Source organism: Salvelinus namaycush, chromosome 11, assembly GCF_016432855.1.
Source record: "Salvelinus namaycush isolate Seneca chromosome 11, SaNama_1.0, whole genome shotgun sequence".
Taxonomy (NCBI): domain Eukaryota; kingdom Metazoa; phylum Chordata; class Actinopteri; order Salmoniformes; family Salmonidae; genus Salvelinus; species Salvelinus namaycush.
In genome coordinates, this window is record NC_052317.1 from 8,562,658 (window position 1) to 8,634,746 (window position 72,089).

General features: G+C 42.9%; 2 protein-coding genes across 2 annotated transcripts; both read left to right on the top strand.

The window, feature by feature from the left end:
• Positions 1-9,372: 9,372 nt before the first annotated feature.
• LOC120055484 (agouti-signaling protein-like) lies at positions 9,373-21,349 on the top strand. Its single transcript, XM_039003347.1, has 3 exons — positions 9,373-9,481; positions 20,042-20,118; positions 21,182-21,349. Exons 1-3 carry the CDS (start codon positions 9,373-9,375, stop codon positions 21,347-21,349), a joined length of 354 nt encoding a protein of 117 aa, XP_038859275.1.
• Positions 21,350-31,703: 10,354 nt separating this feature from the next.
• LOC120055485 (V-type proton ATPase subunit d 1-like) lies at positions 31,704-46,661 on the top strand. Its single transcript, XM_039003348.1, has 8 exons — positions 31,704-31,833; positions 32,636-32,807; positions 38,988-39,166; positions 39,912-39,991; positions 43,624-43,701; positions 44,003-44,179; positions 44,604-44,678; positions 46,355-46,661. The coding sequence occupies exons 1-8, from the start codon at positions 31,704-31,706 to the stop codon at positions 46,514-46,516; spliced, it is 1,053 nt and encodes a 350-aa protein (XP_038859276.1). The 3' UTR covers positions 46,517-46,661.
• Positions 46,662-72,089: the final 25,428 nt, after the last annotated feature.

Consider the following 72,089-nt stretch of genomic DNA (forward strand, 5'->3'; position numbering starts at 1 on the left):
ACAGGACGGAAACCCGAGAGGCAGCCCCAATAAAAACAATTTTTGGGGGGGGCAGATGACATGGGCGTCGGTGCTGAGGGGTGAGTCCGAGACCGAGGAGGAATTCTTGGACCGTTTGAGCAGGGAGTGGTTGGCAGTGGAGAGGGACAAAAGAGTTTGGAGGGGTTGGAGTCTGGAGCAAGACAGTCGCTTTGAGGAGCATGTGACCCTTCAGGCACCATGCTTTGCGGTTACACGTACTGTGTAGACTAGACCTACATATGTACGCATTCCACAGCCCAGTGTGTCCTGTACCAGCGCCCCGCAGGCTAGGGTAACCATCCAGCCAGGACACGAAGCCTGATCCATGGCACGAAGCCTCCAGTGGTGATGCATGGCACGAAGCCTCCAGTGAGGAGTCATGGCACGAAGCCTCCAGCGACGGTCCCCAGTCCGGAGCCTCCAGCGACGGTCCCCGGTCCGGGTCCCCGGTCCGGCGACGGCCCACAGTGACGGCCCCCGGTCCGGGGCCTCCGGCGATGATCGGTGGTCCGGTTCCTCCAGCGATGATCTGCGGCCCGTCTCCTCCAGTGAAGGTCTAAGCACCAGGGCCGCTACCAAAGCGGAGGGATCTGCGGGCGGAGGGGGGTCTACGTCCCGCACCGGAGCCGGGAAGTGGTCCAACGCCGCGTCTTCCTCTCTCCACACGGCGTTTGCCCACTCCAGAGCTCTTCCCAAATTGCGGGCTTCGTAAATAGGCATAGGCCTACACACTTGGGATTCGAAACAATCCAGTTATAATTTTTAAAAGAAGGTAATGATACTCTGTGTCTATGTTATGCTCCTTGGTGAAATGTTTTGAATTACTTTATTTAGACAGGAGTAATTATATAATTTTGGCGAAACATCTATTTACTTTATGTCACGGCCGTCGTCGGAAGGAGACCAAGGTGCAGCATGGTGAGTGTACATTATCCTTTTATTTTAATGTCGCCAACAAAACAAGAAACAAAGGTGAAGCTTAACAGGGCTATAGTGCCACTAACAAAGATAACTACCCACAAACACCAAAGGAAAAAAGGCTGCCTAAGTATGATTCCCAATCAGAGACAACGAGAGACAGCTGTCCCTGATTGAGAACCATACCCGGCCAAAACATAGAAATACAAAACATAGAAATAAAGAAACTAGAATGCCCACCCTAGTCACACCCTGGCCTAACCAAAATAGAGAATAAAAGCCTCTCTATGGTCATCACTGGAGGCTTTAAAACAAGTACAGAGTTAAATGGCTGTGATGGGAGAAAACTGAGGATGGATCAACACCATTGTAGTGACTCCATAATAATGACCAAATTAATAATAAAAATATACAGAATAAAAAACATTGTATGCAAAAAGGCACTAAAGTAATACTGCAAAAAAACATGGAAAATTAATAGTTTTTGGCCTAAATGCAAAGCCATATATTTTTGGGAAATCCAACACATCACTGAGTAACTGCCTCCTTATTTTCAAGCATGGTTGTGGCTGAAAAGGGAGTTTTTCAGAATGAAAAGAAACGGGAGCTACGCACAAATAAAATCCTAGAGGAAAACCTGCTTCAGTATGCTTTACACCAAACACTATGAGAGGAATTCACCTTTCAGCAGGACAATAACCCCAGATACAAAGTCAAATGTACACTGGATTTGCTAACCAAAAAGACAGTGAATGTTCCTGAGTGGCCGAGTTATAGTTTTTACTTAAATCTGCTTAGACTGGCCTCTATGCAGGTGCCTGCAAATCACTAAGCCCGCCATGGGGTATGCGGGAGTGAAACAACACTTTCTGAGTGGTCAAAACCCTTAATCTTGATGCAATCTGTTAATTAATATATCGTAAATAAAAATGACATATCTATTTTAATACATACTAGCTCAAAACACTGCTAATCATTGAAAATGACAAATGACCCAATGGATCGTGATAATTTTCTGGTTTAAAAAAAGTGCAGTGTAAAAAGTAGTTTGAGGGTGGGTATCACGCCCTGACCTTAGTATTCTTTGTTTTCTTTATTATTTTGGTTAGGTCAGGGTGTGACGAGGGTGGTATGTGTTGTTTTGTCTTGTCTAGGGTTTTGTATGTCTAGGTGTGTGTGTCTAGTCTAGACATATGTAGGTCTAGTCTAGACATATGTAGGTCTATGGTGGCCTGGATTGGTTCCCAATCAGAGGCAGCTGTTTATCGTTGTCTCTGATTGGGGATCCTATTTAGGTTGCCATTTTCCAGTTTAGGTTTGTGGGTTATTGTCTATGTGAAGTTGCATGTCTGCACTCATTGTTTATAGTGTTCACGGTCGTTTTGTTAGTTTTTTTTGTGTTCTTTGTGTTCAGTCGTCTTCTATTAAAAATATGTATTCACATCACACTGCGCTTTGGTCTCCTCACTACGACGTTCGTGACAGTGGGGGTGCCGGGATTTTTTCCGCCACTGCGGGGTCCACTAATAAAGGACTAGTAAATGCCCAGTGCACTACTTTGGTGAAAAACCAAAGTGTATTTGTATTTGAGTGTTTACCAGCATTTGTAACTTGAGTCTGATAATTATCTGTAAAAAAAAACAGTTAATCTGATAGTACTTGTGGAATATAATAATACTTGCTTGATATATGTTTTCCAGTTTCTTGAAATACTTTGCAAATGCAACTTATTTCTATGTGTAAACTGAAATGGTCTATTCCTTCCTTTTACATTTTAGTAGATGTTCTTATCCAGAGCAACTGACAGTAGTGATTACATACATTTTCCATTCTGGTCCCGTGTGGGAATCAAACCCATAACCCTAGTGTTGCAAACACCATGCTCTACCAACTGAGCCACATCACCACATGATGTCACAATGTACTACATTACTGTACCTTGCATTGTTTTTCTTAATGGTGATGGAAAGTCTACAGGTACCAAACCGAGATGACCAGCATTTGTACAATACAGTAATGTGCATTTACATTAAGTGGTTTGTAAGGATGGTAAATTAATACTGCACAAAAAATGGTTGTTTTTCATGTTATTTGACCAAGAAAAATATTGAATTTGATGTGGTTGTTTTGTGTCTGTGCACATAACTTTGCACCTTTTGATGTACAGCGTATTCGGAAAGTATTCGGACCCCTTCACTTTTCCACATTTTGTTACGTTACAGCCTTATTCTAAAATTGATTAAATTGTTCTTTCCCCCTCATCAATCTACACACACAATACCACAGAATTACAAAGCAAAAACAGGTTTTATAAATGTTTGCAAATGTATAAAAATATATATACACATATATTAAATGTACATAAGTATTCAGACCTATTACTCAGTACTTTGTTGAAGCATCTTTGGCAGTGATTACAGCCTTGAGTCTTCTTGGGTATGACGCTACAAGCTTGGCACACCTGTATTTGGGGAGTTTCTCCCATTCATCTCTGCAGATCCTCTCAAGCTCTGTCAGGTTGGATGAGGAGCATCGCTGCACAGCTATTTTCAGGTCTCTCCAGAGATGTTTGATCGGGTTCAAGTCTGTGCTCTGGCTGGGCCACTCAAGGACAATCAGAGACTTGTCCCGAACCCACTCCTGCGTTGTCTTAGCTGTGTGCTTAGGGTCGTTGTCCTGTTGGAAGGTGATCCTTCGCCCCAGTCTGCGGTCCTGAGCGCTCTGGAGCAGGTTTTCATCAAGGATCTCTCTGTACTTTGCTCCGTTCATCTTTCCTTCGATCCTGACTAGTCTCACAGTCCCTGCCGCTAAAAAACATCTCCACAGCATGATGCTGCCACCACCATGCTTCACCATAGAGATGGTGCCAGGTTTCCTCCAGACATGATGCTTGGCATTCAGGCCAGAGAATCTTGTTTCTCATGGTCTGAGAGTCATTTAGGGGCCTTTTGGCAAACTCCAAGCGGGCTGTCATATGCCCTTTACTGAGGAGTGGCTATCGTCTGGCCACTCTACCATAAAGGCCTGATTGGTGTAGTGCTGCAGAGATGGTTGTCCTTCTGGAAGGTTCTCCTATCTCCACAGAAGAATTCTGGAGCTCTGTCAGAGTGGCCATTGGGTTCTTGGCCACCTCCCTGACCAAGGCCCTTCTCCCCCAATTGCTCAGTTTGGCCAGGCAGCCAGCTCTAGGAAGAGTCTTGGTAGTTACAAACTTCTTCCATTTAAGAATGATGGAGGCCACTGTGTTCTCGGGGACCTTCAATGCTGCACACATTTTTTGGTACCCTTCCCCAGATTTGTGCCTCGACACCGTCCTGTCTCGGAGCTCTACGGATAATGCCTTCGACCTCATGGCTTGGTTTTTGCTCTAACATGCACTGTCAACTGTGGGACCTTATATAGACAGATGTGTGTCTTTCCAAATCATGTCCAATCAATTGAGTTTACCACGGGTGGACTCCAATCAAGTTGTAGAAACATCAAGGACGATCAATGGAAACAGGATGCACCTGAGCTCAATTTCGTAGCAAATGGTCTGAATACTTATGTAAATAAGGTATTTCTGTTTTTTATTTTTAATACATTTGTAAAAAAAAATATCTAAAAACCTGTTTTCGCTTTGTCATTATGGGGTATTGTGTGTAGATTGATGAGGACATTTATTTATTTAATCCATTTTAGAACAAGGCTGTAACGTAACAAAATGTGGAAAAAGGGAAGGGGTCTGAATACTTTCCGAATACACTGCACCTAATTAATCAGCTGTTGCCTAATTTTTAGGACGCAAGTATGGGTATTCGAACAAGGCCAGTGTGAGAATTTGCTGTTTCAGTATAGAAAGGACAAGCCACTTGTGAAGACAAGCCACATGTGAAGGGTCACTTTCACATGGGCTGCAAAGTAGCCATGTAATGTATGAGTTCCATCCCTGTATGGCTGGGACTCAAACCCTAGTCAAAGGACACTTGAAACTAGCATGCCAACCACTGGAAGAGGACAGTGAGTGTAGCAGAATGAAGCAAATCAGCGCAAAATTGTAAGAGATCCTTTAAAATATAGATCAATTCATGATAGACAGGAGGAGACACTACTTCAAGTCTCTTTTACTCATGTCTCTCTATTATATCACGCAATTTATACCATTTATAAAATGTTCACCCACGACTGCGTGGCCATGCTCGCCTCCAACTCAATCATCAAGTTTGCAGACGACACAGCAGTAGTGGGCTTGATCACCAACAACGACGAGACAGCCTATAGGCAGGAAGTGAGGGCACTCGGAGTGTGGTGTCAGGAAAACAACCTCTCACTCAATGTCAACAAAACAAAAGGAGATGATTGTGGACTTAGGAAACAGCAGAGGGAGCACTCCCCTATCCACATCAACAGAACAGCAGTGGAGAAGGTGGAACGTTTTAATTCCTTGGTGTACACATCACAGACAAACTGAAAAGGTCCACCCACACAGACAGTGTGGTGAAGAAGGCGCAACAGCGCCGATTCAACCTCAGGAGGCTGAAGAGAGACTGAAAAATAGCTTCTATCTCAAGGCCATCAGACTGTTAAACAGCCGTCACTAACACAGAGAGGCTGCTGCCTACATACAGACTTGAAATCATTGGCCACTTTAATAAATAGATCACTGGTCACTTTTATAATGCCACTTTAATAATGTTTACATATCTTGCATTACTCATCCCATATGTATATACTGTTTTTTTTATACCATCTATTGCATCTTGCCTTTGCCGCTCGGTCATCGCTCATCCATGTATGTATATGTATATATTCTTATTTCATCCCTTTACATAGATGTGTGTATTAGGTAGGTGTGGTGGAATTGTTAGACATTACTGCACTGTCTAACTAGAAGCACAGGCATTTCGCTTCACTCACAATAACATCTGATAACCATGTGTATGTGACCAATAAAATGTGAAAAATAAGCTAAAAAAACAAGTGAACATTCACAAATTATCCAATGGATTATGATAATTTTCGTGTAAAAAAAGTGGAGGTGGGGAAGGGTACATAAATTTGCACTCCCTATTTTAATTTGCATCATGCGGCCAAGTGGACACAAGGCTGATTGGATCATCTCGGTCACAGGAATAGCTTTGCAGCCGTTTCTGATTAATAAACAATGCCATGCTGGTGGGTGGTAACATTCAAATAAAACCCAGCCTTGAAAAGAAATGCAGGCTGAAAATAATTTGCCCTGTTTCATCGGAAAAGACACCGCATTCACACGGTTTTGCACGAAGTGGCAGCCCAAATATATCATACTTTGGACTAAAACGATGACATATTGACTTAAATTGTTAAAATCCTTAAATGCTCTGGCCATCGTCTCTCAGCTCGAAAAATTCGATTTCTACTGGTGTGGGCTTTTAAATAAATAAATCAATGTAGGCTACAGGTTGTGTACTATAGATAGCCTAGAGCCCTCTAAAGAGGAATGGGTGGTGTTTGGCAAGAATGATGGAAGGCTCCCAGCTGTCGTTGTGCCAATTGACCCCACATGTCCTTAGCCCAAGTCTCGCGTGGGGGAGAGCATACATTTCGATAACATTCTGTTCCTTGATGTCACATTCAGACCAACCCGTGACCCAAATACCATATCGGTTCGAACATACCTGCACGTGGGTTCAGTGCTGTGGCAGTAAATAACATTACAAAGTTCAAGATTGCCCTTCACAGAGGGCCATATTAATATGGGAAGCGCAGTGCAGCTGAGCGCAACAGCGCATCATCAATCAAGATGTAGATCTCAAGTTGATCCGGAACCCATCGGCTTTTACAACAAAAAATTAATGAACTGCTGAGCGGCACTTTGTTAGTATCAGGGAAAGGCTGCTACTGCTTGACTTAGGGCTCTATTCAATCAGATCCGCTTTAGCCAACATCAGCGTAGTGGTGTCAGAGGTGGAACTGGGTCATCCTATGAATTTTTGACCAGCTATTCAAAAAAAAAAAAAAGACATTCTTTTTTTTGTAACCACAACTTAGCCAGATAGTTATTAATAACCCCTTAACAATGTATATCAACATAAATGACAGCTTAATGTATTTTTATATTTTTACTACATAAAGAAAATGTGTTGCCTTTTTGTCACTGGTGTTACCTATATTTTAATGAGAATTCAGGCTTTCCAGAATGTAATTTGACAATTTCATTGGCATATATAATCAAAGACAGAAAGGAATAATTCATGATAATATTAAGAAATGGTTTTGATTAGTAATAATTTTCTTTAAACAAAACACATGTTTCTATAATAACACCAGTGATAGTAATACCAGTACCCAGACAACTTATATTAAAACCATAGGAGGCTGCTGGGGGGGGAAACAGTTCATAATAACGGCCGGAATGACTCGCGAATGGAACGGCATCAAAACACCTGGAAACCACTATTTGATGTATTTGATACCATTCCATCTATTCCGCTCCAGTCATTACCATGAGCCCGTTCTCCCCAACCTCCTGTGATTAAAACCAGCAGGAACAGTAACACCAGTTACTGTAACACCAGTAACAAATCGGCAGAAAGATGGCAGCCACAGTAGCTCAAAACACACTTCTTAAATTGTAAATAAATCACTTAATCATGTAATCAAATGTCCTTTTCCCCTTACAATAAACTGTGTAATATCAATGACACATATTAAGGCTTTGCATGAAATTACAAAATTAATCATCAAATTGCTAACATTTGAAGAGAGTGCAGACTCGCCATGTGCTTTTCAAAACTTCCAATGAACCTTTGACCCAGTAAGAAGTTGGTTTTTATAATGGGGTAATTCAGTGACATTAAATTGAGGGACAGCTAATCCCTGTAAATTACTATAATATTTAGTTGCTATTTTAGTTAAATAATCCACTAAATAACTATAATGTATTCCTTTGTATTATGACATTTAAAATGGGAGAAAAATATATATATATAAAACTCAAAATAACTAAACCACGACTTCTGACCCAATCATACAAGCTATTTTCATGGTGTTCTACAATATATATATATAAAACAGTTTGCAATTGAACTGTCTTACATATCTTTTATAAACAAAAAAATAATTCAATTAAAACAAAAACATGTTGTGTCATTATCTGACATTTTTAAGTGTTTTTCCTTGTGGTTAAGGCAGAGAACTGGAAAGCCATCATTTTCGTAGAATGACCCAACTGCGTTAAAGCTGTCAAATCCACAAGCAGCTCCTGGCAATGATTAGGCCATACCTGAAGTGGACATTGCCATTAGCTGCATGGAGTCTCATTAACAGAAATCCCATGCAGCCTTGTTTACAAGTTCAAACACTGGAATGTGAGATGTAATCTACACCAGGCTCGATCATTATTTAGTTTAATGACTTTTTAATTTCAGCGTAATTATTTATATAGCCCGCACTTTCTCATTCTGAACGTCTAACTGGAGTGGCCTGGTTGTGGCTTCCTGACATGGCCGGCTCTAGCCTTTTGAGGGCCCCCTGGAGGTCAGGGCCCCTGGACACCTGCCCTGCGTGCCTGGTTGGTATTCAGCCATGATTACTACACGTTTAGATAACTGGCTTGACTAACTTACTGATCTAAAAATTGTTAGCTGACATGGCTAATTGAGTCAGTGACTGATAAAACAATAGCAAATCTGCTGATGCACAACCACATTTTGAAGTTTAACATTATTATTTTGACCTTATTTTAACTAGGCAAGTCAGTTAAGAACACATTCTTATTTACAATAACGACCTACCCCGGACAACGTTGGGTCAACTGTTCTGCGCCAATTGTGCGCCACCCTATGTGACTCCATATCACGGCCGGATGTGATACAGCGAGTAATACAGCCAGAACTTACACCTTGTGTATTCTACTATTCTAACTCTCAACAGTAAATTGAGACCCAGATTGAAAAAATAATTATGTCGTGTATGCTTGGACCCAGTTTGTGTTGCTTATGCATGGAGCCGGCCCTACTTCTTAACAATGATCGCAAAAGCAGCTGCCCACAGATTTGACAGCTCCGGTTAACGCTTGATCTGATGGAATCTAGACCTTATAGTTAGGTTAAATTATGGAAAACATAATGAAACCCAAGTTGGGTTGGTCAACAGTCTACTTCAAAGTCTGAAATACATTGTGGGCGTGGAGGACTTGGCTACACTTAACCCCAATTTTACAACAACCCTCCACAAGAGCGAGAACTTTCTGAGTTACGATATTGATAGTATAAAGACATTTTTAGTCAAATAAATATATTCATTTACCCCATGAGGATAACAAAAAGTTACCTGTAAGTAGCCTATCCCAACGTGTCAAATAAATGTAATAGCGTGCTCTTGCCTGAACAGTGCAGCTGCCTAAGCCTATAACATCATTATCATTATTATTACCCCCGGATTCACAGCTTATTCCAAGCATTGGAAGTGGAGATGTTGGGAAAACATTTTCTCTGGATTTATCTCCTTTCGGTGTCTTTGACGTTATTTCTCGCTGAAGAGCTGAAGAGGGATGGGCATAAACGACATGAAAATGATTCAGGTGAGGCACTTTTGCCTGTTTTCTGTTTTGATGAAGCTGGGATGCTTGCGCGTGTTGCTGAGTGAAAATATGTACTTTGAGTGCCTAGACTAGCTAGCCTACTCCGGGCAAGTAGTCACACCGTTTGCGCGTAAAATGGGCACATTTTTATTTTATTTAACCTTTATTTTATCAGGGAGTCATACTGAGACAAGGTCTCTTTTACAGATGAGCCCTGAATTACATAAATTACAGAAAATACATACAATATAAATACAACATGCTAGCAGAAAGAACAACATGGTCATAAAAAACGAACACATTCATCAGTAATAAGGTCCTCAATCAGCCTTCTGAATTGCCCTAGAGGCACCAAAACATCAAATTCATGAACATTTTGAAGATTGTTCCACAAATAAGGTTCAAGAAAACTTTAAGCTGATCTACCTAACTCAGTAGAGACCAAATTAATTTCCAGAGTTAGCCATCCTTGAAACCGGGTGTGGCAACTCCTATGTCTAAAGTTTAGTAAAGATGTTAGGTACTGTCAGTGGGAATTTTTGTAAAAGGGTTTTATAAATTAAAAACATTGCAATGTATCAACCTATGTGACATCAAAGAGGGCCAACCAACTTTTTGGTAGAGAATGCAGTGGTGAGTACTAAAATTGTCACCCATAATAAAGCACAGTGTACTATGATAAATTGCGTATGACTACTTTAATGAAGTGGCAGCTGTGTTCATATAGATGATGTTGCCATAGTCTAGGACCGATAGGAATGTTGACTAAATAATCTGCTATCTACTATTTAGCAGGAGGCATTACCTATTTCTATAGAAGCCCATTTTATATTCTCAGCTTCTTAAATAACTCATCAATATTATTATTATTATTTAAAACAGCTTTTCATCTATCCAGATGTCCATACAGATGCCTTCTGAAAGTATTCAGCCCTCGTTACTTTTTCCACGTTTTCTTGTGTTACAGCCTTAATTTAAAATTGATTAAATTGGGATTTTTGGTCACTGGCCTACACACAATACCCCATAATGTAAAAGTGGAATTATGTTTTTAGACATTTTTACTAATTCATTTCATTCATTTGAAATGCCTTGAGTCAATAAGTATTCAACCCCTTATTCAAGCCTGAATAAGTTCAGAAGTAAAAACGTGCCTAACAAGTCACATAATAAGTTGCATGGACTCACTGTGTGCAATAATATCGTTTAACATAATTTTTTTATGAGTATGTAAGCAGTCAATTTCAAACACAAAGACCGGAGAGGTGTTCCAATGCCTTGCAAAGAAGGGAACCTATTGGTAGATTGTAAAAAAAAAAAATCAGACATTGAATATCCCTTTGAGCATGGTGAAGTTATAAATTACACTTTGGATGGTGTAGTCAATACACCCAGTCACTACAAAGATACAGGCGTCCTTCCTAACTCACTTGCCGGAGTGAGGAAGGAAACCGCTCAGGGATTTCACCATGAGGCCAATGGTAAAAACAGTTACTGAGTTTAATGGCTGTGATAGGATAAAACTGAGGATGAATCAACAACATTGTAGTTACTCCACAATACTAACATAATTGACAGAGTGAAAAAAACAACATGCATCCTGTTTGCAACAAGGCACTAAAGCAATGCCGCAAAGAATTTGGTAAAGCAATTAACCTTTTGTCCTGAATACAAAGTGTTATATTTGGGGCAAATCCAATACAACACATTACTGAGTACCACTCTGCATATTTTCAAGCATAGTGGTGGCTGAATCATGTTATGTGTATGCATGTAATTGTTAAGGACTGAGGAGTTTTTCAGGATAAAAAATAAACAAAAATGGAGCACAGGCAAAATCCTGGAGGAAAACCTTGTTCAGTCTGCTTTCCACCAGACACTGGGAGATGAATTCACCTGTCAGCAGGACAATAACCTAAGACACAAGGCCAAATATACACTGGAGTTGCTTAGTTTGGTGGAGGAGGAATAATGGTCTGGGGCTGTTTTTCATGGTTCAGGCTAGGTTCCTTAGTTCCAGTGACAGCATACAATGGCATTCTAGACAATTCTGTGCTTCCAACTTTGTGCCAACAGTTTGGGGAAGAGGAAGGCCCTTTCCTGTTTCAGCATGACAATGCCTCCATGCACAAAGCGAGGTCGATACAGAAATATTTTGTCGAGATTGGTGTGGAAGAACTTGACCGGCATGCACAGACCCCTGACCTCAACCCCATCAAACACCTTTGGGATAAATTGGAATGCCAACTGCGAGCCAGGCCTAATTGGCCAACATCAGTGCCCGACCTCATAAATGCTTGTGGCTGAATGGAAGAAAGTTCCCGCAGCAATGTTCCAACATCTAGTGGAAAGCCTTCCCAGAAGAGTGGAGGCTGTTATAGCAGCAAAGGGGGGACCAACTCCATATTAATTCTCATGATTTTGGAATGAGAATTTCGACGAGCAGGTGTTCACAAACTTTTGGTCATGTAGTATATTTGTAAGCAGGGACACGATCAATATGGACACCATCCAATGTGCATATGCTTAAATCATCATACTTTTAGCTGCATTCAATACTAATTTCAGGTCAAGAAAGTTTTTCTGTAATACGATGAAGGCAGACTGTAGTTCAGATAGAGCCTGGTCAACCGTGGGGGCAGTAGCACAAACAACAGTATCATCGGCATACAAGTGCAGGTTACAATTTTTTACAGACAAGTCGATATTGTTAATGTAAACAGTAAAAACTACAGGACCCAGAATCAACCCCTGCGGGACACCTTTCGTAATATCCAGGAAACCTGATTTTAGATACACATTGAGTTCTATCTGTCAAGTTATTTTGAAACCAGTTACTATATATACAGTTGAAGTCGGAAGTTTACATACACCTTAGCCAAATACATTTAAACTCAGTTTTTCACAATTCCTGACATTTAATTCAAGTAAAAATTCCCAGTCTTAGGTCAGTTAGGATCACCACTTAATTTAAGAATGTGAAATGTCAGAATAATAGTTGAGAGAATGATTTTATTTCAGCTTTTATGTCTTTCATCACATTCCCAGTGGGTCAGAAGTTTACATACACTCAATCAGTATTTGGTAGCATTGCCTTTAAATTATTTAACTTGGGTCAAACGTTTCGGGTAGCCTTCCACAAGCTTCCCACAAAAAGTTGAGTGAATTTTGGCCCATTCCTCCTGACAGAGCTGGACAGACACTGAGTCCGGTTTGTATGCCTCCTTGCTCGCACATGCTTTTTCAGTTCTGACCACAAAATATCTATACGATTGAGGGCAAGGCTTTGTGATGGACACTCCAGTGCCTTGACTTTGTTGTCAAAAAAGGCACATGACAACCCGCTTGGAGTTTGCCAAAAGGCACCTAAAGACTCTCAGACCATGAGAAACAAGATTCTCTGGTCTGATGAAACCAAGATTGAGCACTTTGGCATGAATGCCAAGCATATGTCTGGAGGAAACCTGGCACCATCCCTACGGTGAAGCATGGTGGTGGCAGCATTATGCTATGGGGATGTTTTTCAGCGACAGGGACTGGGAGACAAGTAAGGATTGAGGGAAAGATGAACGGAGCAAAGTACAGAGAGATCCTTGATGAAAACATGCTCCAGAGCCCTCAGGACATCAGACTGGGGCGAAGGTTCACCTTCCAACAGGACAACAACCATAAACACACAGCCAAGACAAAGCAGGAGTGGCTTCGGGACAAGTCTCTTAATGTCCTTGAGTGGACCAGCCAAAGCCCGGACTTGAACCCAATCAAACATCTCTGGAGAGACCTGACAATAGCTATACAGCAACGCTCCCCAACCAACCTGACAGAGCTTGAGAGGATCTGCAGAGAAGATTGGGAGAAACTCCCCAAATACAGGCGTGCCAAGCTTGTAGCGTAATATCCAAGAAGACTCATTGCTGTAATCACTGCCAAAAGGTGCTTCAACAAAGTACTGAGTAAAGGGTCTGAATTCTTATGTAAATGTGATATTTTATATTTGTATTTTTAATACATTTGCTAAGATTACTACAAACCTGTTTTTGCTTTGTCATTATGGGGTATTGTGTGTAGATTGGTGAAAAAACAAACAAATTAATCAATTTTAGAATAAGGCTGTAACGTAACTGTTTTTTCTTTGTCGTTATGGGGTATTGTGTGTAGATTGATGAAAAAACTAACAAATTAATATATTTTAGAATAAGGCTGTAATGTAACAAAATGTGGAAAAAGTTTAGGGGTCTGAATACTTTCCGAAGACACTGTATATATATATATATATATTATATCCATTATTTCATTGTGAATAAAAAAAACATCAGCTGGCGTACACCCAGAAAAATTATTTTATGCGGAGGTGCTGACTAATAGCGAATAAACTATACAAATAAAGAGAGTCGCACACACTATAAATGAAAATAATATTGATGAGATTAAATAGTAGTGATGAGCGATTAGTGCTTTTTGAGGTTGGTTTGATTTCAGTTCGATTAATAAATTATCAAAGTAATCGAATATTTTTTGAAACAATAAATGCACCATGCATTATGTGGGTTGAATGCTGTAACAACACAGAATAAAATAATTAATACAAGTTCTGTGATGTTAGTGATTGACCATTTATTAACCATAATTTATTCACATGACTTTAATAAAATATTTCAGTTGTTGTGTTTATTACATTTGTTTAATTTATGACTTTATTATTTCATTCCAAGTCATCATCTCATCTCTATAGAGCTGCTGCCTGTGCTGTCTGACAAAATCACTATTTTAGTAGTTCTTCACAGTAAATAAGGCATGCTTTTATGGCTGCTGAATACCAACAATCAAACATTTAGATCATGTATTTTCATGTAGAGACACCTCACATGCCAACTGCTCACGAATCGTTGTCCCTCTTGCACATTCTCCTCTTGAACATTCATCTCTCTTTTATGTAGCAGGCATAAAAGAAACACAGACCAGACAAATAGGCGTACAAGGGATTATGGTCATTGTAGTTAATTACCACATTTAAAGCAGAATATTGGCCTGTTGGAAACTACATCACACAGTTCGGGCTTGATCGGACTTATCTCTAGAGAAACTGCCACTGCGCACCTCAGCTCACAGAAAAAAACCTAAGGAAATAGAATAATTGAACCCACATCGTTCAATTAGTCGCCGAAATTGCAGTTAATGCTCAGCACTATTAAATAGAAATGCGATTTTTACAATCCACTTATCATCATTATAAAATACACCCGACCATGCATGCAGTTCCCACCATGTAGACTAATAAAATTGTAATGGCTGTGCATAACATATGGAATGGAATCAGTAGAGGCTGGTGGGAGGAGCTATAGGAGGACGCGCTCATTGTAATAGCTGGAATGAAAGAAATGAAATGGTATCAAACAGATCAAACATATGGAAACCACATATTTGACTCCGTTCTATTGATTCCATTCCAGCCATTACAATGATTCCGTCCTCCTATAGCTCCTCCCACCATCCGCCACTGAATGGGATACCTTTTGTATAGCCTACCTTTATTACTAAAACTGTAATGAAAATCAAATTATTGTCATTCATGTCCCATACATAGCCTACTTCTAAATTGCTCCCATTTTCCTTTGTGACCACAAACAACTTCAAGGACTGGACAAAATACAATACTGCTTTTAACGTTCAATATCACATTTACATTTCAAGTTCAATATGGCTTGTAAAGGTGGTCTTCTTCTTCTTTGGTATTATGTCGGTCTGCAAACAAATGTCATAGGTGCATGCCGCCACCTTCTGCATTGGCTGTGTGTCAGCCTACTATTTTGTAGTTTGAATTCATTACACTTTGTGATAAAATTGCCCTACCAACTAACCCGACAACAATTAAAACCTCATCACTATTCCACTTCTTTGGCCCTTTCTGATCCTGCACCAGACCAGCAGCCTGGGAGGACGTGGCGCTATCGTTCTCTGCAGCTACCACCACAACATCTATCCTCATTACGTTCCATTCCTGCGGTACAGTTGACAACAATGGTCATGAATGTCAACAAAACAACCTTACAGAAGTGCATGTTTTTTTCCCATCACTCTCTATTGACCTTGGCCTTGTCACAGGATCCTTCACGCTGGACCCATCTTCCTCTACTACTATCTTCTACCTAGCAACCTCAACCTGCTTTTCTCTCACCGGACACTTGTGATCTGCAGCACCATGGGTACCCCTACAGTTTAAACATACAACTTTTCCCACTGATACTACACATTCCCTTGTCTCATGTCCTCCGAAACACTTCTCATATCTAGGAATCTCCCTCTTACACACTGCTGCCACATGACCATAAGCTTGATAAATAAAACACCGTAATGGGTTCGGGACAAAAGCTTTCACGGGATAACTGACACATCCTAACTTGAGTTTATCTAGTAAAAACTCTGCATCCAAACTCAGTAATACAGAGAGTTTCTTCTCTGTTTCACCACACTCTCCACTGGGTCTGCATCGCACCAAACGCCAGGCGTCACAGACACCTGGAATCTTCAATTTCAGTTGACCCTCCTCAACACTTAATGCCACGCCAGTTATCACTCCTTTCAATGGCGCCATACTCCAGGGTGCGGAGCGACCTTTAGACGGCAGAAACGCAAAAACTCGACACGATTCCACTTCGAGTCACTTTCACCGACCCAACATTCCCCAACCTCTTCTCCACCCAACCTGACACCACATATGGATCAGCCATGTTCCCTTTTTCTTCTGCAGCACTCCATATTAATCTTAATATGTTCCACTCTCTTCTTTTTTTCCCTGCCTGCCTTCTTACCGACCTCAATGGGTTCCCTTGATTCCATCTTCAAGTCCAACAACCATTCGGGCGTACCCGCCATCTTGGAACTCCGCCGAGACAGCCCAAACTTTTAAAGGTCAGTGATGTTCAAGGAAGGGAAACAAGGAAAGTAAGTAATTGAAGACCACAGTCCACAGTGTCTCATGAGAGAAGGTGACATCATGTCAGTGGATAGAAGGAATTGCGAGCCTGAGCTCTTAACGAAAACACCAGATTCATTCATACCTCTTTATTTCCGAGACTTTAAACGCCCACACCAGTAAAAATCCACTTGTCTAGCTGAAAGACGGTGGCCAGAGCTTACCCATGATGTTGCACAACGATGTAAGGCAATAAGTCATCGTTTTAGTCAAAGTATGGTATATTTGGTCTTGAAGTGACAAACCGAACTGCCCGCTTCGTGAAAATTAGTGTAAATTCTTCTTAGCCTACGTTGCGTTTCAGGGCTGGGTTTTGTTTTGAATGGTACCATCCACCAGCATGGCATTGTTAATTAATCAGAAACACCTGCAAATTTCACGAGTCGGGACTGAGCTGAGCAATATAATAGATTTGCCCTTCATTACGCACACCTGTCACCATCATTACGAGCAGCTGCTCAATATTGCACTCACCTGGACTCCATTACTTTGTTGATTTACCCCCTCTATATCTGTTTGTTCCCTATGTCAGCATTTTTCCCCTGTCCGTTATTTATTAAATGTTCACTCCCTGTACTTTCTTCTCATCTCTAGCGTCTGTCCTTACAGAATGCTGACACCACTAAAGGAAGCATCAGGGAGGTGCCTCAGCTAGCTTGTCAGGCTTCCACGCCTTAGCTGGTTCGAGAGGTCTTCTTGCCTCGGTTGGCTCGGCAGGCGCCCACCCCATGTCATGCTTCAGGCGGCCCATCAGGCTCCCACGCCTCAGCCGGTTCGTCTGGCTCCCACGCCTCAGCGGGATTGTCAGGCTCCCACGCCTCTGCCGGCTCGTCTGGCTTCTACGCCTCAGCCAGATTGTCCAGCGGCCATGCCTCGGCCGGCCCATCCGGCTCGCCCAGGTGGGACGGCGGGTGGCGCCCCTAGAGGGGGGGGTACTGTCGCGCCTGCTCCCCCTCTCTGGCGCTCGAGGGCGCCAGGCTGTCCTTCATTACACACATCTGTCATCATCATTACACGCAGCTGCGCAATATTGAACTCCATTACTTTTTGAACACTGTCTGCACCTCAGTTTGATCCCTGTGTCAGCGTTGATGTCATTATTTTGCCCCTGTCCAGACACTGTTCCTGTTCTGTTTCATGTCCGTTGTTGTTGTCCATGTCCATTTTTGTTGTCCATGTCCGTTGTTGTTGTTCATGTCCGTTGCCCCCGTAAAAGGAGATTCCACAAACTTTTTTATCTATTTTGTGCTGTTGTTACATCAAGTTTTGGTGTTTCGTGTGAAATGGGTTCAGGGTGTTGTTACAAATACTTTGTAACAACACCCTTTGTGGCTTGCATCATGAGCAAAGTCATTGTAGCCTATCATTCCACTTCCCCTAGCTGTGAGAACCATGCTATCCATATTACCGGAGCTTCATCTTATTCTTTCTATTTCTATGGCGGATTCGCAGCTGCAATTTATGGAAGATGACAAAACTTTGAAGATAACAATAGTTGGCAAAGTCAATGATACTGGTTTCCCCTATCCATCTGTGGCGAAGTTTTCCCTACATGCTTATGAGAAATCCAGCTGCAGAACCAGCCATAGGCTTGCTGGCTAATCTTTTGAATAAGGTGTAGCAACAACAGATAACATTAGTTGGCTAGATAAGGTTAGCATGCTAGCTAGCTACACTGACAGCTGTCAGTGGCCTACTTGTTGTTATTTCTACACTCCACAACATTCCCACCCCCAATTCGTGAATATGTACAGTGAGCACCATAATTCATTGGACAGTGACCATTTTTTTGTTATTTTGGTTCTGTACTCTAACACTTTGAGTTTGAAAGGATACAATGACAATGAGGGTGAAGTGCACTGTCAGCTTTTTACAGTTTGCTAAAAAGCACCTAAAAGAGCCCCAAGACTTCTGGAAAAAAGTATTGTGGACAGATGAGACAAAGATTAACATGTACCCGAGTGATGGAAAGAGGAAAGTGTGGAGAGAAAAAAGACATGCCCATGATCCAAAGCATACCACCTCATCCGTGAAACATGGTGGAGGGGGTGTTATGGCTTGGGCCAGTAATGGCTGCCAGTGGAACAGGCTCACTTGTCTTCATCGATGATGTGACTGCAGACAGAAGTAGAACAATGAATTCTGAAGTCTACAGAAATATTTTATCTGCTCAGATAAAACCAAATGCCTCAAAACTCATTGGTCGGCACCATCATCATGATGGCCAAAAAGTGGAAAATCCTTGACTGGCCGAGTCAATCACCAGATCTGAATCAAATTGAACATGCATTTTACATGCTGAAGAAGAGACTGAGGGGAATAAGTCCCCGAAACAAGCAGGAACTGAAGATGGCTGCAGTACAGGCCTGGTAGAGCATCACCCGGGAAGATACCCAGCGTCTGGTGATGTCGATGCATCGCAGACTTCAAGCAGTCATTGCATGCAAGGGATATGTGACCAAATATTTTAACAATGATTACTTTATTCTACATTATGTCAAACTGTCCAATGTTTTTTGATGCTCGAAAATGGGAGGAGGACTATGTACAAAAGCTTCTATAATTTCTAAACGGTTCATCCGATATGTATGAAAATACCCTCAAATTAAAGCGAACGGTCTGCACTTCACCCTCATTGTCATTGTATCCTTTCAAACTAAAAGTGCTAGAGTACAGAACCAAAATAATGGGCACTGTCCAATGAATTATGGTGCTCACTGTATAAGCAGCGTGCGTTCTTCTTCGGAGGTGGAACCTGAAGGACAATTTCTGCTATAGAACAGGAATTACGTTGAAATAGGGGCCGCATTGCCCTCTGGTGGGGGCCTTTAAGCCATCAGCATATGAGTTATTGCATCTGAGTTTGTTTAAAAGAGATGAAATCTCTAAAAACAGTCGATGGTTTGGAAGCCTTCTGGGGACAAAGTCTCCATTGAGTTTATGAATCAGGGTTGGTTTACTTTGGCAAGATATGTGCACATAATTATTTGATTAATTTGTCATTAACAATAACATCCAGATGGCCATTTAGTTCTCTTTGTGCTTTGGGATTTTTGGCTCATGATAGGAGGAAATATTAAGATGCAATGATGTATGATAGCGCTGTACTGTCTCGTATCATAAAGCATAGCAAATTGTGATCGTCTACATACAACATTCTAGCAGTCATAAATAACAAGTACCATTCATCCCAAGGTTGGACTGAGAAGTGAAACTTTTTCCTCCAGCCTCCACCACCTGATGCTGTGTATGTACTGCATCAGATGACCTCTTTATGACGGAACTATTTTGGCATTAAGACATTTAGAGTAAAAGGTTGCATTCTTAAAGGGATAGTTCACCTGAATTACAAATATACTTCATAATATGGATTCATGCAGGGTCGGACTGGGACCAGAAATCAGCTGGGCATTTCTGCACACCAGACAATTATTTTTTGATGTGTAAGGAAAAAACACCAGGAAACGTTACACACTTTTATTAATGGGCAGTTCTACTGAACAACTTGCACAGACGTTCTCAGGACCTTTTCAAATGTCCAAAATCACCTGGTCTAATGCATCCTTGTTTCATATTTCCAACTATAGTTTGGAGCCAAGGGAAACCCAGGAGACTGTTTGCCAGGAGAAAGATTTCACCCCATCAGGGACAACACTGTGTTGCAGTAAGTTGTACATATTGTATTTTTTTAAATGTAACCTTTGTTTAACGAGGCAAGTCAGTTAAGAACAAATTCTTGTTTACAATGACGGCCTAGGAGCAGTGGGTTAACTGCCTTGTTCAGGGGCAGAACAACATATTCTTACCTTGTCAGCTCAAGGATTTGATCTAGCAACCTTTCGGTTCCTGTCCCAACGCTCTAACCACTAGGCTACCTGCCGACCCTAAATCTCTACCCCCTTTAAAACTATAGCAGGAACAATGTACTAAATCATGGTTAAAGAGGTTGAGAGGACAAACTGTGTGGCTCAGTTGGTATAGCATGGCACCTGCAATGCCAGGGTTGGGGGTTTGATTCCCATGGGGGACCAGTATGAAAATGTATGCACTCACTACTGTAAATTTCTCTAGATAAGTCTCTGGTAACTGTCAAGGACCGGAACTTTTTAAGTAGAATAATTACTGTAGGAAGAAATTAATTGTCTGGATATAAACATGAATTACTTCCCTTAGTCATTAACTAACTTCGCAATCATCTATGGGAGTTTTTCCTTATGAGAGTCAGACGAGAGGCTACTGTGACAGCTGAAATCGTAATAGTGATTTAGCTGTAACTATAGTTGTGTAAATTACAGTATTGTAAGGCTGACGGTAAAAAATATGGATCCATCGACACTGCAACTTAGACTCAAGGTTTAATCAGTGTGTTGTAACATCTTTCAGGGGACAAATAAAATAAAAGGTCAAATCATATGAGCAGAGAGCGAGGCACAAGAGGCGTGGCCTCAAATCCCACTGCTGGCACCAAATGTAAGGCAGACTAAAGAATAGATCCATGGACACGGTGACTTCAATATTACACTCATGGGGACAAATAAAATGAAAGAGCGAAACACCTGGCACGAACTCTAAACTGAACAACTCCCAGCAAACCCTGTTCTTTATACTAGAGCCAGAGCATTCGCTATCAAAAATAAAAGTCTCACAATACAGGTCCCCCAGTAATAATGCCTCAATTACTGATATGGGGTGTTCAAACGTATTTCCCCCTGTGGGTGATGTTTCAGAAACACAAGCCTGAGCCTGCAGCTCCTGCCCGGCGGTGTGGTCGCCTGATGGAGAGCTGTCTCTATCATACCTCCTGCTGTGACCCCTGCGCCTCTTGCCGCTGTCGCCTCTTCAACACCGTCTGCCACTGCTTGAGACTGGGCCTGCACTGTCCCAAGAAGACCTAGACACACACACACACAGACACCCATTCACCACATATATATACACGCACACGCACGCACACACACACACACACACAACCATTCACCACATACACACACACACACACACACACACACACAACTACCACTGAACTGTCCCCAAGAAGACCCCCTACAGGCAAACACACATACTACACACACTCACACAAACACATACACTGAGTGTACAAACATTAGGAACACCTGCTCCTGCTCTTTCCATGACATAGACTGGAAAGGTAAATTCAGGTGAAAGATAGGATCCATTGTTGATGTAATTTGTTAAATCCATTTCAATCAGTGTAGATGAAGTGGAGGAGACGGGTTAAAGATGGATTTTTAAGCCTTGAGACAATTGAGACATGGATTGTGTATGTGTACCATTCGGAGGGTGAATGGTCAAGACAAAAGATTTGTGCCTTTGAACGGGGTATGATAGTAGTTGCCAGGCGCACCGGTTTGAGTGTGTCAAGAACTGCAACGCTGCTGGGTTTTTTAACTTTCAATAGTTTCCTGTGTGTATCAAGAATGGTCCACCACGCAAAGGACATCCAGCCAACTGGACACAACTGTGGGAAGCATTAGAGTCAACATGGGCCAGCATCCCTGTGGAACGCTTGCTACACCTTGTAGAGTCCACGCCCCGAAGAATTGAGGCTGTTCTGAGGTCAAAAGGGGTGCAACTCAATATTAGGAAGGTGTTCCTAATGTTTTGTACACTCAGTGTATCTCTCTCATAGAGACTGGAAGAGATCACACAGAGTGACTTACTTCACAGATATTCATGCAAAATTAATTTAGACCTCATGAATGACAGATTACATATTGTAAGGCCCACAATCATTTCCATGCGTGTGTCTAGACGTTGTACGAATTCATTGTGGGCGTGAAACAGTATATGTTTCATGTCCTTTCCTACATAACTATATTAATTCTGCTTTTGTATAACTGTGCACCTCTGCTAGATTCTGGGTCATGTTGATCCAATGCTAACCACAAAAAAAGAAAACATAAACTTGTGACAAACATCCTCTCCATATTTTTTCTCTTGAATATTTGTTAGCCTCACTCATCCTCTTCGTATTGCTATTCTCACCAGTTATCCCTGCTGGCAAAAAATATTGCTCTCTGCTCAATAATAGCTTTTGCCGCTGTGGTCACATACATTTTTAAATGACTAGCAAACTCCCCGGTGGATTAAGGTGGATAAGAGGTAGTGAGGAAAATAACAGTTCAGAATGCAGACAATGAGTAGTAATGAAGGATAACAACCCACAGAAATGTGTTCCGAGTGAACATAACAACCCCGAACACACCTCAACAGAACCCTGGAATGGTTTGGGAAGAAATGCCGGACTGTTCTGGAGTGGCCAGGGAAGACACCAGATCTGACTCACATCCATAACATATGGCGAGAGCTGACAACAGCAGTTGGTGGAGGGCACCCTGTAGCAACTGATAATGTAGTAACTGCCAATAATGTAATAGTTGCTAATAATGTAATACATTGCCTATAGTTAAATAAGTGTGCTGAAAGTATTACGTGATGAAGTTTCTGCACATAACGTAATAATACAATTATTATGACATTATGCGTTAATTATAAAGTGGTTAAGAAAACTGCAATAATGTAATAACTAAAATCACTCTTTCTTTAATGGCATGCCTATTAAGTGTCACACACTTGAGGAACACTTCGTTTTTTAGTTTTTATTTGCACCAAAGAAAACAAGGGATAGACAACAATACAGATAAAAACTAAATCAAACGGAAAAAACTGCAGGTGTGGTTGGAAGCCCACGGGCTTATATGAAAACCACACTTCAGGTTGTTTGCATTTGCATCTAGACTTGCAAGGGGGGGGGATACTATTGCACTTAAGTATTCACACCCCTGAGTCAATACATGTTAGAATCACCACATTTCTTGCATTAAACTCTGTAACTGTTTTAAAGTCACCATTGGCCTCATGGTGAACCCCATGAGTGGTTTCCTTCCTCTGAGTTTAGAAGGATGCCTGTGTCTTTGTAGTGACTGGGTGTATTGATACACCATCCAAGTTGTAATTAATAACTTCATTACAACTATGTACTCAAAGGAATACTTTTTTATTTTTACAATCTACCAATAGGTGCCCTTCTTTGCGAGGCAATGGAAAACCTCTCTGGTCTTTGTGGTTGAATTTTGTGTTTGAAATTCATTGCCCGACTGAGAGACCTTACAGATAATTGTATGTGTGGGGTACAGAGATGAGTCCTTACAACATACAACTTACAACTTAAGCACATTTTTACTCCTGAACTTATTTTGGCTTGCTATATCATTACCACATCTTACAGTACTTATACGCGGAACGAGACAGAGCTCGGTTTGTTGTTTTGGAAAGTTAGTTGTTTTGGAATGTTTTGAATGTCTATTGAAAACATTTGGCTACTAGCTACTTTTTGAGTTTGGATCCCGCGACATGGTTGGCATCAGTTGCTGGGACCACTACTATCTGTCGAGATCTGAGGAGTTGTTTGGCATAGCAGCTAGCCTCTCTGTGTCATGCCCTGACCTTAGTGAGGCTTTTTATGTCTCTATTTGGTTTGGTCAGGGTGTGATTTGGATGGGCATTCTATGTTCTGTTTTCTATGTTTTTGTATTTCTATGTTTTGGACGGGTATGGTTCTCAATCAGGGACAGCTGTCTATCGTTGTCTCTGATTGGGAATCATACTTAGGCAGCCTTTTCCCCTTTTGTCATTGTGGGAAGTTGTCTTTGTTATAGCCCTTGTAAGCTTCACGGTCGTTTTTGTTATTTATTGTTTTGTTGGCGACATTTGAACAAATAAAAGAAAATGTACGCTCACCACGCTGCACCTTGGTCTTCCTTGAACGACGGCCGTGACACTCTGTCACAGGTTTGTCATTATTGATTGTTAACAATATTTTTCTCCACCTCTCCCACACTAACTTAACAAAATTGAAACTTGTAATGCTTTTCTTTCATAATTTTTTTTTATGCATGAGTACAATGGCTCACTGTTTGTTGTTGGCACTCCCTGCCTAAGATTACCGGTACCCACTTTGCGAATTAAGTAATCATTCAAATATTGGCAACATCAAATGTTTTTTTCATGAATAAGCCATCTGAGTTGATGAAAGATGGAGATCTAATTTAAAGTACTTCGTTTTTTTGATCTTGGCTCCATAATACAGTTTATTCTTATTTTTGTTTCTCATTTCTCAATTTGCAGTAAGTCTTAAGATAAGATTTGCAGCCAGACTTATTAGTCACTCCTTTTGCCCCATCTCTTTCAACCATACCGTTTTTCAATTCTTTATCAATCAAGCCTTAACAGTTCTAACAGTCCGTTTCTTAACAGGTGCATGCTTATCAATATTTGGAAGAAGCAATTTCATAAATGTATAAGGTGCAGCGTCTGGATGCTCCTCATTAATCACATCAGACCAACAAATATTTTTAACATCATCCACATAAGAGTCACCAGCAAAATCTCTTGTATGATCTCTTATACACGATTTTAGGCCCAGCTTTAGGAACTTTGTCTTGGAAGGATTTGGCAAAGGAAGGTTCAGTGATGCTTCAATGGTACCGGGATTCTGTATTACACAGAGCCATGAGTGCAGTGCATGGAGCTCCCTTCCATCTAATAAAGCACAAGTGAAAAGCAGACCTGGTTTCAAAAAAACAAATAAAGCAACACCTCACGGCACCACGCCGTACTGACATGTAAGTGTAACTGATAGACGCACACACGCACACACACTACATGTAAATGTTTTTAAATGTATGTAAATTGTGAAATATTTTGTCTGTAATGTCTTTTTCCTTATGTGTCGGACCCCAGTAAGACTAGCTCTCAACATTGGTGTCGGCTAATGGGGATCCTAATAAATCAAATCAAATAACAAAGTGGTTGAATACTTATTGACTCAAAACATTTCAGCTTGAAATTTTTTATTCATTTGTAAAAAATAATATATATATTTTTTTTAAATACATAATTCCACTTTGACATTATGGGGTATTGTGTGTTGACCAGTGACAAAACATCTCTATTTATCCATTTTAAATTCAGGCTGTAACACAACAAAATGGGTAGAAAAAAATTCCATCGGTGTGAATACCTTCTGAAGACACTGTAGAAAGGTACCATTATTATTAAGAGACAAGCTAATAGCAGAGCTACTGAGGCGAGAGTCCTGAGACAAAGTAGAAGAGCCTACTGAACGGGTCCACTCACAAGTAGTAGTTGAGCTAAACAAGCATGTAAAAAGGGAACCGTTTCAGCTGCCTACCAGGGGGAGATATTCAGGGACATAGCAGGGGCTAAATTCTTCTCAAGCTAGATGCCTCCTCAGGGTTTTGGCAGATCAATCTAGACAAGGAGAGTACTTTGTACTTTTGACACTCCTTTTTGGTAGGTACTCATTTAAAAGGCTCCCATTTGGTCTCACTTCAGCACCAGAAAGCTTTCATAGGACAGTCCAACAGATAGTGTGAGTGAGCCATGCACAAATATGGGGTCAGACCCTTGAATACACAACACAAGGTTGAAAGCAGCATTTGATCTAGCCAGAGCTAATGGGCTAAAGCTAAACGCAGACAAATGTGAATTCAGAAATAACCTTCTTGGGTGAAAACTAACATGTGAAGGTGTTCAGATAGACCCGAGCAAAGTGACAGCCATCAAGAACATACCACCGCTACCGACAAAGAGGGTGTACAAAGGTTCTTAGGTATGGTTAACTATGTGGGCAAATGTGTACCCAATCAGGCAACTCACACACTGATGAGAAGACTACTGTGTAAAACTATCGAGCGGTGTTGGAACAGTAATCACCAGAAAGAGTTTGAGGAGCTCAAGGCATTAATCATAAAGGCTCCAATACTGAGGTTCTACAGTGTGATGAAAAGTGCAAAACCTAAATCTCAGCAGATGCCTCTAAAGCAGGTTGAGGGGAAGTGTTGTTACAGCAGTATGGCACTAGATGGCGCCCAGTCGCATATGCCTCAAGGGCTCTGCTCAGATTGAGAAAGAGGCATTGTGACTGATGTATGCATGTGAGAAATTCCATTTGTTTATCTATGGTAAGACAGTGTGGGCCGAAACAGATCATAAACCTTTGGTTACTATTGCAAAGAAGGGTCTAGCATACACACCACCAAGGGTACATATACTGTTTCTGAAACTTCCGAAATATGACAGGCCACAGGCCAGGGAAGGAATTGTTGGTAGCAGACACATTGTCCAGAGCCTTTGACAGCTCAGAACCAACCCAGATATACGAGCAGGACCAGACCATACATGTAAACCTTATCAGAAAGAGTTGCTCAGTCTTAGATGAAATGTGGACAGTTATTTCACGTGCTGCTGCAGAAGATGAGTGTTTGCAAAAGGTGATTCAAGCCATAACATGCGGGTGGTCTCTACAAGCTATACCACACCCTTGATGTCAATACAGGGATGAGCTATCTGTACTTGATGGAATTCTGTTTAAGTGTTAAAAAATTGTGATACCAAGTGTTACAGAAAAACATACTGATCAAAATACACAAGGGCTATCTAGGCATGGAAAAGTCAAAACGACGTGTAAAAAAACGTGTTATTCTGGCCCAAGGTGAATGCTGATGTAGAGCAGACAATTGGAGTCTGTGAAACATGCCAGAAATACAGGTCAAAACAGAGCAAAGAGCCAATGTGGGTTGAGGAAAACAAGGTGTTGAAACCATGGGGCAAAGATCTCTTTGCACTTGACGGCAAGAACGATGTTCTACTGATGAACTATTACTCTCATTACCCAGAGAGCTTTGCTGAAGGACACTACTGCTAGTGCGGTGATAACTCACATCAGGTCATTCTTTGCTTGCCATGGAGTCGTAGAGGTAGTCCGTACGGGCGCCTCACAGTTCAGCAGTTCAGCTTTCAGTGATTTTGCTAAACTGAACGGGTTCAAACATGTCACATCCAGCCCACTGTACCCACAGTGCAATGGGTTAGTTGAGAAAGGTGCCAAAACAGTAAAACTACTGCTTAAGAAAGCTCTCGACTTGAGGACAGATCCGAGTCTGTCCTTTGTTAAACTAGAGGGCTACTCCACTAAAACATGGTCTGTCTCATGCAGAGCTCTTGTTCAACAGGAAACTCAAAACTAGGTTGCCAGTACTCCTAGAAACAGAGAAGGATGACAAGGTCATTCTTAACAAACAGAGAGAAAAGAGTGAACGGAAAAGGTACTATGACAAAGGGTCCACGGTGATCAGTGCACTCAGTTCAAATGATAGAGTAAAAATGCATGATGGTGAAACCTGAAGCGCTGAGGCGCGTGTGGTGAAAACAGTGGCAACCATACAGGAGAAATAGGAGACGCTTGTGACATGTACCTGAGAGTGAGCAAACAGACAGGCAAGGGAGTGACATTACAAGTCAGACAATGTCAAGCCCAGACACTTCTGTGTCAGACCCACCAGGGCAGCCTGTTGAAGTGAGACGGACAGGGAGAGAAGTAAAAGCACCTTAGAGGCTGATTGAGTAAGAGTACATTTGTTATTTGAAATGCAGTGTGTCACTATGCAAAGACTTGTAACCGGGATTTATAGTGAATTGTTATTGTTTTGTCTTATACGGAAAAGGCATATCTTGATAAGGGGGATATGGCATATTGTATCGGAGGTCGTACATCAGTTGGAGAGCGGGATATTCCAGCTCAATGCACTATACTGTATGGCTCCGGGTTAGCTTGAGTAAAGAATGACTTAAAGAGAAATTGTTTTCTTTAGTATTTCTTAGACAAGAAATTAAAACAGTTGTGCCTTTAGATTGAGAAAATGAACAACTAAGGAAGAGTTTTTCAATTCTCTCATTGTCTTCTCAAACCCCAAACCTCGGCCTGGTCTGTTTGGTCTGTTTCGCCAGCATTCCCAGAAGTCTCGTGATGTTGAGCCTCTGGGTTTAGAAGCTCTGTGGCTCTATTTTAGGCTGGCTTTAAGGCGGCACTAGTGTCAAACGCACGTTCGTGGCCAATTTTGACCCGTTAAAGCCAATGCTCTCTATTTTCAAACTTTTGCACAAAGATTCATAATTTACCCGTCTTATATCGGCTCACTTGCGCTCAGATGGGCGGGGTGGAAATATTTGAGTTGTGTCCTTAAAAACGTGATGCAAAGTGCTAATTTCAGGCAGCGCTGGTTGGGATATTTAAAACCAACCAAAAGCTGGTTGATGCGGTAACATGGTTGATTATGGAATGAATTTTGACAGCAGAAATGCAGCCTATCCAGCCATGACGCACACTGCCCGAAAGCACATGGAACAACAGTAATGTGCTTTTGGTGCCTGAATACTTCACATTTAGAAACATAAAATAATGTTTTTCCCATTCGGTTTTATTTGATTAAAAACCAAGCATAGCCTCCCCTCTCAATGAAGACTGTTTTTTTTGTCCTACTCAAGCTTATTCACCGAAGCTCTATTAAAAGATCAAGTTTGAGAGGAGTAAAACAGTGAGCTGACATTCCCTTTTTATCTACCTATTGTAGGCAGGCCTACATTATTTTAGCCATGCAGCTTCCGTTTTGGACGTGCATTAAACCCCCTCCTTGATGCAGGCTGCATGTATCCACGCCCATCATGATACGAGAGATGAGAACCTCTGTGAATACCAGTGAACCTCGTTTTTAAAAGTTATTTCCCTCTAAACAATTGCTTGTTTTCCGTTTCATATGTTCAAAACTCAAGCCCTCCGCAGGCTACCCTTTCCCTTAGGTCTACTGTAAGGAAGGCTGGTACAACAGCAATGCATTGTCTTTTTTTAACCTGACAATTTTATGATACCATTACATTTTACATGTATTTCTTTCTGTTGTTGTTTAAAAAAAATACAGATTGGTTTTAATAGAATTAAACGAAAACCAGCAAACTTATTAGAATTGTTCACCGCCCTGGTTTTATGGCGAGAACGTCCGTGGCGTGCCAACAATTCAACTTCTAGAAAAGTGTGAACGCGATCTGTAAGATGGTTCCAATGTGTTTATAAAACGTTGTAATCGGCAGCAGTTTAACAGAGTGGACATTCCCCCTTCCCCTTGATATTAGATCTTTATACAGCTCCTGTGAAAAGTTAGGATGAGTGAACAACCCTCCATAGTCTACATTGCCTTGTCTGTATTATACGCGCACGGGGAGCAATTATGGTGCCTGGAGCCTAACTGTATTGAGACATAGCCTATTTAAAACAATTTGTTTTATTATAATTTGATTGGAATTATACATCTTTTTAGGCCAATAGCCTAGTGAATTTAATCTTGCTTATTGACTACGTTTGGCATGTCCATGTCCAGACTGCAATTTACAGCAGGCGCCTATGTATTTATTTCCATATATGGGGCAGGCTATTTGAGGTCGATGTCCACGCCCCTGCAAAAATCGAATGAGCACAATGAGCACATGAAAGACCTTAAATACACAACTTGAATCAACCACATATTTAGCCCTGGAGCAGGTTATGATTGGTCAATGAGAGGCTAAGCCTCGACACACCCACAACTTGTTTATTCATCAAAACTCAGCACTTTCCAGCCAGCAACTGAGCCCATAATTATGGTTGTGAAAATAGCAACAATATTTCTGACACACCCCTAACCTATAGAGCTACCGCCAGCACTTAGATTTACAATTTGCTTTACGTTTGTTAAAATAGAGCCCCAAGTTTAACAAAAGTAAACCTTGAATTTGGAGGTTTTAAATATCACCCTGGTAGCCAAGTTGATCTATTTTAAGAAATGCCATTGGTTGGTGGATATAAAGTCTAAGATCTTTGATAGGCTGATGCGAAATATGTTACAGGAAATAAACACTGCCCCCTTGTCAGGTTAGCATAGAGCTAAATGTGCCAGGTTATGTAATGGGAACAGCTAACATGTAGCGTATTATCACGTGCAACAATGTTGACAATTTCAATTGGCTGATGCGCATTTTGAGATGGAGAAAAACTTTTTCTAACGTTCGCAAGTATAGACCCAAGATGTTCCCCTATTGTTTATGAAATTTCCATCAGACCTTCACACACGCACACACGCACACACACACACACACACACGCACGCACGCACGCACGCACGCACGCACGCACGCACGCACGCACGCACGCACGCACGCACACACACACACACACACACACACATACACACACACACACACACACACCTTACTTCTGTGGAAAATAAGCAAAGTGTTGTCTGATAGGCATGAGACACACACAGTCACACATGATTAAGTCCCTCAGTTGAGCACCTGATTCCCCTTTTTGTTCGAGCTGGTCTGACGTACGTTTTGGGTACGCTTTCATTCTATTAGTCACACATCCCTCTCCGAGGCTTCATTCACACTGTGATATATACATTCACCAAGGGGACAGAGACCCCGTGCTCCACACCATAACTCACCCACCCCCATTTACGTTAACGTTAAGATTTATTTACTCAAGATTTCTGTCAAATGGTGTCATCTGCTCCCTCAGGACGAATGCTAACTAGAGAACCCCGCGGATCTGTGTGTGTGGCTGGCATTTTGGCACAAAAAAAAATCCCATTGACAATGAAGTCCATGCATGTTTTATGGGAGAGGTTTATGAATCTAGAGGAGATGAATAATGTTCTCTTTTCTCCTTTCTGCTGTTGTTTAGCTTTGCGGTCAGAGGCCATTGTATGAGTTGTATGCTAATCGGCTGTCTGGTTGTGAAAACAGTGTTTTCCCCTTGATCGACCCCAGAGTTCACACGGGCCATTGGATTTATTTATTACTTCAGCACTGTGGATGTTTTTTGTTGTTCAGTTTTCTGGTATTGCAAACCACACGCATCCTTAGTTTTTAGGCAAACAATAAATTACTATGGGGAGGTGTGTCCCTTTCTGTCCAATGAGGTCATTTATGCGCAAGATTTCTGTCCCTTTTGGGCAACAATTCTCAGGAGCAACATTTCTGTAAAGCATCTTTAAAAACGTCACTCTTATCTTGCTCATCATTTTTCAGCAGTTAAAGTTAACCTGCATGAACATTTGCAAATAAACAACTTTATTTTTACAATAGAAAAACAGATTCTCCGGATTACAATTAGTCCAATGATTTGAGTCAGGGAGAAAACCCAGATGCTGGATATAGGACATATGTAAATAGTCAAAAGCCATGGAAATTCTTACAAGTGTCAAATAGGAAGGGAAGGATTGTATGAGCATTAGTCATTGACAGAAAAGAGGGAAGTTGGACGAGAGACAAAGCCAAAGCTGCGGGTAGAACAAGAAGAGAGGGCCTGTTAACTAACTTGTCGTTTTGGAGAATGTCACTGTGTCCAGAGCTTAGCTTCAATGTGGACCATGGGTACTTGGAGGGGCTGGTACGAGGACTGAAGGCCGGGATACTGACTCGGTCCGACTATCACAACCTGGCCCAATGTGACACCCTAGAGGGTAAGCTGAGGTTTTTGTATCGTGGAATGTTTTGTTTACCAATTAGGGTCTATAACCCACTGTGTCAGTTGCAGTATTTGGCTTTACGTATAGTTTGCAATTACACAGATATCCATATATTGAGTAAGTCAGTGCAATGCGATGTTTGCACATTGCGGTTTGCTTGAATTCCGGCCTAAACTGTGGCAGACGTGTGTGCGCGTGGGTGCTTGTGTACATGGGAGCAAGTGTGTGTGTACTCCTCGTTAGTCATCATCATCCTCACCAAACAATGGAAGCGAGTTATGGGCAGTTTGACAGGGGTCAATTATAGTCTTTAAAATAGAGTGATAATGACCCATAACTTTAAAGGTTAACTTCCAGTCAACCACTGGAACTGACTGGAATTACAGATTTGGACAAGCAAAAGTCAATGTGACTTATGAAAGACATAAAACATAATTTCACAGTTTTACAGACAAATAGAAATGCATACTTGTTTTATGTGTCTCGAAATATTTCGAATTCTGTCTTTGTCGTTGACCAAACGTGTTATCATTCTGCCATATTCACTTTTGGGTTTGTTATCATTCACCAACATTCACTATTGAATTGGCTCTAAAATAGTGAACTGGACCAAAATAGTATTTTCACACAGTGTTGAAAATACTATTTTGGTCCAGTGCTATAATTAATATTGCTACACCTAGGGGTACTCAGATTGTTATTGGAGTTGCCAGCACCACAAGGCACCCTCACGGCATCAATGGTTCAATCTCCTGTCCACATATGACCTGTGTCTTTTAACAATATCTCAATGTAGACATGAAGCTGCACCTGCAGAGTACAGACTACGGCAGCCTCCTGACCGCTGGGAACGAGGACCTGACCGTGTCTCTCATTGACCACAGACTGAAGGAGAACATTCTGACTGAGTTCCGCTGCCTACGCGCTCACTCCCTAGCGCCCCTCTCCACCTTCCTCGACTACATCACGTAGGAGTGTTCTAATAAATCCCTTCTGTCTGCCTATCTCTGTAGGCCTGCCTGTCTGTCTGCCTATCTCTGTAGGCCTGCCTGTCTGTCTGCCTATCTCTGTAGACCCTGTCTGTCTGCCTATCTCTGTAGGCCTGCCTGTCTGTCTGCCTATCTCTGGAGGCCTGCCTGTCTGTCTGCCTATCTCTGGAGGCCTGCCTGTCTGTCTTCCTATCTCTGTAGGCCTGCCTGTCTGTCTGCCTATCTCTGGAGGCCTGCCTGTCTGTCTGCCTATCTCTGTAGGCCTGCCTGTCTGTCTGCCTATCTCTGGACGCCTGCCTGTCTGTCTGCCTATCTCTGTAGGCCTGCCTGTCTGTCTGCCGGAATCTATACACCTTCCTTGACTAAGTACCTTCCTTGTATGCCAGTAATCTATACACCTTCCTTGACTAAGTACCTTCCTTGTATGCCAGTAATCTTACAGCTCCAAATGTATTGCACATTTTTACAAATCTGAAATATGGGAAACACAAGTACTAGAGGGTCAACTTTTTTAAACTTGTTCTATACTTTATCTCACCAAGTTCATTTCCCCCCTTTTCCTCCTCTCCTTCCTCCTCTTGCAATCTATTTGGCCGTCAATTAATATTTTCTAGTGAACCATTGAAAAACTGAACAAAAACATAAAGTGTTGGTCCAATGTTTCATGAGCTGAAATAAACGATCCCAGGAATTTTCCATGCGCACAAAAAGCTTATTTCTCTCATATTTCCTGCACAAATGTGTTAACATCCCTGTTAGTGAGCATTTCTCCTTTGCCAAGATAATCCATCCAACTGACTGGTGTGGCATATCAAGAAGCTGATTAAACAGCATGGTCATTACACCATTGCAGCTTGTGCTGGGGACAATAAAAAATGTGCATTTTTGTCATTCAACACATTGCCACAGATGTATCAAGTTTTAAGGGAGCGTGCAATTGCCATGTTGACTGCAGAAATGTCCACCAGAGCCGTTGCCAGAGAATTCAATGCTCATTTCTCTACCATAAGCCGCCTCCAACGCGTTTTAGAGACGCCAGCCTCACAACCGGCCTCACAACAGCAGATCACAGGTTGCTGATGTCAACGTTGTGAACAGGGTGCCCCATGGTAGCGGTGGGTTTATGGTATGGGCAGGTATAAGCTACGGACAGAGAACACAATTGCATTTTATTGATGGCAAATTGAATGATCCTGAGGCCCATTGTCATGCCACTCTTCCGCTTGGCAGATTTTATTCGTCACATCCACATGGTTAGCAGATGTTATTGCGAGTGTAGCGAAATGCTTGTGCTTCTAGTTCTGACAGTGCAGCAATATCTAACAAGTAATATCTAACAATTCAAAAACAAATACCTAATACACACAAATCTAAGTAAAGGAAGGAATAAGACTATATAAATATAAATATATGGATGAGCAATGACAGAGCGGCATAGGCTAAGATAATAAGGTAATAGATAGTATTGAATACAGTATATACATATGAGATGAGTAATGCAAGATATGTAAACATTATTAAAGTGGCATTATTAAAGTGACTAGTGATCCATTTATTAAAGTGGCCAATGATTTCAAGTCTGTATGTAGGCAGCAACCTCTCTGTTAGTAATTTGCCCCCGAGATGCGTTGTGCAGACCGCACCACCCTCTGGAGAGCCCTGCGGTTGTGGGCGGTGCAGTTGCCGTACCAGCCGGTGATAGAGCCCGACAGGATGCTCTCAATTGTGCATCTGTAAAAGTTGGTGAGGATTTTAGGTGACAAGCCAAATTTCTTCAGCCTTCTGAAGTTGAAGAGGATCTGTTGCGCCTTCTTCACCACACTGTCTGTGTGGGTGGACCATTTCAGTTTGTCAGTGATGTGTACGGCGAGGAACTTAAAACTTTCCACCTTCTCCACTGCTGTCCCGTCGATGTAGATAGCGGGTTGCTCCTTCTGCTGATCATCTCCTTTGTATAGTTGACGTTGAGTGAGAAGTTATTTTCCTGACACCACACTCCAACAGCCCTCACCTCCTCCCTGTAGGCTGTATCGTCGTTTTTGGTAATCAAGCCTACTACTGTTGTGTCGTCTGCAAACTTGACGATTGAGTTGGAGGCGTGCATGGACACGCAGTCATGGGTGAACAGGGAGTACAGGAGGGGGCTGAGCACGCACCCTTGTGTGGCCCCAGTGTTGAGGATCAGCGAAGTGGAGATGTTGCTTCCTACCACCTGGGGGCGGCCCATCAGGAAGTCCAGAACCCAATTGCACAGGGCGAGGTTAGACCCAGGGCCTCAAGCTTGATGATGAGCTCGGAGGGTACTATGGTGTTGAGTGCTGAGCTATAGTCTATAAACAGCATTTTTACATAGGTATTCCTCTTGTCCAGATGGGATAGGGCAGTGTGCGGTGTGATGGCGATTGCGTCATCTGTGGACCTATTGGGGCGGTAAGTGAATTGAAGTGGGTCTAGGGTGACAGGTAAGGTGAAGGTGACATGATCCTTGACTAGTCTCTCAAAGCACTTCATGATGGTCATTTAGTTCAGTTACCTTTGCATTCTTGGGTACAGGAGCAATGATGGCCATCTTGAAGCATGTGGGGACAGCAGACTGGGATAGGGAGAGATTGAATATGTCAGTAAACACACCAGCCAGCTGGTCTGTGCATGCTCTGAGGACGCGGCTAGGAATGCCGTCTGGGCCGGCAGACTTGCGAGGGTTAACACGTTTAAATGTCTTACTCACGTTGGCCACAGAGAAGGTGAGCCCACAGTCCTTGGTAGCGGGCCACATCTGTGGCACTCTATTATCCTCAAAGCGGGTGAAGAAGGTGTTTAGTTTGTCTGGAAACAAGACGTCGGTGTCCGTGACATGGCTGCTTTTCCTTTTGTAGTCCATGATTGTCTGTAGACACTGCCACATACGTCTCGTGTCTGAGCCGTTGAGTTGCGACTCCACTTTGTCTCTATACTGACATTTTGCTTGTTTGATTGCCTTGCGGAGGGAATAACTACACTGTTTGTATTCGGCCATATTCCCAGTCACCTTTCCATGGTTAAATGTGATGATTCGTGCTTTCAATTTTGCGCGAATGCCCCCATCCATCCACGGTTTCTGGTTAGGGTAGGTTTTAATAGTCACAGTGGGTACAACATCTATAGACTTCCTTATAAACTCACTCACCGAATCAGCTTACACGTCGATATTATTCTCTGAGGCTACCCGGGACATATCCCAGTCCGCGTGATCAAAACAATCTTGAAGCATGGATTCCGATTGGTCAGACCAGCGATGAATAGTTACTGGTTAGCATGGGTACTTCCTGTTTGAGTTTCTGCCTATAGGAAGGGAGGAGCAAAATGGAGTCGTGGTTAGATTTGCCGAAAGGAGGGCAGGAGAGGGCCTTGTATGTATCGCGGAAGTTAGAGTAACAATGGTCTAGTGTTTTTCCAGCGCGAGTGTTACAGTCGATGTGCTGATAGAAATTAGGTATCCTTGTTCTCAAATTTGCTTTGTTAAAATCCCCAGATACAATAAATGCAGCCTCAGGATATAGGGTTTCCAGTTTGCATAATGTCCAGTGAAGTTCCTTGAGGGCTCTTGTGGTATTGGCTTGGGGGGATATACTGTACATGGCTCTGACAATAATCAAAGAGAATTCTCTTGGGAGATAATACGGTCGGCATTTGATTGTGAGGAATTCTAGGTCAGGTGAACAAAAGGACTTGAGTTCCTGTGTGTTGTTACAATTACACCATGAGTCGTTAATCATGAAACATACACCCCCGCCCTTCTTCTTCCCAAAGAGATGTTTATTCCTGTCGGCGTGACACACTGAGAATCCCGGTGGCTGTACCAACTCCGACAGCATATCCCGAGAAAGCCATGTTTCCGTGAAACAGAGTATGTTACAATCCCTGATGTCTCTCTGGAAAGCAACCCTTGCCCTGATTGTGTCAATCTAGGGACTGGACATTAGCGAGGAATATACTCGGAAGAAGTGGTTGGTGAGCGCGCCTTCGAAGTCTGACCAGAAGACCGCTCCGTCTCCCTCTTCTCTGGCGGCATTGTTTTGGGTCGGCCTCTGGAATCAGTTCAAATGCCCTGGGTGGTGCTGACCAAGGATCTACTTCGGGAAAGTCGCATAGCTTTTGTTTTCACTGTGTGGGAGGTGCTAGAAAAAATCCTCAAGCGGCTCCCGGCATTATACCCATCGTGGAAATTGACATTTGCTGCACGGAGTCGCATTAGTAGAAATCCTATGCAGCCGAGTTTACAAGTTCGAACACTGGAATGTGTGATGTAATCTACACACCTCGATTAGGCTGATAGAAATCTTCATTACTTTGTTTAATGATTTTAAATTGAAGTATCATTATTTCTGTACAGCCTACACTTTCTCATTCTGAACTTCTAATGCAGGTGGAACGGGTGTGACTTGGTGAAAATGACCACCAGAGCAGCTGCTCACTGATTTGACAGCTTCAACGCAGTTACAACTCTGACGCCGCCAAAACACCAGCTATGCGGGTGTCGGCTAGTGCAGGTTAACGCTTAATCTGATTCAAGGAGTTGGTCTGATGGTGCCCTCTGATGTCATCGGCTTCCCCCTTGCCCCCCCCTTTGTTAAAGGCCCAGAGCTGTAAAAAAACGTGATTTTGTTTTATATACACTCACCAGACAGTTTATTAGGTTGACCACCCCGTTCACAAAAATTTATCGCTTCTACAGACAGTGAGCCACCTAGCATTAGTTTGCTATATAAAGCAGGCAGACAGGCATTGAGGCATTCAGTTACTGTTCAATTGAACGTTAGAATGGGCAAAACGAGTGACCTAAGCGACTTTGAGCGCTGTATGATTGTCGTGCCGGGCGCGCCAGATCAAGTATCTCAGAAATCACCTCCCTCCTGGGCTTTTCACACATTGTCGCCCACAGTGTCTTGGGTTTACCGAGAATGGTGTGACAAACAAAAAACATCCAGTCAGCGGCAGTCCTGTGGGCGAAAACAGCTCATTGATGAGAGCGGTCAACGGAAAATGGCAAGAATTGTACAAGCTAATAGGAAGGCCACAAACAGACAAATAACGTCACAGTACAACAGTGGTGTGCAAAATGACATCTCGGAACAAACTTGTCGATCCTTGTCAAGGATGGGCTATTGCAGCAGACGACAACACCGGGTTCCACTCCTATCAGCTAAAAACAAGAAGAAGCGGCTAAAGTTTTCTAAAACTAGTAGCCTTTTGTTCTGATGTTTCTGGAAAAAACGTTGCCTTGAACAAGACAGCAAATTCAGTTTACTTGAGTGGCCTAGCAGCCTGAATTCTTCGGGGCATTCTACAAGGTGTCAGAAACGTTCCACAGGGATGTTGGTCCATGAGATGGAATGGGTTGTTTGCAGTATGATTGTACTGCCAATCTGCAGCAACTGCGTGATGCCATCGTGTCAGCATTGACCAACATCCCTGTGGAACGTTTCTGACACCTTGTAGAATGCCTCAAAGAATTCATGCTGGTCTTGAGGCAAAGGGGAAGAGACTGCCTGCAATTTCAGCCTATTTTGGCGGGATGGCGTTTTAGCCTATTAATAGACCAATAAGAAAGAGAGTTCCAAACCTTTCTAGCAATAACAGCTAGTTCCAGTTTTCTCCTCCCCACTCCCAGACAAAATCCTAGCAAAATTCTTGCTTGATAAATTGCTCTTTGCTCAGAAGCTATTTTTGTGAATTGTTGACCATTTTAATTGAAAACAATCCTAGTAAGGTACTTAATTGTTAACCAGAAATGATTTGATATTGAGATAAAAACGGCTGCATTGGACCTTTAAGTAAATCAGGTGACACATAAGGTGAAAAGTGGACTGGAGTGCGAATTTAAAGCTCAGTAGTTGTTATGGGGATATTTGAATAGTACAGTAGCGATGTTTGAATGTTTCTCAAATGTATCCTTACCTTCTCCCTTCATTGAGGTCATCACTGATCTGTATTTGATTGGATAAGTGAAGGTATATTTCCATCATATCACGTCCACCCATCAAAACTTAGCAGGTTAAAATCAGGGAATTATGAAAGGTTGGATGGAATTACGAAAGGAGGAAAATGAATAATTTGAAAAGAAATGGAACTAGGTCCACATTCTCTCCCCTGTCTGTCTTTATCTCCTCCATGTTGCAGCTACAGTTACATGATTGACAACGTGGTGATGTTGATCACCGGTGCCCTGAAGCAGAGGGACGTGGCAGAGCTTCTGCCACGGTGCCACCCACTGGGGATGTTTGACCAGATGGCAGCGGTTGGCATTGCCCGCACACCTGCTGAGCTCTACTGTGCCATCCTGGTGGACACACCTCTGGGTAATCACTACAGTGGGCATATTCTGTGGGCATCTGTGCCAGTGGGACTGACTAATAAATCAGATTGACTATCTATAATGTACATATCTATGAAAACCTTCTTTGAATATCTAGTGTAATATGAATATGAAATCCAAATGCTTCATGAATATTATATTGACAAAATACAAGCTTTTTGCTTGTTTTTGGATTCTTATCATTAGGCTTTATTATTAATACGCTATAAGTCATTTATTGACCAGAATGTCCACTCACCTAGTTTTCTAGAGCATACCGCAAGCAGTGCATTAAAAGGCAGCATGCTTGCACTATTTAGAAGTGAGTAGCCTTCCCCTGAAGAGAGTACGTAATAACTCAGAGGATGGTGTAACATTGCCTCCTGCTGCTCACTAGTATCAACTCTGTGGCTGTAACGTCTCCTATTGCTGTGAAGGTTTATGGACGTGTCAGTGTTCTGGGTCTGGGTTTATTACCATTCAATCTATACACTCTCAGAAAAAAAGGGTTCCAAAAGGGTTCTTCGGCTGTCCCCATAGGGGAATCTTTTGGGTTCTATGTCGAACCCTCTGTGGAAAGGGTTCTATATGGAACACAAAAGGGTTCTATCTGGAACCAAAAGGGTTCTACCTAGTCACAAAAAGGGTTCTACAAAGGGTTCTCCTATGTGGACAGCCAGAGAACCATTTCAGGTTCTAGATGGCACCTTTTTTTCTAAGAGTGTATGTGTGCTACTTTGTCTTTTCAGCTCTGTTCTTCCAGGATGCTGTGTCTGAGGCCAACCTGGATGCGATGGGTGCTGAGATCATGAGAAACAAACTGTACAAGGTGATGTGGCATCAAATCAGTTGAATGTAAAAACATCTCTGCATTTCCACACATTTTGAGCACTACCATACACAGGCATGGAATGAATCTGGTCTCCAAAATGTCATGTAAATCAAATCAAATCAAATGTTATTTGTTACATGTGCCGAATACAACAATTCCTTACAGTGAAATGCTTACTTAACCAACAATGCAGTTTTAAGAAAAACAAATAAAAATAACAAATAATTAAGGAGCAACAATAAAATAACAGTAGCGAGGCTATATAGAGGGGGTACTGGTACAGAGTCAATGTGTGGGGGCATCGGTTATTCAAGGTAACTGACGTAATATGTACATGTAGATAGAGGTAAAGTGACTATGCATGGATAATAAACAGAGAGTAGCAGCAGCGTAAACATGGGGGGTGGGAACAATGCAAATAGTCTGGGTAGCCATTTGATTAACTGTTCAAGAGTTTTATGGCTTGGGGGTAGAAGCTGTTGGGGGCAGAAGCTGTACCGCTTGCCGTGCGATAGCATAGAGAACAGTCTATGACTAGGGTGGCTGGAGTCCTTGGCAATTTTTTGGGCATTCCTCTGACACCACCTGGTATAGAGGTCCTGGATGGTAAGAGTCTTGGCCCCAGTGATGTACTGGGCCGTACGCACTACCCTCTGTAGTGCCTAGCGGTCGGAGGCCGAGCAGTTGCGATACCAGGCGGTAATGCACCCAGTCAGGATGCTCTCGATGGTTCACCTGTAGAACTTTTTGACGATTTGATAACTCATGCAAAATCTTTACAGTCTCCTGTGATGGAATAGGCATTGTCGTGCCCTCTTCATGACTGTCTTGGTGTGTTTAGACCATGATAGTTTGTTGGTGATGTGGACACCAAGAACCTGAAGCTCTCAACCTGCTCCTCTACAGCTCTGCCGATGAGAATGGGGCGTGCTCGGTCCTCCTTTTTCTGTTGTTCACAATCATCTCCTTTGTCTTGATCACGTTGAGGGAGAGGTTGTTATTCTGGCACCACACTGCCAGGTCTCTGACCTCCCTATAGGCTGTCTCATCATTGTCAGTGATCAGGCCTACCACTGTTGTGTCGTTGGCGAACTTAATGATGGTGTTGGAGTCGTGCCTGGCCATGCAGTCGTGGGTGAACAGGGAGTACAGGAGGGGACTGAGCACGCACCCCTGAGGGGCCCCTGTGTTGAGGATCAGCGTGGCAGATGTGTTGTTACCTACCCTTACCACCTGGGCGCGGCCCGTCAGGAATTTCAGGATCCAGTTGCAGAGGGAGGTGTTTAGTCCCAAGGTCCTTAGCTTAGTGATGAGCTTTGAGGGAACTATGGTGTTGAACGCTGAGCTGTAGTCAATGAACACGTAGGTGTTCCTTTTGTCCAGGTGGGAAAGGGCAGTGTGGAGTGCAATAGAGATTGCATCATCTGTGGATCTGTTTGGGCAGTATGCAAATTGGAGTGGGTCTAGGGTTTCTGGGATAATGGTGTTGATGTGAGCCATGACCAGCCTTTCAAAGCACGTCATGGCTACAGACGTGAGTGCTACGGGTCGGTAGTCATTTAGGCAGGTTACCTTGGTGTTCTTCAACTGCCGTTGATAGAGACTAGTGGATCAGTAGCGCCTGTAGTCTCCTAGCCAACCAGGCTTCATCATGGCCGTGGTGGGAGGTGGTGGCACAGGCTAGCTCTGTAACGTAAATGAAAAACAATAAAACATTAGAAAACACCCACAACTGGGCGTGATGTTCAGCTTAACATTAAATCAATTAAATACCTCCTCCAAAGGTGCACTTTTGTCGACCCATCTGTTGAGAGCTTTCTCCCAGACAATCGGGAGGAGAGATTAACAGGAGTCAGGATCTAACCATCAATAAGGAGATAAAAATGTTTGTGTAATGTAAAGAAAATTCTAGGTGTAGTACCTTTAACTCATTACCAGAGTAAACACAAAATGGTGGTGGGACCATACAAACTCCAAAATGGTGTTACATATGACTCCATGGGGGTTAAATTAACTCTTGTGATTTTACTGTGTAGATCCAAAACTTTGATTTGATTTATAGTCAAGCACTGCTAAAATGGTGATTGCTCTTAAAACTTCTTATGGCTGCAGGGGCAGTATTGAGTAGCTTGTATGAAAAGGTGCCCAGAGTAAACTGCCTGCTCCTCAGTCCCAGTTGCTAATATATGCATATTATTATTAGTATTGGATAGAAAACACTCTGAAGTTTCTAAAACTGTTTGAATGATGTCTGTGAGTATAACAGAACTCATATGGCAGGCAAAAACCTGAGACAAAAATCCAACCAGGAAGTGGGAAATCTGAGGTTTGTAGGTTTTCAAGTCATCGCCAATCGAATACACAGTGGGATATGGGTCATTTTGCACTTCCTACGGCTTCCACTAGATGTCAACAGTCTTTAGAACCTTGTCTGATGCTTCTACTGTGAAGTGGGGCCAAAGGAGAGGGGATTGAGTAAGGTCTATCATGACCTGAACATGCGCTGACCATGCGCACTCTCATGTGAGAGCGAGCTCTGTTCCATCGCACTTCTGAAGACAAAGGAATTCTCCGGTTGGAACATTATTGAAGATTTATGTTAAAAACATTCTAAAGATTCAATACATCGTTTGACATTCAATACATCGTTTGACATGTTTCTACTGACTGTTACGGAACTTTTTGACATTTCGTCTGCTTTTAGTGAACGCGCTTCGTGACTTTGGATTTGTTTACCAAACGCGCTAACAAAAGTAGCTATTTGGACATAAATGATGGACATTACCGAACAAAACAAACATTTCTTGTGGAAGTGGGAGTCCTGGGAGTGCATTCCGACGAAGATCAGCAAAGGTAAGTGAAGATTTATAATGCTATTTCTGACTTTTGTTGACTCCACAATTTTTCAGATTATTGAATATTGTGCTTTTGCCGTAAAGCTTTTTGAAATCTGACACAGCGGTTGCATTAAGAACAAGTTTATCTTTAATTCTATGTAAAACATGTATCTTTCATCAAAGTTTATGATGAGTATTTCTGTTATTTGATGTGGCTCTCTGCAATTTCTCTGGGAATTCTGAAGGCATTTCTGAACATGGCGCCAATGTAAACTGAGGTTTTTGGATATAAATATGAACTTTTTTCGAACAAAACATATATGTATTGTGTAACATGAAGTCCTATGAGTGTCATCTGATGAAGATCATCAAAGGTTAGTGATTCATTTTATCTCTATTTCTGCTTTTTGTGACTCCTGTCTTTGGCTGGAAAAATGGCTGTGTTTTTCTGTGATTTGGCAGTGACCTAACATAATCGTTTGTGGTGCTTTCGCTGTAAAGCCTTTGTGAAATCGGACACTGTGGTGGGATTAACAAGAAAGATATCTTTAAAATGGTGTGAAATACTTGTATGCTTGAGGAATTTTTATTATGAGATTTCTGTTGTTTGAATTTGGCGCCCTGCACTTTCACTGGCTGTTAACGGGATTGCAGCCCTAAGAGGTTTTAAGCTTATTTTCATGACTGTGATCATGTTTATCGTTTACATCATCGTTGAGAAAAGTGAATAAAAGAAACAGAGACGTTTGTTTCTATTGTTTAGATCTGAAAGTGTCTTTTAATTTTAAACAGGCTTATTTGGAGGCATTCTATAAATTCTGCCAGGAGAGTGGAGGAGCCACAAAGAACATCATGTGTCCCGTCCTGGAGGTATTGTAAACCATTCTTTCCTCTTACCTGAGACATTACCAGTTACAGTTTGAATGAGTCGTTTTATTGTGTGTGTCTGTGTGTGTGTTTTGAGAGTGTATATGTACTGTAAACTGATACTGCATGTCTTACCCTCTCTATTTGTCTGTGGTCTATTTGTTTTACCTTTACATGTGACCCTTTATATTTTGTCTCTATCTCTCTCTCTGTGTGTTTTGTATGTGTGTGTGTTTGCCAGTGAGCCTCTATGTGTTACCCCTCTGTGGGTATTTGTGGTTTACTTCCTGTGTGTATGTTGCAGTTTGAGGCCGACCGGCGTGCGTTCATCATCACAGTGAACTCGTTCGGGACAGACCTGAGTGGGGGGGAGAGGAGCGCCCTGTACCCCTCCTGTGGGAGACTGTACCCCGAGGGGCTCCGTCTCTTGGCCAGGGCAGAGGACTACGAGCAGGTCAAAGCTGTGGCCGACTACTACCCTGTGAGTTTCAAAGCAATGGAAAAATGTCAATAAAACGACAATGGAAACCCAAACTAGGCATTACATATAGGACAACTCTAGGCAGTCCCTCCGTGTTTCAGGGTTCTTCTGTTCGGTGCCTAATGAACACAACCCCCATCAGTTGGACTACTACTGTATAATTAAAGTAAGATTTATAATGCAGGGTTTAACTTAACTCGGGAATTAGACCGTTTCTGCTTTCATGGACTTCTGAATATTTGTATTATTTCTATACTCTCTGTGCTGCTGCGTTTTGTATGACTACACCCTGTTTATGCAGTGAATCAGACTACTACAGCATGGTTTAAGCGGACTACAGTCTGATACTACGTTGTATTAGATACATCATGTCTTATTATGGTTATTATGTCTTATTAGTTGATATGATTTTGATATCCTCCAGGACTATAAACTCATATTTGATGAACCTGAGGCAGGATCCTCCAGAACCCTGGAGGACAGATTCTTTGAGCGGGAGGTAAGATTCATCTCATGCAATACATTCAGACTGAGGATGTGGTCTATATGCACATTCTGCGCTACCGTTCAAAAGTTTGGGGTCACTTAGAAATGTCCTTGTTTTTTAAAGAAAAGCATACTTTGTCCATTAAAATAACATCAAATTGATCAGAAATACATTGTAGACATTGTTAATGTTGTAAAAGACTATTGTAGCTGGAAACGGCTGATTTTTATATGGAATATCTACATAGACGTACAGAGGCCCATTATCAGCAACCATCACTCCTGTGTTCCAATGGCACGTTGTGTTAGCTAATCCAAGTTTATTCTTTTAAAAGGCTAATTGATCATTAGAAAACCCTTTTGCAATTATGTTAGCACAGCTGAAAACTGTTGTGCTGATTAAAGAAGCAATAAAACTGACCTTCTTTAGACTAGTTGAGTATCTGGAGCATCAGCATTTGTTGGTTCGATTACAGGCTCAAAATGGCCAGAAACAACGACCTTTCTTCTGAAACTCGTCCGTCTATTCTTGTTCTGAGAAAGGAAGGCTGTTCCATGCAAGAAATTGCCAAGAAACTGAAGATCTCGTACAACGCTGTGTAATACTCCCTTCACAGAACAGCGCAAACTGTCTCTAACCAAAATAGAAAGAGGAGTGGGAGGCCCCGGTGCACAACTGAGTAAGAGGACAAGTACATTAGAGTGTCTAGTTTGAGAAACAGACGCCTCACAAGTCCTCAACTGGCAGCTTCATTAAATGGTACCCGCAAAACACCAGTCTCAACGTCAACAGTGAAGAGGCGACTCCGGGATGCTGGCCTTTAGACAGAGTTGCAAAGAAAAAGCCATATCTCAGACTGCAGTAAAAATAAAAGATTAAGATGGGCAAAATAACACAGACACACAGAGGAAGGTTGTAAAAAAGTGTTATGGACAGATGAATCTAAGTTTGAGGTGTTCGAATCACAAAGAAGAACATTCGTGAGATGCAGAAAAAATGAAAAGATGCTGGACGAGTGATTGACGCCATCTGTCAAGCATGGTGGAGGCAATGTGATGGTCTGGGGGTGCTTTGGTGGTGGTAAAGTAGGTGATTTGTACAGGGTAAAAGGGATCTTGAAGAAGGAAGGCAATCACTCCATTTTGCAACGCCATGCCATACCCTGTGGACGGCACTTAATTGGAGCCAATTTCCTCCTACAGCAGGACAATGACCCAAAGCACAGCTCCAAACTATGCAATAACTATTTAGGGAAGAAGCAGTCAGCTGGTATTCGGTCTATAATGGAGTGGCCTGCACAGTCACAGGATCTCAACCCTATTGAGCTGTTGTTAGAGCAGCTTGACCGTATGGTACGTAAGAAGTGCCCATCAAGCCAATCCAACTTGTGGGAGTTGCTTCAAAAAGCATTGGGTGAAATCTCTCCATATTACCTCAACAAATTGATAACTAGAATGCCAAAGGTCTGTAGGGCTGTAATGGCTGCAAATGGAGGATTCTTTGACGAAAGCAAAGTTTGAAGGACACAATTATTATTTCAATTAAAAATCATTATTTATACCTTGTCAACGTCTTGACTATATTTCCTATTCGTTTTGCAACTAATTTCATGTTTCTAAGTGACCCCAAACTTTTGAAAGGTTCTACATTATTCTCTCTCTCTCTCTCTCTCTTTCTCTCTCTCTCAGGTGCAGCTGAACACGCTGGCCTTTCTGGAGCAGTTCCATTTGGGCGTGTTCTATTCCTACATCAAGCTGAAGGAGCAGGAGGCTCGCAACATCGTCTGGATCGCAGAGTGTGTCACACAGAGACAGAAGTCTAAGATCAACAACTACATCCCCATCTTCTAAAGGACAAACACACTGTCTGTTGTAGCAGTTACACACCTTTTTGTATTAGTAGTATTATTAGCAACGGTTGTCAAAATTGATAAAAGGTTAAAAAAAATACAATTCTGATAAATGTAACAGCTGCATAGATACTCAACTCTTTTTTTTAATAAACAAAAGGCTTCAAATATTGACTGTATTATAGCACATGAACAATTGTATAATGAGAGACAGAACAATCTATGGAATTCAGACATTTTGGTGGGACTTCAGGTATATAATTGAATGTCAAATATATAAAAATAAAAATTCTCAAATCAAATCGTATTCGTCACGTACACAGTTTACGACGGGTATAAAAGGTGCAGTGAAATGCTTTTGTCCCAACTCCCTCAACAATGCAGTACATTAGTCAATATCAATAATAACAACAAAAATAGTCAAAAGTAACAAGTGATAGAAGTAATATTACACTGTATTTACAAATATAAAGTCTGTAGAATATATAGTATATAATAGAACTGCAGTGTTGACTGTTTATGTGGGTGTTTGTGTGTAAGGGTTGGATGTGTGGGTAGTCAGTGCCAATAATATCTAGGTGTAGATAGTCTCTAAGGTGTAGGTCTGTCCAGGGAGACAGCTAGGGTTAGCTCGGCAGTCTGATGGCCTGGTGGTAGTAGCTGTCTTGGAGCCTGTTTGTCCGAGACCTGATAATCCGATACCGCTTGCCAGATGGTAACAAAGTGCAATATTGCAAAACACAGCTTAGCCTTTTGTTAATCCACCTGTCGTCTCAGATTATGCTTTACAGCGAAAGCAATACAAGCGTTTGTGTAAGTTTATCAATCGCTCGACAAAACAATAAGTACACTTACACACAGCATCAGGTAACTTGGTCACGAAAATCAGAAAAGCAATCAAATTAATCGTTTACCTTTGATGATCTTCTGATGTTTTCACTCACGAGACTCCCAGTTAGACAACAAATGTTCCTTTTGTTCCATAAAGATATTTTTTATATCCAAATACCTCCGTTAGTTTGCTGCGTTATGCCCAGGAATCCACAGGAAAGAGCGGTCACGACAACGCAGACAAAAATTCCAAATTATATCCATAATGTCCACAGAAACATGTCAAACGTTTTTTATAATCCATCCTCAGGGTGTTTTTCAAATATCTATTTGATAATATATCAACCGGGACAGTTGGCTTTTCACTAGGACCGGGAGTAACAATAGCTGCCTTTCCCTTTTGCGCACAACTCACTCGGAGAGCCCCCACCTATGCACTTACGCAATGTGGTCGTTCACGCTCATTCTTCAAAATAAAAGCCTGAAACTATGTCTAAAGGCTGTTGACACCTTAGGGAAGCCATAGAAAAATAAGTCTGGTTGATATCCCTTTAAATGGGCAATAGGGATGCATAGGAACAGAGAGGTTTCAAAAACAGGGGCACTTCCTGATTGGATTTTCCTCCGGTTTTCGCCTGCAATATCAGGTCTGTTTAACTCACAGACAATATTAAGACAGTTTTGGAAACTTTAGAGTGTTTTCTATCCTAATCTGACAATTATATGCATATTCTAGTTTCAGGGGCTGAGAAATAGGCAGTTTCAAATGGGTACGTTTTTTAGCCAAAAACGAAAATACCGCCCCCTAGTCTTAAGAAGTTTTCTTAAAGGGTGCATGCTTATTAGTAACTGGAATAAGTAATTTCAAAAATCTGTGAAGTGCAATGTCTTCTCAATACACACCACAGACCAGCAAACATTCTTTACACAGTCAACATAGGAATTACTACAAAACATAATTCATGACCTCTTAAATCAAATCAAATTTTATTTGTCACATACACATGGTTAGCAGATGATAATGCGAGTGTAGTGAAATGCTTGTTCCGACAGTGCAATAATATCTAACAAGTAATCTAACTCCAACAACTACCTAATACACACACATCTAAAGGGGTGAATGAGAATATGTACATATAAGTATCTGGATGTGCGATGGCCGAGCGGCGTAGGTAAGGTGAAATAGATGGTATAAAATACAGTATATACATTTGATATGAGTAATGTAAAATATGTAAACATTACTTAGAGTGGTATTGTTTAAAGTGACTAGTGATCCATTTAAAAAAGTGTCCAATGATTGGGTCTCAATGTAGGCAGCAGCCTCTTGGAGTTAGTGATTGCTGTTTAGTAGTCTGATGGCCTTGAGATAGATACTTTTTTTCAGTCTCTCGGTCCCAGCTTTGATGCACCTGTACTGACCTCGCCTTCTGGATGGTAGCGGTGTGAACAGGCAGTGGCTCGGGTGGTTGATGTCCTTGATGATCTTTTTGACATCGGGTGCTGTAGGTGTCATGGAGGGCAGGTACTTTGCCCCCGGTGATGCGTTGTGCAGACCGCACCACCCTCTGGAGAGCCTTGCGGTTGAGGGCGGTGCTTTTGCCGTACCTGGCTGTGATACAGCCTGACAGGATGCTCTCGATTGTGCATCTGTAAAAGTTTGTAAGGGTTTTGGGTTTTTTCTTCAGCCTCCTGAGGTTGAAGAGGCTCTGTTGCGCCTTCTTCACCACACTGTCTGTGTGGGTGGACCATTTCAGTTTGTCTGTGATGTGTATGCCGAGGAACTTAAAACTTTCCACCTTCTCACTGCTGTCCCTTCGATGTGGATACGGGGGTGCTCCCTCTGCTGTTTCCTGAAGTCCACGATCATCTCCTTTGTGTTGTTGACGTTGAGTGAGATGTTGTTTTCCTGACACCACATTCCAAGTGCCCTCACCTCCTCCCTGTAGGCTGTCTTGTCGTTGTTGGTAATCAAGCCCACTACTGTTGTGTCGTCTGCAAACTTGATGATTGCGTTGGAGGCATGCATGGCCACGCAGTCGTGGGTGAACAGGGAGTACAGGTGGGGGCTGGGGCACGCACCCTTGTGGGGCCCCAGTGTTGAGGGTCAGCGAAGTAGGGATGTTGTTTCCTACCTTCAGCACCTGGGCACGGCCCGTCAGAAAGTCCAGGACCCAATTGCACAGGTCAGGGTTGAGACCCAGGGCCTCCAGCTTGATGATGAGTTTGGAGGGTACTATGGTGTTGAGTGCTGAGCTGTAGTCAACGAACAGCATTCTTACATAGGTATTCCTATTGTCCAGATGGGATAGGGCAGTGTGCAGTGTGATGGCGATTGCGTCGTCTGTGGACCTGTTGGGACGGTATGCAAACTGAAGTGGGTCTAGGGTGGCCGGTAAGGTGGAGGTGATATGATTCTTGACTAGCCTCTCAAAGCACTTCATCATGACAGAAGTGAGTGCTACAGGGTGGTAATCATTTAGTTCAGTTATCTTTGCCTTACTGGGTACAGGAACAATGGTAGCCATCTTGAAGCATGTGGGGACAACAGACTGGGATAGGGAGCGATTGAATATGTCCGTAAACACACCAGCCAGCTGGTCTGCGCATGCTCTGAGGACACAGCTAGGGATGCTGTCTGGGCCAGCAGCCTTGCTGCTGGGTTAACACGTTTAAATGTTTTACTCACGTCAGCCACGGAGAAGGAGAGGGGGGGTGCAGTTCTTGGTAGTTATCCTCAAAGCGGGCAGTCCATGATTTCCTGTAGACCCTGCCACATACGTCTCGTGTCTGAGCCGTTGAATTGCGACTCCACCTTCCCTGTACTGGCATTTCGCTTGTTTGATTGCCTTGCAGAGGGAATAACTACACTGTTTATATTCAGTCATATTCCCAGACCTCTTTCCATGGTTAAATGCGATGGTTCGCGCTTTCAGTTTTGCGTGAATGCCGCCATCCATCCACGGTTTCTGGTTAGGGTAGGTTTTAATAGTCACAGTGGGTACAACATCTTCAATGCACTTCTTTATAAACACACTCACTGAGTCAGCGTATAGGTCAATGTTGTTCTCTGAGGCTGACCGGAAACATATTCCAGTCCGCGTGATCAAAACAATCTTGAAGCATGGCTTTCGATTGGTCGGACCAGCGTTGAATGGTTCTCGTCACTGGTACATCCTGTTTGAGTTTCTGCCTATAAGACGGTAGGAGCAAGATTGTGTCATGGTCGGACTTTCCGAAGGGAGGGCAGGGAAGGGCTTTGTATGCATCGCGGAAGTTAGAGTAGCAGTGGTAGAGGTTTATAGCCCATGCGTGTTGGGTGTTTATCTCTGTCGGCGCGATGCATGGAGAAGCCCGGTGGCTGAACCGATTCCGACAACATATCCCAAGAGAGCCATGTTTCCGGTGAAACAGAGAATGTTACAATCTCTGATGTCTCACTGGAAGGCAACCCTTGCTCGAATTTCGTCTACCTTGTTGTCAAGAGACTGGACATTGGCTAGTAGTATACTCGGGAGCGGTGGGCGATGTGCACGTCTACGGAGCCTGACCAGGTGGCCGCTTCGTCTGCCCCTTCTGCGATGCCGTAGTTTTGGGTCAACTACTGGAATTAGATCCATTGTCCTGGGTGGTGGTCCGAACAGAGGATCCACTTCGACTTTCCCAAAGCGGATCCTCTGTTCGGACCACCACCCAGGACAATGGATCTAACGACTATTCCTGGTCGTAATGTTGGTAAGTTGACGTTGCTCTTATATCCAATAGTTCTTCCTGGCTGTATATAATAAGACTTAAGATTTCCTGGGATAACAATGTAAGAAATATTAGATAAAAAAACGAAATATTGCATAGTTTTCTAAGAACTCGAAGTGAGTCGACCATCTCTGTCGGCGCCATCTTAGGCCCAGCCTTTGGAACTTTGGTTTTCCTAGATGTGTCATGGATCCCTCCAGAACTGTGTCATTACGCACACCTGTTCCCCATTCCCACTGATTGTAATTGTTTAAATGTGCCCTTTGGTTTCCATTGGGCGGTCGATTATTGTTCCAATGTCCGTTGGTGTGCTATTTTGGCTTTCGTGCCGCTTGTATTGCGCAGATGATTACGGGTCTCGTCCCGTTGTATTTATTCGAGGTACTCCTCGCTCTTTTGTATGGGTTTCAACCCTGTGTTTTGTATACGTATTTGGTTGGTCTTCGTCCCCATGCTTTTACATGGCACGCTGTAATTAGGGTTAAAAAAAACTATTACGCATTCCTGCACCTGTCTCCCGATCCCTTTATACCAACGTGACAAGATGTGGCTAATATATTGTGATCACTACATCCAATGGATTTGGATAGTGCTTTAATGGGTCACGTTCAAATGGCAACATACTGTAATTCTGCTGTATGAAGGTGGACTGCTTGTTAAACTTCCCCACAAAAAAATATTCTGCCCTCCGTTTTATGAATGCTATTCTACACATTTTTCCCTTGGCAGCAGTTTGTGATTCCGTTGCCCGACCTATGTTAATTATCTTAATACAATATACTGGAGGATATGTGTGCTGTTTCTGTGTTCTGATGGGCACAGCTGTAAAGACAGGTCAATGGCACTCTCGTGTGTATTCCTACCAGTCAGGTTTTGAAGCCAGAACTGAAAGTCAGACGAAGAACTCCTGTAATGGGTGTTAAGGGACTGTCTGTTTTGTCACTTTTGACATCCTTTGATATGGTTCAAGCAAGCGTGCCTGATTACATACACTCGGTTCTTCTTGGGGTGGCAAGAACTATGATGTCGTTGTGGGTTAATAGTTAGTACCACGAAATGACTTGGTACATAGATAATGTGTCATTCAATATCCTTCTCTGCCTTCATCTGGCCCAGAATGTGAGGAACTGGGGCTTATTGTGGGCCCATTAAGCTTTTGTTTTTGAAGCATACAACAGTAACTTGGTTAATATGATTAAAAGCACTCCGGGCATGCCCATGAAAACGTATAAATCATTTTGGTTGGAGAAGGCACTACCACTTTACAGGAAATAAATTATGAAAAATGTGATGTTTGAATGCAAAGACACCTTTGAGGCTCTGGTGAAACCCAAACGCACTGTAAGACATGTTGCAAGATCTGAGGGTGAGAGTGCTTTAGGAAGACCACTCATCAAAACAGTAGAGGAAGCTGATTTCCTAGCGCTGCATAATGTGAGTCTAAAGAGACTAAAAGACACTCTCCCCTCTCCCATACTTCGAGATGAGAACAGTGCTTCCACTGTAAATAGGTTCATTGTAACAGATGTAGGAACTGGTTCCAATTTAGTTTTTAAAGCACACCTACTTCTCAGCAGTCCCAAACCCAGATCATTTCTAACCTGTGGGGGAAATCCTGGGACATATTACACCCATTCCCAGCTTCTGAAATAAAACAAAAGTGTTTGTTTTTATCTGTGCGAAAGTTACGTGTTGACTATATTGTTCTATTTCTCAACCACTATGAGGTAATCACATGATTGAGATGTAGGACAACCGTACAACACCATGTCCATGACGTATGACCCAAACAGCTTGATCAGATGTGAAGCAGAGCTCGAAATTAAACATTTCTCTTTTACCATTCTTCCAGAATCTTCCCAAAGTAAATTTTCAGCCGTTCCAAACTGTGCGTGCCGTCCGTGTTTTCTTTTTCAACATGGCTCTAGAACCTAGGTCATTCACAAAGCTTTACACGTAGCCTAAGTGTAGACCTATAGGCTGAGCTGTTAACTGAGACAGAAATTCACATTGTAATATTTTATGTAACTCATTGTGTGCATTGCGGCCTAATTAGCTCAATTGATTGCTTCCTATGTTTTTTTTAACTCGTCTTTAGAAGGTCGTATCTCAGCCTCAGAATGTCATAGAGATGAACCAAAGATATCCCCCATGTGCATAAGAATCCCGTCTTTATCGTCTTTCTCTAGCCTATTGCAGAGTTAAGCATCATTAACATGCTTTATATTATCAGGAGCCAATTTTTCCTCTTCAAAATCTGAAACTAACAAGGTATGCTTTTCCCCTTTTATTTAAGGGGAATTGCATACCTTCCACAAACCCCTTCCATTTGAGGCATGATAGTAACACAATTTCTGAAGTAGTAACACACTTCCTGTAGTAGTAGTAATCCACTTTTTGTAGTAACTTAATGCTTTTATGGTTTATATCTTTGGACATCTACTATTTGGTGCAAACATTGATTGAAGTGCAAATTTAGATGATGAAAATCTGTCACATTTAAGTGCAATTGACCTACGTCTGCAACCAACTTCAAAATAATTCACAGATGACTATACAACATTCTGGTTTAGAGATACATTCACCATAAAACATTTAATATCCAACAGATTAAGGTTAAAGGGGCAATCTGCGGTGCTATTTTTTCTTGTTATAAATGAATGATAAACGCATGAATTGCTGAAGAATATAACTTAAATGTCTCATGAGCTTAGTTCAACTGTCATACACCATCAGAACCCAAAATATAAGCTTGTTTTACTCCAATGTTTTGTAAACCTTGTCCTTTCATCCATATAGCTCTGTCTATGAATTTGAGAGTGGTTATATTTCTCCAGCCCATCCCTCAGCTTTTTACAGAATAATAGACAGGTAGAACACTTTATTGTTTCAGCTGATGATTGGCCCTTTAAGGAACAATGTTTAATACTCCTTAGGATTGTCCACTTTATTCACACATTGACGAAGGTTTCATAAATGTTACTATCTAAACAAAAATGACTGTACATATTAATTATAGAAGGTACACAAAAACATCAGCAGTTTAACAAGACGAAATAACATGTTTAAAAATAAACAAAGAAAACGATCAAAAACACAATTGCCTAAAGGATGTTCAAGTGGGGTGTCCAATCAAAAACATATTTCGATCAATGGGTAAAATAATATGTTTATTGTGTACCAATGGTCCAAACCCCATGTCTCTATCATAATCCATTCAAAGTTATTGGAGTTTTTACTCTTGTAGGATGGCCAGAATTAGTGTGACTAAATCAATGGTGGTCAGAGAAAAAAAGTGGTCAAAAATCGGGAAAATCGCTTTGCGTTAGCTAGGCTGGATTCTGTGCAAGAATTAAGGCTACTGGCTACCTGAAAGGCTCACTTTCACGTTAAACTTGTCATCTTTCTTCTGAAATCCGCAGGACATAAAACACATAAACCGCAGGTAACCTAGCGGTTAAGAGTGCTGGGACAGTAACCCAAAGAGCGCTGGTTAGAATCCCAGAGTCGACTGTGAAAAATGTGCACTTGAGCAAGGCACTAAGCTTTAGCTGCTCCTGTAAGTCACTCAAATAACTAAGATGGATATCTATTTTTGTTCTTTTTTAAGATTTCTCACAAAAAACAAGTGTATCTCGGTGAAATGTCAATAAAGCACTGAGCGTATGCCAAGCTTTTTATTTTCAAAGCCTTTTATATTTACTTTAGCTCATATCATGCTAATACATTTTTTTGTGACCCGTGCAAACAACTTTGAAGACGACGCCCACAAAATGTTAAATCCTCAAAAGTTGTTATTAAGAGAAACGTGCGTCGCAATGTCAGATGCATTAGGTTACAAAATCTGACTTTTGGGATAAAATGATATGTTAGAGAAAAGAATCCACTGAACGATTCAGAACATGAATAATCATATTTGTCTTGGTAAAATGCATTTTATGACATAAAGAAGTGCATTTTCACCCACTCTGGACACCCTACAAAAAGCAACAAACATAACTGCAGTACTGTTAAAGATGGATGCCGCAGTAGCGTCTGCCCCACTGCCGTTGTTATTATTTTGTTGCCTAAGCGGAGGTGTGGAGCCTCACACATATTCTGGTGTTCTATCGCGCGTGCAATGATTCCTAAACTCAATCGTAACTTGGAACATTATGGAAGTGCCTCATACTCGAACTGAAAAAAAGAGAAAAGAAATACAACCTAAGAATAGCATTTCGCAACATAAGGTTATTATGTATGTTATGTATTGTCATGAGACTGTGGTTGCCAGGTTACTCCAATCCCTCGCCACTGCAACTCTATGGAGTTAGCTAGACATCATACTTACTGCATTGGACAGGGAGCTCTAACGGGACGTAGTTTCTCTGGCAGAGGTATACAAAAGCAGCAGCTAGCTTACAGGGTGCTCCGGAGTGGCCCGAGACAGAGCCACAATGGCTTCTCTCACACACCGATAAGAACTGGCCTGGGTCCACCTGAGAGAGAGAGCGAAAGAGAGCGAGAGAGGAGAGCGAGAGGTCATGAGCAGATGAGCTCCTGCATTTTTCAGCATGTTTAAAAAAAAAAGATAAACTTGGATTCTTTGGCAGGGACATACAGTGGGGCAAAAAAGTATTTAGTCAGCCACCAATTGTGCAAGTTCTCCCACTTAAAAAGATGAGAGAGGCCTGTAATTTTCATCATAGGTACACTTCAACTATGACAGACAAAATGAGGAAAGAAAATCCAGAAAATCACATTGTAGGATTTTTAATGAATTTATTTGCAAATTATGGTGGAAAATAAGTATTTGGTCACCTACAAACAAGCAAGATTTCTGGCTCTCACAGACCTGTAACTTCTTCTTTAAGAGGCTCCTCTGTCCTCCACTCGTTACCTGTATTAATGGCACCTGTTTGAACTTGTTATCAGTATAAAAGACACCTGTCCACAACCTCAAACAGTCACACTCCAAACTCCACTATGGCCAAGACCAAAGAGCTGTCAAAGGACACCAGAAACAAAATTGTAGACCTGCACCAGGCTGGGAAGACTGATTCTGCAATAGGTAAGCAGCTTGGTTTGAAGAAATCAACTGTGGGAGCAATTATTAGGAAATGGAAGACATACAAGACCACTGATAATCTCCCTCGATCTGGGGCTCCACGCAAGATCTCACCCCGTGGGGTCAAAATGATCACAAAAACGGTGAGCAAAAATCCCAGAACCACACGGGGGGACCTAGTGAATGACCTGCAGAGAGCTGGGACCAAAGTAACAAAGCCTACCATCAGTAACACACTACGCCGCCAGGGACTCAAATCCTGCAGTGCCAGACGTGTCCCCCTGCTTAAGCCAGTACATGTCCAGGCCCGTCTGAAGTTTGCTAGAGAGCATTTGGATGATCCAGAAGAAGATTGGGAGAATGTCATATGGTCAGATGAAACCAAAATAGAACGTTTTGGTAAAAACTCAACTCGTCGTGTTTGGAGGACAAAGAATGCTGAGTTGCATCCAAAGAACACCATACCTACTGTGAAGCATGGGGGTGGAAACATCATGCTTTGGGGCTGTTTTTCTGCAAAGGGACCAGGACGACTGATCCGTGTAAAGGACAGAATGAATGGGGCCATGTATCGTGAGATTTTGAGTGAAAACCTCCTTCCATCAGCAAGGGCATTTAAGATGAAACGTGGCTGGGTCTTTCAGCATGACAATGAATCCAAACACACCGCCCGGGCAACGAAGGATTGGCTTCGTAAGAAGCATTTCTAGGTCCTGGAGTGGCCTAGTCAGTCTCCAGATCTCAACCCCATAGAAAATCTTTGGAGGGAGTTGAAAGTCCGTGTTGCCCAGCAACAGCCCCAAAACATCACTGCTCTAGAGGAAATCTGCATGGAGGAATGGGCCAAAATACCAGCAACAGTGTGTGAAAACCTTGTGAAGACTTACAGAAAACGTTTGACCTCTGTCATTGCCAACAAAGGGTATATAACAAAGTATTGAGAAACTTTTGTTATTGACCAAATACTTATTTTCCACCATAATTTGCAAATAAATTCATTAAAAATCCTACAATGTGATTTTCTGGATTTTTTTCCCTCATTTTGTCTGTCATAGTTGAAGTGTACCTATGATGAAAATTACAGGCCTCTCTCATCTTTTTAAGTGGGAGAACTTGCACAATTGGTGGCTGACTAAATACTTTTTTGCCCCACTGTATACAGGATGTTACCCTCCACAACATAACCTTCACTCCAAATCAAAACTTCAAACCTACAGCCTGATTTGGATGGAATTACCTTGAAGCATTCCTACTACGAAGGATTATTATTCCCAAGCTATACAGCAAATGCTCTGGCAAACAAACAGAAACCTGAAAACACCATCCAACCTGGAACTGAGTGAGTAATGTTCAATCTGAAGCTATTTTTTATTTTTAAAAGCCAAGAAAAATACATTACAATGATATATTTTACTTTATAAGGACTGAATGCTAAGTTAAGGCTACCAAGCTTGCTAGGACAAAGAGATACAACTTCAATTAGCACTGACATGTGAAATGAGAGGTGTCAAAGCCCTTTAGCCCAACAATGGCAGGAGAATCAAACAGGCGACCCCAACCAAATGCAGAGGGCTTTGAAGCCGCCTCCTGCTGTTCAGAGGTAATTAAAATACAGTACCCTCAAATTGTAAAAAATGATAAGGCACGAAAAGAGTACAAAATGAAGCTCCTTATGGAAAATCAAGAGACACTTTTTGCTGACTGTTATAATAATTGGAACATAAGCAAATTCATCTTTCACACAGACCATCCCCTGGTATGGCACAGTGCTATATTAACACACTACCCATATGTTAAGAGGCCGGGTGGATACTAGACAACGAGGACTCGGAGTCAAAAAATGTGAACATGTACAAATCTGGAACAGTAATGGTACAGGGAAACCCCAAACAGTTTCAGCTGGACTTTCACATTATCAAAGAAATAGCTCAACAGGATCTCTGAGAAAGATACCCCGAGTGTGTCAGACCAGACCTCTTCATTAAACAACGCCACAGACGAGCAACCTCAAGCAGAATGTCAACCTTCCAGCACAGAGTACTACTCCCTCATTGAAATGAAGGATACATTCACTCAGCTGGAGGTAAGGCAGGTGGAGCTGGAACAGGAGGTGAACACACTTCAGTCAGCACAAAAAATCCTCCAGCTCAACAACACCCCATCAACCAGACCCGGAGAGAGACATATCTGCACTCTGGACTGTGGTGAGACAACATCAACAGGAGAAAGAGCAGGAGAAGAACAGAGCACTAGATGAAAGGATCAGAGTGCTGGAGGAGAGGTTGAGGGGGATGGCGTGTGACAGAGAACAACCCATTAGAGAGGTGGCCACCACCGCAGAGAAGCCAGCAGAACAGCACCTCAGCTCCCGACGAAAGTCTTGACACCACAGCAGAACAGTCCACCCCAACCCCGGACCATAACCTTGACATCACAGCAGGACAGACAAATGAAGAACCTCAAGCCCAGGGGATCCCACCCCGTCTGAGCACCCCCCCCGTCAGCCACCCTGATAGCGCTCCTGACAACACCCCCACACCCGCTGAGGACATACATAAGCCACAGACTGTACTCCTTATATACTCAAACGGGAAATATATACAAGAAAATAAACAGTGTCTAAACTCTGGTGTCCAAACACCCAGTGCGCCCTAGACCTTCTGTCTGAGGACCAACTAGGGTCACCCAGCCACATAATAATACACACAGGCACAAACAATCTGAGAGCACAGCAGGAAAGGGTGGCCACAGCACTAAAGGGAGTGATTGAAAAAGCTTATTCTACTTTCCCCAACGCACAAGTGGTTATCTACACCTTGCTACCACGAAAAGACTTCCACCCTGCTACCATACAGCGGGTAAACAAGTATTTCCCGTGACTGTGCCTCAAAACCAAATACCTGGCCCACCACTCCACCCTGGACATGAACAGCCTTTACGACCAGGTCCACCTATACAAGGCAGCAGCGCCCACCTTCACCCGGACCCTGTCTTGATTAAAGTGTGTTTGTGTAAAGCTGTCCTCACCACTCTGAAGCAAGAGCCCAGTGGAGAGTCACGGGCAGAGAAGAGAAAGTCACAGCTCAGAGAGTCGGCAGTCGACTTAGAACAGGGCTCTGCTATCTGTGGTACACTGCCACACTCAGGACTGATCTGTCAGCACAAACACAAGGGAATGAGAATGAAAAGCACATTCATACATGTTATTATTTATGTAGGCTGCTATAACTGTAAAGCCATAATGTGTCAAATGTGTCTTGTCCTACCTGCCAGCTGTGCATAAAGTCAGCCATGTTGTCAGCCTGGGAGCCATCAGGAAGAGGGAAGTCATTTCCTGCTTCATTGTCATTGGTCCCTAGGACACCAGTGGACACACCTGCATAGACAATCAAAGACAATGAATGGCATAGAGACAGTGAAGGAGTCACTAATTACTTCTGCTTGAACTAAATACTACTACCATACACCGGAATGAATATGACATGGGATTCTCAGTAAACCAAAACAGTCATTATTGTTATCAAAAGGTTAATGGTGCGCAAATGTCTTCTTTTGAATCACGTTCATACCATGTAGCCAGCCATCCAGAGTCAGGCGGCACAGGTCGAGCGATGGGTCACATGACACCTGCGCTCCATTCTGATTGGACACCTCGACAACATTCCCCTCTTTCCTGATGACCAGTCCATTATCACTGTAGGATGTCTGTGTGACATGACAATTGAATTTCACCTGCAATAATAGGAAAATAATACATGTTTTATCAAATCATCCTTTCAAAAATGTAATTAGAGAACAGTGTAAAAACAGTTTATTATAAAGTCCTGTACCTCTCCATTGTGGTGGATGGCAACAGTGCTGTTATTCATCCGCACCAACAGAGTGTGCTGTGAGCTGGAGTCTGGACCTAGCAGCACAGTGAAGGAGTCATCCTGAGTGACATCGTGGGCTAGGATGACTGGACACGGGCCTGGCAGCTCATATAGGTGGCCGTCGAACGACACCACAAACTGGTTGGCCACCAACAGAGCTTCATCTGGTGGAAGGAGGGACGGAGAGAGGGATCAGCCAATACCACAAAGGATGGATGAGACCAATGATGCATTTTAGAGGTATTAAAACAACGGCCCAATAAATACACAAATTCTCAACGAATCTTTCCTCAATTCCTCGCGTCCTGTCTCCTCACCTCCTTCTCAACGCTATTGGAGGAGAAGGTCCAAGGTTGGCAAGAAGATGAGGCGAGAGAATGCATGGGAACATACATTGAGAAAGAGCCCACGGCTCCAATCCCTATTCAAAACGGCGGCCTAGCTCACGGCAGAAGGGGCTGTCCGTGATCTTCCGTTTCAGGCGGTAGAGCTCGGCGGTGGGCCTGAGGGAGGTGAGGGCCTGCAAGGGCCTGAGGAGCCACTCCTCCAGAAGGACCTCTACCACCCCGAACTTCTCCATCCTGGACCAAGGGCCTCGTGCCAGGGGCAGGGGTATAGTTACAGACACAGAGCAGTCACTGGGGGAGTAGAATAGAATGAAAGAGATACTTTCTTGTCCATTTTTGTAAGAACAGAAATGTGTCTTCTGCCTGTCTCAACAGAAACATGCAACAGTCAGGTTCCGTGTCGCTCAAGTACATGATAAACCCAGTCCAGGAAATGTTTAAGGATATTCTTTAATTTTATACAAAAATAATATGGTTAACAAACAGAAATAGAAGCTCGGGTAGAGTTCGTACCTTGCGGAGAGTTTGTACACAGAGGCCAATCGTCTTCTGACCCCCGCCAAGGCTACTGCCAACCTCAACTCTGCCCAGTGGCCAGTCTGATGGCTCACCTGGTACAAATATGCAAGCGTAAATTGCCAGAAATAAACTCCTTCGTTACTCCTACAACCACACAATTTTCTCCAAATGGCTGCCATACCAATCGATTATTCCCCTTATCTAGTATTGTGTCTCTCTCCACCATAAACTCACCACATCCAGGATAGTGCTGAGGGTAGTGAGGGTGAACTGGGCTACTGGTCTAAGATGAGGGTTCTCCAGTAGGGGGGGTAGGAGCTCCACCAGTCTGTCAGTCCACATGGACACAGCCTCCCTCCATACAGAGTCTACCTTCTGGCCTGTCACATCATGGTACGCCCCGGCTATAGTGGCCAGTGGTCCTGGGAATGGGGATAATGGAGGTGGCAAAGTTAGAAGGTGTAGGTATGTACTGTACACGCATATGCACACACACACACACAGACACACACACACACACACACACACACACACAGAGACACACGCATATGCACACACACAGTCACACACACAGACACACACATATGCACACACACAGACACAAACACTCACTTACTCACGCAGAGACACTGAATCTCCATAAACTTCATAAACAAGTGAGTGACATTACCAGACTGATAGCATAAACCCTAGTGGTTAGGTAAAGATAAGTTTATGACAGCGTTAGACTCCTAACAATAGGTCAAAGTTCACTCACTCCTGAGCTCATGCTGTCCAAGCTGAGAGGCGTGCTGTAGTAGGAGGAGGAGGCGTGGCAGACTGTGAGTCAGAGCGTGGCGTAGTCGGCTGGTCCTCCAGGAGCCCCACGCTCCTCCCTCTCTCTGCCCCAGCAGGGCCTCTGTTCTCTGGGTAAAACGTAAGGCTGCGCCGCTCAGCTCCTGAAGCAATTCAATGTCCTTAGACTAGTAGCAGCAGGATTACAGGGCATAATTGTTAGAAAGCTGTTAAGAAACATTAGTGGATTAATCTACGGAGTATTAACATTTGTTTTTGACTGAGCTACTTAATAATACAATTAGGGCATTCAAGTAAGGGACTGTGTATTCAAGTAAGTCATATACCACGGAAGTAAATGAATTTCCAAAGCAAACCTGCCGCCCGAATTCTGTCAGGAGGTGCTGTAACGTCTGCACTCTCTCCAAGATCTTCTTTCTCATCTGAGAGCCCAAATGGTGGACCTGAGCCTGGAGACGGCATTTAAATAGTGGGATAATCAAGAAACTGGTTTCAGGAAGTCTGACAGGATGTCTCGTGTTTTTATGAGACAGATCAACGGTTGCTTTCTATTGGGTGTAAATCTCTTACCTCCACTGCCAATAGGCTCTCTGCACATCCCCTGGCCCGTAACCACAGGCTCTGATTGGCTGTGCCCACAGAGACAGACGTGAGTGACTCAAGCAGAGTCCCGTCCTCTCGTCTCAGTACTTCAAGGGTTAGGCCTAACTTCCGTCGGCCCTCCAGACACAGTGCCACTGTGAGGTCCTGATCTGGTCCTATACCTGCACACACACACACACACACACACACACACACACACACACACACACACACACACACACACACACACACACACACACACACACACACACACACACACACACACACACACACACACACACACACACACACACACACACACACACACCAAAGACACCAAAGACACAATTATGAACGCCAAAGTCAAGTAAAATCTTAGATCATGACATGATCTATTGAGATGAAAGCTATGCAACGGGCAAGCCCAATACTTCCAGCCACAACTTATTTTGTCCTCAATCTTCAAGCCTTCTGTATATTACCGTTCCCATATCCAGCTGTGGCATGTAGACAGCGTCCCTCTAGCGCCCCCCTCAGCCACACCTGCTCACTGCGGTCGAGTCTGACCTGGATCTGCACCCCAGGACCCAGCAGGGAGGAGAGGGCACTGCCCCCTACCTTCACACTCCAGTTACCCACCTTAGACTACAGCACAGACAGGCAGGCAGACAGACGGACAGACACACACACACACAGGTAAAAAGGTAAATACTTTACACGGTGCAGACACAGATGGCTATAACATCCAATGGTATGAACACCTGACCTTGCCCCATGCCCTTGCTATAATACAGTCATGCATATTTAATATAATAAACATACAATGCCCATAATGTCAGTGCTCACCTCATAATAATGTCAGTGCTCACCTCAGTTACCAGTGATATGTTGGTGCTGTGTGCGGTAGAGGAGTTGGTGAGAGCCAGGGTGAGGCTGCAGTGTGGCTGTCCCGCCAGAGAGAGACGGGTCTTGCTGTACAGCAGCTCTGTCCCTATGTTCACTCTGTGGTACCCAGACCAGCCAAGAGACTGACATATAGGTACAGACAGACAGACACACACACACACACACACACACACACACACACACACACACACACACACACACACACACACACACACACACACACACACACACACACACACACACACACACACACACACAAAAGCTAACTGGTTGTACTAAGTGCTTACTCTGTCTCTGTATAACAGCATAATAATTAAGTTAGGTCGACGATGACCTAACACGATGACATACTCACCAGGTGCGGGGGACAGAGGCCCACCTGTATGTGGTGCTCCATCCTGTCTCTGAGGTTGGTGTGGAACTGGGCCAGCAGGGTGTGTGAGGGACAGGGGGCGGGAGACACGTTCTCTGCTCCAGCCTCCAGCTGGAGGGTGTGTAGTCCTGTGGCACTCCACTGTGGAAACATACAACACACATTCTATAGACTACACCATTAACCCTTTAAATGGAACAAGAGGCATAGATGATTTGCGTCCCAAATAACCACTCGTTATGTGATCCAGATTAGCGATTTCTCTGCACTGATCACCTGAAAAAAATAAATGGCGTGGCTCTATTTAACCAGGGAAGTCACGGAGAACACTTGATCTTTTACAATAATGACCTGACCTGTGTCTCAGTACCTGGTAGTTCATGCTTTGTCTGAGGCTCTTGTCGCCCCACTTCAGCTCAGCATTCTGGGAGTAGGAGTTCCCTTCCTTGGCCACTGAGACACATCCCTCAACAGCCACCAGGGAAGGGACCACTTCCTGTAGGTCACACACGCGCACACACTCCAGGTGAGCTCCAGATGAAAGATTAGAAAAAGGAAACACATCTTGGCTGTAGCATTAAGATCCTCTTAAGTCGATCGTTGTTCATCCACTGCCTACCAATCTTAACGTTTTAGGAAATGCATCCCTGTTCAACCTTTATTAACTAGTGGGAACCGTCAACAATAGATGGGTACTAGAGTGGGAATTTGTACCCACAGGCTTAAATAGGACATGATATTGTATGTCTATGGTTGTACCTGCGCAGGAGAGAAGCGGGCACAGGCCTGCCCCCTGCTGAAGCTGTCCAGCCACTGCTGGCTGAGGGTGAGGGAAACATTCACAGGAGAGCCACTGTCCCAGGAGACATGGGTCTGAGCTCGCAGAGAGCGAGAGAAAGAGAGAGACACACACACGCGCGCGCGTCATAAATCAATTATATTGATGCGTGCGTGTGGTGTGTGCACGTGTGTATCTTGCCGGTACCTGATGGTTGCTTCTTTGCTCTGTGGCCGAGGCGTGTGAGATTGTGTGGAGGTAGAGTTGGGAGAGTGTTAGGGTGAATGGCTGTCTCAGCTCCAATGTTGTCTCACTACTCTCCCCCTGACCCCTCCACAAGGAGAGAGCTCGAACCTGAACAAACACAGACACCATCAGGTCCACAATAACACATTCCAGAAAGACAAAACAAAGCACTATAATCATCCTATACAGGCACATAGGATGTGATTGTCTCCTTCAGGCATCCTCTCTGGGGATTAAGGTTGCAAAATTCCCAAAGCTTTCCAAAAATGCCCTGTTATTTCAAGAATCCCAGTTGGAGGATTCTACTGCAGCCTGAAAAACCCTACTGGGGATCAAACAGTATACTCATTCATTCATTCATTCATTCACTCATCCACTCATTCATCCAGTCATTTATTCATTCATTCACACATCAATTCATTCCAATGATCCAATACGTTGTTGACTCTCAGCTCATAGCTCAGTAGTGTAACCAGTCTCACCTCCTCCCGTCTTCCATGTCTGTTCCAGCCCAGCACAACACTGTCCAGTCTACCATGGAGGGAACGCTCTAACGCCACATCCAGACTGCACCCGTGACGCACAGACGCAATCTGAACTGAGGACAAGGAAACATGTCACATAGTTAAACTTAGAGCGCAGGTATAATGTTTTCTAAGTTCTTATAAGTATATAAGAGCCTAGATGATGTCTTATGTCTTATAATAAGGCATGATGTTATTATTTTATATGTACATTCCAACAGATTCAAAATGGCTGGTATTTAGTCAAGTACTATTATAACATGATTATAAGACATTATAAGCTGGTTATACATGTCTGGGAAACTGGCCCATAGTGTATAGTACCCTTGAGTGTGCGGTCTCCCAGCTGCAGTCCTGGAGGGGCAGAGTAGAGGCCTGCCATGTTGAACTCCTGACCGCCCCACACGGCCCAATGCTGCAGCTGGTGGCTCCAGTTCCTTGCCTCGTACGACATCCTCACTGCAATGTTCCTGGGCAGGGGCTTCAGCTAACAACACAACCAATCGCATGGTCAAAAACATTTCAATTGAGGAATTCAACTGAAATTCCGATTCCAATTTCGTCTAATGTTCCAATTACACTGAGGTAAATTTGAATTTCAGTTTAACCTCCTGAATTGACTGAATTGAAATAAAAACTGACCTCGACCCTGGTAATAAGTACATTGCAAAGTATTAGTATGACAGCTGTGATGGTGGCACGGTAGGAACGGTTATTCAGAATGCATAATTTTAGCATTTGCAGATCATTTTGAAATATTTCACTGTGTAATTACATTGTTTGCGGATCTGAAGGAACTAGATATCTGAAGGAACCTGGTCTTCCAACAGACTTAAAAAAGCTTACACCTATATAGCACCTAAAAACACTGAATAGGTTTGTTTTTGGACTTGGCCAATGTGTTTAGTGAGTGAACTCATAACTAGGAGACCGCTAGTACAGTGAATGAGTGCCTACCTGTGGGTAGGTGTGGTTGAGCTCCAGGGCTTGACGGTAGCCGCCCTCAGTGACAGCCAGCTCCCCCAGAGCCCACAGCTTCCTCTTGCCCGACTGCAGCTCCACCATCCCCCTGACACTGGAGCCTGACTGGTTCAACTGAACACAGAAACAGGGGAACTCTGTTAGACTAAGCCACATTTGTCAAACACAAGGCCCGCGGGCCTTCCATGCCGCCAAGTTCCAGCGAGAACGGCCAACATGTTGCGCACCAAAGGCAGTGCGTTGCCACACACACACACCCCTCCTCCCAGACCAACCCACCCACGAACCAGCCAGTGTGCTGTATCATATCGTTACTAAACATTTGCAGCATCCCAAGTGTTTAAGGACAGTGCTATCCAGATTCCTTGGGACTTTTCTACCCTAAACCCTAACCCCCCCATATTCCCCCTAGTAAGTGGTTCCTTCCAAAGTGCACTGAGGAGCAAAGATACACGACATTACCAAAAGTATGTGGACACCTGCTTGTCGTACATCTCATTCCAAAATCATGGGTATTAATATGGAGTTGGTCCCCCCTTTGATGCTATAACAGCCTACACTCTTCTGAGAAGGCTTTCCACTAGATGTTGGAACATTGCTGCGGGGACTTGCTTCCATTCAGCAACAAGAGCATTAGTGAGGTCGGGTACTGATTTGCAATTAGGCCTTGGTCACAGTCGGCGTTCCAATTCATACCAAAGGTGTTCGATGAGGTTGAGGTCAGGGCTCTGTGCAGGCCAGTCAAGTTCTTCCACACTGGTCTCGACAAACCATTTCTGTATGGACTTCACTTTATGCACAGAGGCATTTCTATACTGAAACAGGAAAGGGCCTTCCCCAAACTGTTGCTACAAAGTTGGAAGCACAGAGTCACCTAGAATGTCATTGTATGCTGTAGCGTTAAGATTTCCCTTCACTGGAAGGGGCCTAGCCCGAACCATGAAAAACAGACCCAGCCCATTATTTCTCCTCCACCAAACTCTACAGTTGGCACTATGCATTGGGGCAGGTAGCGTTCTCCTGGCATCAGCCAAACCCAGATTTGTCTGTCAGACTGCCAGATGGTGAAGCGTGATTCATTACTCCAGAGAACCCATTTCATTAAGCTCCCGATGAACAGTTCTTGTGCTGACATTTTTTCCAGAGGCAGTTTGGAACTCGGTAGGGAGTGTTGCAAGCGAGGACAGACGATTTTTACACGCTACGCACTCAGCGGTCCCGTTCTGTGAGCTTGTGCGGCCTACCACTTCGTGGCTGAGCCATTGTTGTTCCTAGACATTTCCACTTCACAATAACAGCACTTACAGTTGACCGGGGAAGCTCTAGCAGAGCAGAAATATGAATCAACTGACTTGTTGGAAAGGTGGCATCCTATGAGGCTGCCACGTTGAAAGTCACTAAGCTCTTCAGTAAGGCCATTCTACTGTTCATGTTTGTCTATGGCGATTGCATGGCTGTGTGCTCAATTTTATGTCAGCAACAGGTGTGGCTGAAATAGCCGAATCTACTCATTTGAAGGGGTGTCCATATACTTTTGTATATATAGTGTTTGCTAAGCAGGACGCTAGATACTCTAGTGCGTGCAGACAATATCAGAGAGTAAGTATCGAGTGACACACACAGCACTGATGAGCAGGACTCGCAGGAGGTACAGTATGTTTGTAAATTGTTTTGATCGAGCTATGTAGCCTATTGATTCCTTCTTGATGGATAAATCAAATGAAAACGTTTGGTCGTTTCTCTGTAATACTAGCCACCTAGCGATTTTATGAACTTGGCTTTAGCTAGCCCGGCTTTATAGGTTCCCAATATCGCAACCTCATAACTAACTACCAAGCCAAGTTCAGAAAGGAGCCACCACGTAGAAATATGTTGAACCATTTATTAAAGAATGAATCATGCAAGTCTTGGCAATATAGGCTCTGCTCCTTCAGGGTAGCTCACGGCCCAAGCAAAGCTTCAATATATAAAATGACCTACAAGCAGTGAGTGCGGTAAGCTATACCAATCCCCCAGCAGGAAAACAGAACCTAAAAGGTGGAGGCTGGGTTGGTAGTGGGAGCAAAAGAAGCAAACCGCATACTAGCAGTAGGTGTGTACCAAATATGGTAGGTGTGATTGGTGCAATCTCAGCTAATGAGTCTGATCTGGCTTTGCTTTATTTAGAGTAGCTTGTCTAACTATCTCAGCTGGCATGCCTGCTAGCAAGGTTACTAGACTTTAGAAAATACAAAAATTGCTTTAGTTCTCGGGTTATGATACTATATACCATTGTGGCAGTTGTACTAAATGCATAAAAGGCATAAAAGTTCTTAAAGAATCAATGTGCATCGTTATTTAAAATGACAAATAAACAGGTCAAGAGGTATGCTTAGATAACCTATGCAGAAAATAGACATATTTTTTACATACAATTAGGCACAATGATTATGACTCTAGATTGCAGGAAAAAGCTGTTTCAGCTGTTTGAAAAATGAAAAATGATCCAGCCAGCCCCCTCTGGACACCCACCCTCCATTCTCAAGTACTTCATGCCCCCTCTAAAATAATGGGTGCATGACACCCTATAAATTATCACTAAATGACACTAGGACACACACACACGAGTATAAATAAGTCAACAGTTGAGCCTACTTTATGAAATGACAAGTATGGGTGTGCATACTTGGAGTGTGTCTCAAAGTGGGCGTGACGAAAGAAGTGGGTTGATCAACAGCGATGGGTCTAACATCAGCGCTCCGTTATTGGTTAGACAGTTTTGATTGAGTGGTTTGTTTTTTGCTTCTTGCTATGCAACTACCGTACCATGAGAGTTTAGTTTGAGTTAGTTCTGTTTTCAAGCCAGAGGATGAGTCAGTCGTATTTCACTGTTACAAGTAATTGTACATTTTCACATAAATAAACATTATTATTTATTTGTATTAAAAGTACTGATGCTTGTATGTGTGTGCTTACTGTGACTGTCACCCTGATATTGGATACACTAGGTAGCTAATTTCCACCCCGTTGCGGAACAACAGTCCTTGGCAAGCGGGAGCGAAGGACACTGTGTCTCGGTGTTGTTTCTGTTCATGCCCTCCCCATTGAGTAGTATCAAGGTGACATCTAGATGGTTATCAATGTTATTTATTATTTCTTGTGTAGGCTGCTATTCTACTTGAAATAAATGTATTCCCCCCACCCATTATTTTATCTACCAACGGCGACACCATGATAAAGCTTCCCAGTAGGAAGAACCTCTATGCAACACCAGTGCTCTAGTTGCCATGTTAGCTAATGTTACCAACGGCAACTCCGTGATAAAGCTGCCCAGTAGGAAGAACCTCTATGCAACACCAGTGCTCTAGTTGCCATGTTAGCTAATGTTACCAACGGCAACTCCGTGATAAAGCTGCCCAGTAGGAAGAACCTCTATGCAACACCAGTGCTCTAGTTGCCATGTTAGCTAATGTTACCAACGGCAACTCCGTGATAAAGCTGCCCAGTAGGAAGAACCTCTATGCAACACCAGTGCTCTAGTTGCCATGTTAGCTAATGTTACCAACGGCAACTCCGTGATAAAGCTGCCCAGTAGGAAGAACCTCTATGCAACACCAGTGCTCTAGTTGCCATGTTAGCTAATGTTACCAACGGCAACTCCGTGATAAAGCTGCCCAGTAGGAAGAACCTCTATGCAACACCAGTGCTCTAGTTGCCATGTTAGCTAATGTTACCAACGGCAACTCCGTGATAAAGCTGCCCAGTAGGAAGAACCTCTATGCAACACCAGTGCTCTAGTTGCCATGTTAGCTAATGTTACCAACGGCAACTCCGTGATAAAGCTGCCCAGTAGGAAGAACCTCTATGCAACACCAGTGCTCTAGTTGCCATGTTAGCTAATGTTACCAACGGCAACTCCGTGATAAAGCTGCCCAGTAGGAAGAACCTCTATGCAACACCAGTGCTCTAGTTGCCATGTTAGCTAATGTTACCAACGGCAACTCCGTGATAAAGCTGCCCAGTGGGAAACACCTCAGGTCGGCAGGCACCTCTATAGAACAGCAGTGCTCTGGTTGCCATGTTAGATCATGTTACCGCCAGCGACACCGTGATACAGCTGCCCAGTGGGAAGGAGCTCAGGTCGGCACTAGTCACTCACACCGGTTTATCGACTTGTCGTGCAGCCCAGTCAGTCACGCAAAACGGTCTTCAGTGGCAACAAATCTGCCCAATTAGCTGATTCGCTTTTCATACACACACTTGTGTTGATCCTCCCACTTCTTTCGCCACGCCAACTTCCACACTCCATGTACGCAGTTTCCCATGACTGATTTTACAGCCTGAAGCATCGGTGTACTCAACATGAATCGCGCTGCTTACAGGGGTTTTGACTATACAAGCGGTACTCTCCTAGCTATGCTAGCTTCACCCTAATGTGGGTACTAACAAGCTGTCTGCAACACTTGTCCAGCCTGGTGTAGCTGTGGCTCGCCGGCAGACATTTGCCAAAGCAGGCTTGAAAGAGCAAAGAAATACATGTGAATACTGTACATTTTTAACGTTGTTCTGCTGTATATAGATTATGTCAACCCTTATTTCTGTGTTTGTATACATCGAATCACAGTTTTGTCCTCCAAATATAATTATGACACCATGTTTTAATGAATAAAGTAGACTGCCTAGTACAACCAGTATGTGGAATCATTCCAGTCTTGCTCTGTTGTAAGAGCATCCACCTCCCTGCTGATGCCTGGGCTGGGGTCAAAGGCCATTCATTCAGAGTTGGCACTCACACAGGTATAGAAAAACAGCACATCAAGTAACAATAGCCTGCCAACAGGTGTCATTTGAGCAACTGCTAAACAAATGGTTGGACTGCTTAGGATAAGCATTTGAACTGGACCTCTATACAAATTGCTCTGTCCAGATGATCATACAAATGGATCGTACAAGGGGGTCAGGTCATAGGCAAACAGTCATTTCTGGGACTTCAAGTGTAGCATCCAACATCTGTGCTTTTCATCTAAAAACAAAATAAGAATATTAGGTCTACAACAGCATCCTACCATCAACAACACTCAATGATGATTATTGCCAAATACTATTAATAATTTTACATTGACACTTTAGTCATTTATCAGATGTTCTTAACAATGATAAAAATGGCAAAATCTTACCATTCCATTTCCTGATGCGTCAGCAGGATATCTCAATGGACAAGAGTCTTCCTTGAGTAAAGGATTTCTGCTGAGGACCCTTCAACTCTATTTAAATCATTAAAGCGGTCTCTGGTGAAATCAACATGACATGGTTTCTGATGAAGAGGTCTCATCCTTGCAAACAAATGTCAACCATCTGCAATGTGCAGCGGGGAGTCGAGACACACTCCGAAACAACCAACTCTTTTACAGTTTCCTCTTTGATCAAACCCGTATTTCTGAGCTTATGCCTTACAGAAATGTTTCGATTTTAGCTGGAGTTGCACTACAAAACTGTCTGAACGCAATCTCTCTCTAGCTAGCATGACGGCGGTGAAAATGGCAGCAGTAGGTGTGAGAATTAACGAACACACACACACACACACACACACACACACACACACACACACACACACACACACACACACACACACACACACACACTGTACCACACACCTGAGATCTGGAGTTGAGTTGCGTGGGCAGATAGAGCAGCAACTGTGGGATATTCTGGACCACCTTCACCATCAGCTCCTTACTAGACACGAGCACAAACATCAACCAAGCGCATGTTGCTTTGTGTTTGTGTGTCTGTGTGTGTGTGTGTCATCATACCTGTCTGGTAGATGATGTCCCTGAATGATGAGAGCCACAGAGGAGCTGAGATCAGGGTTCACAGCTACAGAGCACCTGAGCTGAGAGTCAGTCAGTCTTCCCCAGGCCTCCACCTACACGCAGACACACACACGTGTCAGTCTACCTTACCAGTATGTCTGTTAGCGAAGCATTGTGTGTGTGTGTGTGTGTGTGTGTGTGTGTGTGTGTGTGTGTGTGTGTGTGTGT

Coding starts and splice junctions, on each gene's coding strand:
- LOC120055484 (XM_039003347.1), top strand. CDS start 9,373: ATGTTGGGAAAACATTTTCTCTGGATTTATCTCCTTTCGGTGTCTTTG. Junction 9,482..20,041: donor ACGACATGAAAATGATTCAG/GTGAGGCACTTT, acceptor TTCCAACTATAG/TTTGGAGCCAAGGGAAACCC. Junction 20,119..21,181: donor AGGGACAACACTGTGTTGCA/GTAAGTTGTACA, acceptor GTGATGTTTCAG/AAACACAAGCCTGAGCCTGC.
- LOC120055485 (XM_039003348.1), top strand. CDS start 31,704: ATGTCACTGTGTCCAGAGCTTAGCTTCAATGTGGACCATGGGTACTTG. Junction 39,992..43,623: donor TGAGAAACAAACTGTACAAG/GTGATGTGGCAT, acceptor AATTTTAAACAG/GCTTATTTGGAGGCATTCTA. Junction 44,180..44,603: donor CTGTGGCCGACTACTACCCT/GTGAGTTTCAAA, acceptor GATATCCTCCAG/GACTATAAACTCATATTTGA.